At 36.6% G+C, this 72,089-nt stretch overlaps 1 protein-coding gene across 4 annotated transcripts; it reads right to left on the bottom strand.

Moving 5' to 3' along the window:
- Positions 1 to 30,787: 30,787 nt before the first annotated feature.
- Positions 30,788 to 60,976, bottom strand: LOC149533033 (bet1-like protein At4g14600). 4 transcript variants are annotated; one of them, XR_016357087.1, is made up of 5 exons: positions 60,818 to 60,976; positions 60,545 to 60,671; positions 60,272 to 60,328; positions 34,170 to 34,240; positions 33,732 to 33,780 (listed from the first exon to the last, which is right to left on the bottom strand). XR_016357087.1 is itself a non-coding variant. In XM_089804863.1 (4 exons), the coding sequence occupies exons 1-4, from the start codon at positions 60,850 to 60,852 to the stop codon at positions 31,394 to 31,396; spliced, it is 225 nt and encodes a 74-aa protein (XP_089660989.1). In that variant the 5' UTR covers positions 60,853 to 60,976; the 3' UTR covers positions 30,788 to 31,393. The 4 variants fall into 4 exon arrangements, 3 of the variants coding, with proteins under 3 accessions (XP_089660989.1, XP_089660987.1, XP_089660988.1); XM_089804863.1 differs by lacking the exons at positions 33,732 to 33,780; positions 34,170 to 34,240 and adding an exon at positions 30,788 to 31,399; XM_089804861.1 differs by lacking the exon at positions 34,170 to 34,240 and having other exon boundaries at positions 33,249 to 33,780.
- Between the last annotated feature and the right edge of the window lie 11,113 nt (positions 60,977 to 72,089).

The raw sequence follows: 72,089 nt of genomic DNA, 5'->3' as shown, positions 1-72,089 counted from the left end.
TATACAACAATATTAGTATCTTCTACCTAGAATGAGAATTTTAGGTTTTGATCATAAAGCATAGCTTTAGCTAACTCAACAATAGTTCTATTTTTTCTTTCTGCTACACCATTCAGTTGAGGATTATAAGGTACTGTATACTCCCTCTTAATCCCAACAGATGTACAAAAAACTTTGAAATTTTCATAAGTATATTCTCCCCCATTGTTGAATCTTAGAGTCTTAAATTTCTTTGATACTTGATTTTCTACCAATTCTTTGAATTCTTTGAATTTAGATAACACATCATTTGATTCCTTAACTTTTAGAAAGAAAATCCAAGTCTTCCTAGAGTAATCATCGATGAAGATTATTTAGTAGGAGTAACCTCCTACGGAGAGAGTTGGCATGGGCCCACATAGATCAAAGTGAATTAGTTCCAAAATTGATTTAGACTTGTGTTCACTGGTAGGGAAAGGTTTTTTAATATTCTTTCCTAGAGCACAACCTTTACATATACTTGTATGGGTAGAATTTAAGTTAGGGATTCCAGAGGTGATTTTTCCTATCTTAGGGAGTGAACTAAAACCAATATGTCCAAGTCTCCTATGCCATATTTCATTAGAATTTGTTACTTCATGATTAAGAGCTTGGTTTTGAATATTACATAGTTTATATAAGGTCCCATCTCTAGTCCCGATAGTAATAATATTTTTAAGACTTGTGATTTTAGGCCAATACAAGACTTTGTCTTCGTTGAAAGTAACTTGAAAACCTCATCCGTTAATCCAAAGATTGAAATTAGGTTTCTTTTTATTCTAGGTACAAATAGAACATCTTTCAACTTTAGTGTAACTCCATTCCTTAATTGAATAGAATAGGTCCCAATGCCTCTGACTAGATGAGTGGAGTTGTGTCCAATAGTAGCTCCTTCAGATCTGTAATTTTCAAGTGTTTCAAATTTGTCTCTAAATCCTATTATATGTCAAGAAGTGCCACTATCTATTATCCACACACTTTCATTAGAATGTATCTCACTTGACAAAGCAAAGTAGAAAACTAGACTTTCATCTTTCTTACTTTCGGCTAATGAGGCTAAAATTCTTTCCCTTTCAGGACATTTGCTGAAAACATATTCAAGTTTCTCACATTTAAAGCATTTAACTTTAGAGAGATTAGTATTGTTGACTTTATTATGCTTTTTCTTATAGTCATGTTTCTCTCCTTTAAATTTTCTTTTCTTTCCTTGATGATTGGGAGCTGAGAAAAGAGCTTGATTTTCACCCTCTTGATTTGATATAATACTTCTAGAGATTAATCTTGACTCTTCTAATGTATAGTCAGTTTTTAGTTAATCAAATGAAGGGATTGAAGGTCTACTAACAACTTGAATAAATATTTCCCATGATAGCGGTAATCCTCTAAGTGCTAATATAGAGAGTTCTTGATCTTCTACTTTGTTTCCAATAGAATTTAACTGATTCTTAATTTTAGAGATCCTTCTAAAATAAGATGAGATTGATTCTTCCTTATTCCTTTTAGTATTCATCAATTGATTCCTTAGAGTGATCATTCTGCTTGAGTTGTTTATTTCAAATGCATTTTTTATTGTAGTGAATACTTCAAAGGCTTTCTTCATATTTGAAATGGAAGGGAGAATGTGATCCTTTACGGAGTCTATTATGATTTTCTTGGCTTTATTGTTTCACCTTCTCCAAGTGATTTTTTAAGTTTCATCTTTAGGAATTGGATTATCAGATTCAATGAATGATTTTAATTCTAGTTCTTCAAGAATTGTGGTAATCTAGATTTTTCATGAAAATAAATTTACAACACCTTCGAGTCTGTCCTCTACTCTCACATTATTTGACATATTTACAATACCTTTGATAGTATCTCTACCAAGTAGGCTCTATTACCATGAAAATTTTATTCGATTGTGTTTGGTATAGACTTATCAAGGTATTTGTTATGTATTCTGATATATGAGATATTCTATATTCTGATATATATATATATATATATATATATATATTGAAAACTTTAATATGTTTGTTGTGACTACAATTACCTTCTTCTAGATCAGTATGCATGTTGTTATTGATATGATCTAAGAATGGAATTAAAATATATATAAATATATGTTGAAACATGATGTGATAGAGTCATGACTCTACACGTAAATATTTCAACAGATACCGATTCATTTAATCAAACACCAATCATTGTGTTAAGATCATTAAATATGGTAACTCATTACTCCTTGATATCAAAGATCGCATAGGGATTAAGGCATCATCTTAATTGTTATCGGGTGTTTTTTAGAATAACTAACAATAACATGATCGTTGGAGATAAACATAATTTATTAAAGCTAACACCCGTCTGTTACTATTTATGCATATAATCAAATTTTAACTAATGCATTATTATTATTATATATATCTAGCCTCAATACAAACATTTCATTACTCAATTGCTAACTTTCTTAACAGATCCCCCTTCACCACCTCCACCAGTTGTTCAGTGAGTGCCCAAGTGAGCTCGTGATATTGTTGATGTAGTCAGAACTCTAGTAGGTAATCCTACTAATGCTCATCACACTCGTGCTCAAACTGTAGGTATTGGCATCTTGATTCATGCCATTTTAGATGATCCACAAAGTTTTTCACAAGAAACATGAGACTTAGAGTGGGGTAGGGCTATGGATGAGGAGTACTCTTCTTTGATGAAGAACCACACATGGGATCTTTTTCCTCTTTCAAAAGGAAGAAAGTTGGTTCAATGATGGTGAGTGTATCATACCAAATATGTTGCAAATGGTTCTATTGACAAGTACAAGGCAATCTTGCTGCAAAGGGATTTTCATAGTTTGAGGGCATTGATTACTTCGAGACCTTTTCCCTTGTTGGCAAGATGAACTCTATTCACTTGTACTCTCTCTTGCAACTTCACAGGGATGGAAAATTTATTAGATGGATGTGAAGAGTACCTTTTTGCATGGAGACCTTAATGAGGAGATCTATATGGAGCAACCTCATGGTTTTGTGCAGGACTCTTCATTAGTATGCATGCTTTGGAGGTCTTTATATGGTCTCAAATAGGCCCCTCGGGCTTGGTATGAGAAGATGGATTCCTTCTTGCTTGCTTCACAATTCACTCAGACTCATTCTGATCCTACAGTCTACATTCAACATCATAGGGCTGACTTATTGATACTTGTTCTTTATGTAGATGATCTCATAATTACATGTAGCTTAGTCTCCATGATACAGAGTGTTCACCAAGCCTTGAGAGAGTAGTTTGAGATGATAGGCCTTGGATTTCTACACTATTTTCTAGGGCTATAGGTTTTTTAGTCTTTGGATGGGATAGCCATACTCTAGCAAAAGTATGCTCTTGTTATGCTTTAGAGATTCAACATGCTTGATTGCAAGCCTTCTCCTGCACCTTTCAGTCAAATTTTGTTTTATCTACCACTTGTACTACTCCTATAGTGGATTCCACTTTATATAGACAACTTTTGGGTAGTTTTTCATACCTAACACACACATGTCTTGATATTTCCTTTGTGGTTGGTCTTGTCTCTCAATTCTCCCCATGATCCACATGAGAGTCATTGGAAAGCTTCCAAATGTATCTTGAGGTACATTCAAGGTACAACATGTTATGGCATTCATTATACATCAGGGAATCCTCACATTGTTGGTTGCATAGACTCAGATTGGGTTAGTGATATTGATGACCACAAGTCTACTTCTGGATTTTTCTTCTATCTTGGTTCTAGTCCTATCACATGGTCTTGCAAGAAGTAGCATGCTCATGCATTATCATCTACAGAGGCAGAGTACATGGCAGCTATATTAGCTAGTCAGGAGGTTTTGTGGCTTCAATAGTTGATGATAGAGTTTGGATTTCCTCTTGATAGTCCCACTTTTTGTGGTGTGACAATCAAAGTGCTATACACATTTCCAACAACCCATTTGAGCATCAATGAACCAAGCACATAGAAATTCACATGCACTTCATCAGGCATTTGATTCAAGATGGCACTTTGAGCTTGGAGTACATTCCTATTGATGAGAAGGTTGCAGATATCTTCAATAAACCTTTTGCATCCCTGTGGTATCTTCAACTGTGTTCTATGCTTCGAGTGAAGGAATTTGTCCTTGGGGGGTCTCAATGATGAGTCCTTCCTTCTTTTTTTGCTATCTCTTTTTGGAGTAGAGTTTTTCCCACTGGGTTTTCTCTATTTCTCTATTTCATAGATATTTGGTTGTGATTATGTACCTCATCAGGTCTTATTGTCGGGACCCAAGTTTGCTTTCAGCATTGCATTGTAGTTTCCTTGCTCTTTTTGCATTGTTTGTAGTTGCATTGTTGCTCGTCTCAAGGGGGATGTTAGATTAAAGTGTTAACTTAATTTGATTTATTAAATTACCCTTACTCCCTTCTTAAGATTTCACTTTATGCACTTTGCATTTCCATTTAATAATTAATTAGTAATTATTAAATATCATTTACCTCTTAGTGTTTCCCTTTTAGCTTTTTGATCCCTTTCTATAAGGATTGATCTTTTGTAATTCTCTCTCATTCTATTCATTTCTAATAATATAGTTTACATATTTTCAGAGCAAAAGCCTTGCCGCTTCTTTGCTTTTTCATCTTTGTGACAAGTTCTTGCATGTAGGCATTCTTCAAGCTTTGTGGATTTGCATTGCTCGAGTCCTTCAATAATAACTAACTTGCATAATGTAAAACATTAAACAATACAACATCTCAAATAACATCCACACAAGAAAGATGTATATGCTACTTTAGTATGTTAGAAACATTAAATTAAAAAAATCAAAAGCATTTGCATACTAATTTAACATAATTTCATGAGAGACAAAGTGAAGTCCTCAAATGAAAATATGAGCCATAGATAGGCTCTCTCAATGAGGATGATCACTTGATATAGAGGTGTGTCTAATAGCTAAGATGGCTTGATTATGTATGTATGCTCAAATGCTCAAATGGGCTTCAATGGAAGATTTTTGATAAATTTTGGTGAATGGATTTGATGTAAAAATGGCTTCTCAAAATGGCATTATAGCTTTACTTTCTAGATTGTGTTAAAATGGCTTGGGAGAGGATTCTTTAAATAGGCAAAGGGCTTGAGGGATCAAGGGCTAGGATGCAAGGATGGAAAAAAGCTTGTGGAAGGTTTAGATTGAATGAGAGGAGAGCACATGGATTGTGCTTCTTTATAGCCAATCAGGGAGTGACACATGTTACAGGGTCATTGGTTAGAGCAAGAGGGGTTGAGGGGTCAACAAAGGAGGCTCAAAGCTCATAAAGACCCTCATAATGGCTTGTAAAAGCAATGAATGGGCTTGTAAGAGTCATTTATGGCTTTGTGGGCTTCATAAAGTTTTATGGTTGGGATATTTGTGAGAGAGTTGAGATATTTGACTTGGGTTGGATTAAGAAAGTCTTAAGCTTGACTTAGGAATGTGCAAATGATTAAGGCTTGGATTAGGCTTGGGTTAAGATTATATTAGGCTTGTTAGAGATGGGAAAGTGGATGGCATTTAATGAGGGTGGGTGAAGGAGGAGATATTTGTTAACTTTGGCTTGGGTTAGCAAGTCTTAACCCATGTTTAGGGAATGTGACAAAGTTAGGGGGGGGATTAGGATTAGGGTCAAAGATAAGGATTGGCATCTTCTAGAAGAGTCTAGAACTTCCTAGGATGAGGATAAATAAGGTTTTTAGGAAATAAATAAAGTTTTATTTATTTCAAGGGTTTGGGTTGAGGAGATATTTATTAAAATATTTTTAATAAACATGAGGATTAATATTTAATCTTAATTAAATATTTTGAGTTGGGATTAGGGGTAGGAAATGATGGGATTAGCCTTTAATCAAAATTAAAAAAGGATTAGAAGATTTTGGAAGAGGTTAGTGGTCTTAAGGAAATTGGCCAAGTTTTGGGCAAAAAATAAATTAATTATTTATTTTGAGATTTTTGGTCAATTTATTAATTAAATAATTAATAAATAAGGAAATAATGTTTAAATAAGATTTAAACATTTTTGGGAGGGATTCCTTAATTAAATATTTTTAATTAAGATAAAAGGATTTAATGGCATAAAAATAAATTAATTAATTAAATAAATTAATAAATGATGATGTCATCAGGAGCTTTTTCAGAAAATAAAAATACTTTATTTTCTAAAGGTTTTAAGTGTCTACACTAGACATTGGGATTTAACATGGAAAACCAATTTAGAAAAAAAAAAATCTATAACAAGTCACCAATTTTTCACTCTTCTGAAGTGAGCTTTGTTACAAGCCAACCCTGTTAAAGGTTATAATACACATTGTTAGGTGTGACCCTGTTAAAGGATTTAATCACCTTATTAGAAGTGGCATTTTTAGAAGACCTAAAAAAATTCTTTAGAATGTCGCCTTGATTAAAGGATTTACAAATAATGATTAGGTCAACCTTGATTAAAGGATTATAATTGATACAATGTTTAGAAAGTAACAAGTTGATCTAATAAATACAACCCACTTTGAAAATATACATCATAATGTAGCTCATATGCTAACTCATTGACTGAAATCCATTCATGTCTCCATCATTATCTGTGATTTGCTTGGAAATCCTTCAAGCAATCACTCTTCACCTTCTTCTTAGCCTTTCTAATCAAGTTGTCTAGTCAACCAAATTAGCAACTACTAACCTCTCTCACACACTTAGGTTAATCCTTATGCCTCCTTAAATAGGTAACTTTGATCTTTTTCCGCTTAAACACCACCACTCATCTTAGATTTAGGTTAGATTCATCAAATCCTTCCATCATTTCATTTCCTCCTCCTCCTTCTAGAAACTTCTCAAAACTTCTATTTGAATCCATGCCTAGAAATGCTCAAACATAGTTTTCCTTGCATTAAATGTTCTCGCTCATCAATCCTTATCTATAACATTTGTTACATACTTCAAGAATTCAACTGTGTCAGCTAGAAATCTCAGTTCCTTCACAAAATAAAAATTTTTGACACTTGACCAATAATATGTTCCTCGGCCTTGGTCATCACTCAATAACTCGGTCAATACTAACTATCTCTCTCTTCTTACTATCTTTGCTTGGTCCTTTTACTAGTGCTTGGTCCAACTTTTCTGATACTCTGTCTTTATTGATGCTTAGTTGACACTATATTTTCTTAGCTTCTACTATTCACTCGGTCGACATTAGCACAACTCAGCTTCAACTATAAGTTCCTTAATCTTCTACTTTGAAGCTTGGTTTAGCCTATGCATATGTTCTTCGTTGATCATCTCTTCTAGACTTCAACTCAACTATCTTCTCTACTTGATGTTATGATTAAACAACACATTATCTTGTCAAAGTCCAACTAATCAAGTGCCTATTGTAATCCCACATAACTCAACCTTTCCACTAGGTTCTCTTGTTATTTCTTCTTCTCAAATCCTCTTTATAAATTATCTTGATATGACACTCTACTCAAGTAACAATTGTCTCATCAATAAGGTTTGGCATCAATGAAAATATAACAATTGGTCCAATTGTAGTTTCCAACACCAACATGTGATATTTGGTCTTTAAAATTTTTTTTAAAAGTATTTATATGTAAGAGTTTTTTCATATGTACTTAGAATTTTAAAAAATACATCTATCTCGATCTTTATATTTGAAAGACATGATTTATTCTTCTTCATTTTTTAAGAAATGAAGATTGAAATCTTGTCACTTTTAATAGGAAAATCTTAAAGCACCACTGCCATTTTTTTCTAGAGTATCTTCAAAAATTTACTATGTAAAATAAATTATTGAAAAATTCTTCACATTAAAATGGTAAGTTAATGGCATTTCTATTAATATTTGGATAATGTACAAATCAAGCTCCAACATACTGATTTTTTTTGCAAAATAAATTTATAACTAATTATGTTGACTTTGGAACCTATATCCAATAATAAAAAAGCTTACAAGAAAATTTTCTCTAGCATTTTTTATTATAATATTTAGAATAACTAAGAGGTATGTGCCAATTCAACATTTAACAACTTTAAATGTCTTATTCAATCTCATAAATCCACTTGGCTAATATAGGAAATCATTAGTAACTTATTCATTCATCACTTAGCTCTTTGTTAAGTATATGTTGACTAATAGAAATAAAAAATAGTAAATAAAATGCATCAAAAAATAACATTCACACATGTATGACACCATGATTTAACATGGAAACCCAATTTGGAAAAAACCACCAAGTAATATGCTACCACTTTTTCACTCTTCTGAAGTGAGCTTGGTTAAGAGCCAACCCTGTTAAAGGTTACAAAACACTTTGTTAGGTGTGACCCTGTTAAAGGATTTAGTCACCTTGTTAGGAGTGTCTTTATTAGGGGACTTTGGATCATTCCATTAGAATGCGACCTTGATTAAAGGATTTACAAATGATTGTTAGGTCAACCTTGGTTAAAAGATTTTACTACCATAATGGTTAGAAAGTAACAACTAGGTTTGCTCTATTAAAATACAACTTGTTTAAAATTTCAAATCTCCATTTAGCTCATTCCTCGTTCAATGACTAGACTTTATCATATTCTCTATCTCTAATCTTCTTGGTAATCCTTCAAGCAATCACTATTCACCAATCTTCTCACTTTTCCTTTGCTACTCCATTTTCCACAATTTCTTCACAAATTGATAGAGAATCAATCAACAACCATAAAACATCTCTTGTTCCTCCTTAAATAGGTGTCTTTGATCTTTTTTCACTTAAACATCACTGTAGATCTTAGGGTTTGATTATATTCGTTGAATCTATCCATCATTTTTTCCTTCTTCTCCATTCTGGAAACTTCTTCTTGAATTCTCACCATAGATCAATTAACAAACTCAATTTGTGCATTAAATATGCTAGCTCATTAATCCTTTTTATTCATGTGTTTTGTCCAATCTAGAAATTCAACTATGTCAACCTCAAAACTTGATTCTTTTGCAAACTGTTATTTGCTGACCTCAATCATCACTATGTTCTTCAACTCGGTCAACATTATGTACCTTGGTCTCTATTATTTTGTCTCACTCAACCACTATCATTTTTCCTTTTCAACTTGCTCGGTCATAACTAACACTCAACTAATACTATTTTCTCAACTATCTCTTAAGTTCCTTAATCTTCTGCTTCAACTTCTTCATTGACCTAGTAAACTGGTACTTGGTCACATTGTAATTTCATCATACTTAACGATCTTCTTTACTCAGTAACTACACCAGTTCACCTTATTATCTTCTCTTTTCAAATCCTCTTCATCAATCAACTAATATGACACTCTACTATGTTAGTAAATGTCTTAGAAGTAAGGTTTGACATCAATGACAACATAACAATCATTCCAATTGTAGTTTCAAACAATCTTCCTCTTTGACATTGATGGAAACATTTTTTGTTACCATACAAATGCAAAAGAATTACTCATGATGCTTACTCTATCACCTCCCTCTATAATTTGTATAAGATCTTCATTAATATCCTTAGTTTCATTCTAATTATCATCTTCTTAGTTTCATCTGATTCTCATCCATGCAACCTCCAATATGTTTCCTCTTCACTTCAATTACACTTCTCCCTCTATGATACCAATTGTAGATTTTTCATTCTAACATCAATTATATTAGAACTTCTAATGACTCCCTCTTTTACATCACTTCTTGTAACTAGATGGTAAGACAACATCTTACTCTTTATCTATAACTTGTATGGTAACTGCCATACATCTCCCTCTTTGACAACAATGCCAAAGACATCATCCACTGCATACACATCATCATGTTGATCACTATTCTAATTGATCTTGTAATATCACGCTATTTGTCATCTTGACTTGCAACCTCATCTATTCATACTTCTTTCCATCTTTTCACTGCTTTAGGTAGCTCCTAAAGTATGACCTCCTGCATTAATCTGTAAGATATTCTCATCATAAAAATTGATGCAGTGGTGCATCTCTTCTCATTTTTCTTCAGGTAGGGGAATGACCCCTAACTTACCTCTTAGATACTCAAATACATCCTTAGGTAATTCCTTAATGAATATATCAATTATCTACTCCTTTGTGTTCACATATTCCACTCTCACTTCTTTGTCTTGCACTAATTCCCTTAAATAATGATACTTAATAGAAATGTGTTTGGTCTTTGTGTGTATAATAGGATTCTTAGATTTGTTTATAGCACTTGTGTTGTCACAATATATCACTACAAATTCACTAATTTCTTACTTCACACCTTTCAAAAATTTCTTGATGAACAAAATGTTTGAACAATTAATTATTGTTGCAACATGTTCAACTTTTGTTATAGATTGTCAGATACAATTTTGCTTCTTTCTTGTCCATAAAAGCAATCTCCTACCTAGAAATAAAACTCCTCTACTTGTACGTTTTCCACCATCAATATTTCCAGGCCAATCAATATTTGTGTAAACATTTAACTCAAACTTGTCATTCTTCTTGTACTGTAATCCATAGTCTTCTTTTTCTTTCAGATATCTCAATATCCTTTTCATAGCCATCATGTGGTTCTCCTTAGGATTAGCAAAAAATCTTGAAACAATACCAATAGCTAATGTAATGTCAAGTCTTCTATGAACAACATATTACAGTTTGCTAATCATTGACATGTACAATGTCTAATTTACTTTAGCAAAATCATCATTCTTTGAAAGTTTATGTCCATTAACCATAGTTGTTCCAAATAGTCTTGAATCTTCCATCCCAAAAGTCTTCAATATCTCCTTGATATACTTTGATTGTGTAATTTATATACCTTTCTTCGTTTCATTAACTTGAAAACCAACAAAGAATTTTATCTCTCCAAACATACATTTCTCAAATTATTTCATCTCATTAACAAATGATTTGCACAATAAATCGTGTCTTCCAAATATGATATCCACAATAAATATTTCAGCTAGCAATATCTTGCTCTCAAATTTACTTTTCAAGTATAGATTGTTATCATTAGTAGTTCTTGCAAAACCAATTTTCACCAAATATGTATGTAACTTTTCATACCATGCTCTAGGGGCTTGTTTCAAACCATATAATGTTTTTTGCAATTTACTTACCATGTTCTTCTTACTTGAGTCAACAATCCTTCTGGTTGTTCAATGTAGACTTCTTCTTCTTCTAAGACTCCATTCATAAATACATATTTGACATCCATTTGATATACCTTGAATCCTTTGTAACCAGTTAATGCAAGTAACGTTCTTACTCCTTCCAACTGTGCAAATGGGGAAAATGTTTCTCCATAGTCAATTCCTTCTTCTTGTGCATATCCCTTAAAACTAGCCTTGTCTTGTTCCTTGTGGCATCATCTTTCTCATTCAGCTTATTTTGAATACCCACTTTGTTCTAATCACATTTTTGTCCTTAGGCCTTGGTACCAATGGCCATTTCTTTTTCTTCTCTATTTGATCAATTTCATCCTTCATTTCTTTAATTCAATCTTCATTCTCTAGTGCACCTTTAACTAATTAAGGTTCAAACTCACATAGTAAACATGTATCATTCTTCAACTTGTTTCTTGTCATTAATCTTGAATCTTTGTCTCCAATTGTTTGATCAGGCTTATGGTTCCTTCTTACATATTTTTCTAAGACAAGTTCAAGTCTTCTCTCTTCTTGTTGTAATTCACTTAATCCAGCTTGCTCATCTTCTTTAGGTATCTATAGATGTAACTCAACATTTTCTGTTTGGTGTTCGGCCTCTTCTTTGTGTGACTTGGTTTCTACAACTTGATGCTCAGCAACATGCTAAGACTCAAAAAAATGTGTTTGATGATGCTTGACAAACTCTTTCTTTGGTTTTGGTAAGGTACTTGGTTCTCCTTCATATATATATATATACAAAACTTCTTTAATCTTCAAGTTCTTTCTTGCAATCTTCTCCATTCTTTTCTACAAATTCGTCAACTATCGTTTGCACTTTCCACAATTTTTTTTAGTGTTAGAATTCAAACACTTGTATGCCTTACTTTTAGTGGAATGTCCTAAGAATATACCTTCATCACTCTTTGCATCAATTTTTCCTTTCCTTTTGTCTTTCAATATGTAGCATTTGCTTCCAAAAACTTCAAAATAATTGACATTAGCTGCATAACCATACTAGAGTTCAAAAGGGGTTTTATTTGTACTTTTTAAAACTTGAAATGGGTTAAATGTATAAACAATATTACTTACAACTTCTATCCAATACTTTTTTGAAACATTCTTCTCCATCATCAATGTTGTTACACAATCCATGATTGATCTATTTATTCTTTTAGCCATCACAATTTGTGGTGTAGTCCTTGATGCACTCATTTGTCTCTTGATTCCTTTGTCATTGTAGAATATATTGAACTCATATGATATGAATTCACCTCCTCTATTTGACCTTAAACACTTCAGATTCTTTCTTGTTTCCTTTTCAACTCTAGCCAAATACCACTTCAACATTTGAAAACCATCGATTTTTTTTTTAAGAAACACTATAGTCATCATTCTAGAGAAATCATCAACAAATAGAATAAAGTACCTATCACCATGGTAACTTTTCACTATAGTAGGACCACATAAATCGGTATGAATTAACTCCAAAACTTCATCAAAAGAATAGGTCTTTCTACTGAAACAAGACTATTATTTTTCCCATTTGACATTGTTTGCACATCACTTTATTAGGTTTTCTCAGTTTTGGTAATCCTCTTACTCTTTTCATCTTACTAATGTTTACCAAATTATCAAAGTTTACATGACATAGCCTTTTATGCCATAACCAAAGTATCTTCAAATTGTGCAAATAAACATGTATCTTTAGATAGGTATAGATAGAAAAAGTTACCTCTTATTTGCTCTCCACTTCCAATTAGTTCACCAATAGCATCATAGATATTTTTCTTCTTGTTTTGGAATTCAACATGGTAGCTTGAACTATTTTGTTGTGCCACACTCAACTAATTATATTCTAGTCCATCAACCCAATATGCATTATCACATCTTATCTTACCATTCAATATAATTGATCCTTTACCTTTCACATAACATGGTGCATCATTTCCAAACTTAACACTACTCCCATTATAATGTTCTAGCTTTTCCAACTTACTTGTATGACAATTCATATGATGTGAACAACCACTATCAATTATCCATCTGTCATTCTTATTCATATGTGATATTAGTGCAATTTTCTCATTCTCATTAGATTCATCTTTCTTTGCAACATAAATAACTTCTTCATCATTTTCATCAGAGTCACTATCAACACCATCTTCTTCAACAATGTAATATAATTTCTTATCATTTCCCTTGTAGTCTTTGTTACCTTGATTATCATTGTTATCTCTCCTTAGTATTTATTGTCTTTCCTTTCCTCCTTCCCATCTCTGTCAAGACAATTTGCAACAATATGACCAACTTTGTTACATGTAAAACAAATAATAGGAAGTTTACCTTTGTCTTTGCCTTTTCCTCTTAGTGGCCTTCTAGCCAATAATGCTTCAAGGTCATCGAGATCATCATCTGATTCAATATCACTATCCACATGCTTAATTTCTTTCTTTCTTTTAGATCCATCAAGGGTTAGTTGAGACTTGAAAGCACATTCAACTATAGATTAAGGTGTACAATTATCAAAATTTGACAATTCAAATGTAGTGAGTCTATCAATTAGACTATCCAAAGTCAGATCATTACCAGGTGTACATCTTAGTTCTTGTATTGTAGATACTCTAATTACACAGATAGGAAGAAAAGTCCTTAATACCTTTATTATTAAAGTCTCGTCAGATATGTCTCCTCTAGCTCCTATGATTGCATCCACAACCTCATTGATTCAACCACAATATTGTGGAATAGTCTCTCCTTTTATTCTCATGTCATCAAACTTACCTCTCAAACTTTCCTCTTTAGCCCTTGACACATTTTTGTCTCCTCCATGAATTTGTGCCAACTTATCCCATATTTTCTTCACAATTGTGCCATCCTTCACATCATCAAACTCAACATAACTCAGGGAATATGTTAGATCTATCATCATTTGATTGTGCTCATGTTTTTCCTTGATTTTCTCAATAGTCATAGGTCTAGGCACTTATATGTATTCATTGTCCAAGTAGTATAATACAGAATCTCCAACTCGAGATAGATACACTCTCATCAATTGTTGCCATGTTGGGAAGTTCTCTCTGTTCATCTTGGGTGCCTCTCTCTTCTACATCTTGATCTTTAGCTTAAGTCCTTCAAACTTTCCTTACAATCACCAAAACTTTGATACCAATTGTTATAATATTTATAATAACTAAGAGGGGGGTGATTTAGTTATCCTCAGGTCTAGATGTACTAATTCAACATTTAACAACTTCAAACAACTTATTCAATCCCATAAATCCACTTGGCCAATATAGCGACTCATCACTAAATCAACTTATTCATTCATCACTTAGCTCTTTGTTCAGTAAATGATGACTAATAGAAATAAACAATAGTAAATGACATGCGTCACAAAACAACATTCACACATGTATGACACTAGGATTTAACATGGAAATCCAATTTGAGAAAACCAACCAAGTAACATGCGACCATTTTTTACTCTTCTAAAGTGAGCTCGGTTAAGAGCCAACCCTATTAAAGGTTAAAAACACACTATTAGGTGTGACCTTGTTAAAGGATTCAATTTCCCTATTAGGAGTGGTCTTGTTAGAGGAATTTGGATCATTCAATTAGAATGTCACCTTGATTAAAGGATTTTACTGCCATAATGGTTAGAAAGTAACATCTAGGTTTGATCTATTAAAATGCAACTCACTTTGCAAATTCAAATCTCCATTCGGCTCATTCCTAGTTCAATGACTGGACTTCATCATATTCTTCATCTCCTAATTTTCTTGGCAACCCTTCAAGCAATCACTCTTCACCAATATTCTCACTTTTCCTCTACTCTATTTTCTACAAGTTCTTCACAAATTTTCCAATCAACAATCATAAAACATCTCTCGTTCCTCCTTAAATAGGTAGCTTTGATCTTTTGCCACTTAAACATCACCATAGATCTTAGGGCTTGATCAGATTCATTGATTTTATCTGTCATTTTGTTCGTCTCCTTTCTTGAAACTTTTCCTCACCATAGATCACTTAATTAACTCAATTAGTGCATTAAATACACCAGCTCGTCAATCCTCATCATTCACGTGTTTTGACCAATCCAAAAATTCAACTATGTTAGGTTGAAAACTTGATTCTTTTATAAATTGTTATTTGCTAATGCTAGGTCATCATTATGTTCTTCAACTTAGTCAACACTATGTAGCTTAGACTCTATTGTTATGTCTCACTCAATTTACATTGGCTCACTCAGTCTTTACTATGCTCGGTCACTGATATCATTTTTCCTTTTCAACTTGCTCAAGCACAACTAACACTTGGCTAATACTGTTTGCTCGACTATCCCTTAAGTTCCTTAATCTTCTGCTTCAACTTCTTTATTGACCAAGTAAATTGGTACTCGATCAAGCTTAGTGTTTTACTCAACAACTCTTCTGCACTTCAACTCATCTGATTTCTTCACTTCATGTGACAATCATGTTAGTGTAAATAATTATTATTTACACATCACTTATGTTAGGATAAACCACGGACAGAAATAAAAACTACATGCAAATATAACCAATAACAAAAAATAATAGAACACACAGAAATGAACACAAGGCACCAAGATTTAACGTGGTTCACCCAATCCCTGGGCTACGTCCACCAAACAGCAAGTCCGATCTTATTACAATCCAGTGATTACAACCTGAATACAATCCGTAATCCCTTACAGCTCAATACCGCCGCAAGAACCAATTTCGTATCACCACACATGAAAAATACCCAACCCTAAGCCTTTTTTATACAAGTATTAAACTGCTTTAGGGTTATAACATGTCAGCCATATGTCGGCCATAATATGTCGGCTACCATGTCGATGTCGGCTACTTCCAAAAAAAAAAAATTTCAGGGCGATGCCCCGAACCCCACTATTTATGAAGTATGTACAGTACTTTCCTGATCAGTCACCACAATCTAACAACTTAAGTTTACTTAGGATAAATACATTATTTTATTATTTATTAGTTAGACACCTAGGAGTATGCGTACTCATATGAGTTGTCTTGTAGACAACACATGAGTTAGCAACTCTAATTTAGCACACGGTGTCTACAACACTAGAGTTTGCATAATCATCTAAGTTGTCATGTAGACAACACAGTTGTTCACACTCTAATTAAGCACATGGTGTCTACAACATAATTTTATGTGGCACACCTATGTAAGCTTATCCTCTCACCATCGCACTAACTCCTGTGCTCAATGGAGGATAATCCACTCTTGGGGGACATGTGTTTAGTTGTGAGGCTTATCATTTTGCTAACTCCTAGTCATTCTAAAAGCATTCTCGAGGCCTTTATATACAGGCACTTCTAGGTACATGTGCATTCATCAATTATCAATTATTGAATAATCTGATATCAAAAGATAATCGGTTATTCATTCTCATATTGTAATGATCATACATTATTTGGTCCATATTGTGCTAGTCTTGTGCTTCTTGATCTTGGCATTATTTTTCCCTAAGGAACATTCTTCATGAGATGATCTTAGGCCTAACTCTGAGGAAATGTGAGCTGTAAAGTGTGGTCACGGAGTTGCAAAGTCTCACGGAGGTAGAGGGCTAAACACCACTAGTCGAGGTAGCTGAAGAAGGTTGACAGAGGTATGCAATCTCTAAATAGGCAGTGAAACTTGCCTCTAATCTCATAGTAGATGGGACATCTATAGATGAAATAGATCTCAGTCTCCATCTTCGATAGAGTACAAAGGTGACAAATCCAGTCATCTCTAACCAAGTGGTGATCACTTTGGCAACATAGCCTATGTAAACCCACTCTAAAGGACCCCAGGGAGATATGAAGGGTGTGACTCTAGCGTCGGATCAATTAGAAAAGGCGCACAATAACTCCCTCAAGAATCTCAAGAAAATGCTCCAAGTAGAAGGCCATCTGTGGGTGCAGACCCACGTGTGGGTTAACCCAAGTCATGGTGGTGTATTTTCTATAAATGTTGAGTCTAACATGCCTATTCAACTCACTCTGTGAGGGGAGCAGATGAGCGAGAGCATCCAATGTGAAATGGTAAGGAGGGAGATGATCAATATCAATCCCTATTGAGCTAAGTAAGGCAGTGGCCTAGGCATAGCATCCATGAGCTCTGGGTCTCAAATTGGAGTTGGCAATATCAATAGAGGAGTAGTAGACAAGGTAAGAGTATTTGCGGCAGTCATTCGCAGTCAACAAAGCCCCTAATGTGGTGGAGAAACTAGATCAAGTCAAAGATAACACTTAGTTTGAAGGGATGGGACCCAAACTTAGCCAAGATGATACTATGTGGGGTGTATCAGTGACATTTGATGATTCGCGCAAAAGGGTTTCAACTTGCTCAACTAATGCCTAATTAGAGTCTAGGAGCGAAGGTACCCAAACCACTGAGTCGTAAAGAACTATTGGTCTAACTAGAGAGTCCAAAAGTGATAACTTGGACTCAGTGTCCTGAAAGTGATGATAGAAGCACCATCTCTCCAATAGGGCAAGGGAGCCCATCCCCTTGGCAACCCTAAGCAAGCAAGTTGGCCTCATGTTGAACTTGGGGCCAAAGAACTTAACCCCAAGGTAAGTGTACGACGAGACAATCTCAATCTCTTAATCTTGATAGATAAAGTGAAGATGAGAGGTCTTCAAGCCATTGAAGACCATGACCTGAGTCTTGCCCAGGTTCACAACAAGTTGGTGATGGACACGGAAAGAGGCTAATCCGCCAATAAGTCTTTAAAGTCCCTCAAGAGAGAAGGCAAGGAGAACCACATCATCAACAAAGAGGAGAATGGAGATAAGAACCTGGTGTAAGTAGCAACCATCTCCGGAGAGCGAGGTCTCCCTGAGGAAGGTCTCCAACTCATAAATGTATATATCGAATAAAGTGGGGGAGAGAGGGTAGCCTTGCTTCACCCCAATGGTACTATGAATCGGATCGGAGAAACCCTCGAGAGTCAAAAATCTGCCCACCATTGTCTCATATAATCTCATGATCGTTGTCAAAAGGATGTATGAAATACCAATGTCTTTGAGCCTTTGGAACCTCCACAGGGAATAAAGTTGAAGGTCTACGAAACAATAGTAGACTTTCGTAGCACAATGTTGAGCCTCTTCAATGACAACCCACAACCTCAAGATGTGATCCATAGTTTGATAATCGGTATGAAACTCAACCTGTCCTCTAGCATCGTGTCACCCCATGTCGAGGTAGCCAGATAAGATAGCATTCAAGACTATGGCATAGAGCTTGGAAAAGGTATGCCAAATCATGATGGTCATGTAGTTGCTAGGGTCCAAAACCATCCCAAACTTATAGATGGGATAAATCACATGTCTCAACCAAGAGTCCGGAAACCTAGTGCAAACTACTTTGCTAAAGAGTGTCAGAAGATAAGAACAAAGGATCAGAGTACCAAACTTGAAGAGCTCTGCCTGAAAACCTTCCTCATCAGCAGCCCTACTGCATCTCATGAGTCTAATGGCCTCACCAATGGTGGAGGTGAAAAGATGGTAGTGTGGGTGGATGGGAGGGTGAGTGGGTAGTTGGCCAAGGATATCATAGAGGGTGGAGGTATGGGAAACCAATGAGTGCCAGTTGAGGGCAAAAGGTGGTGAAACAAGGTACACTAGAAGGTTTTTGGGTCACGAGTGAGAGTTTCGCAAAGAGATCTACACAACGAGGCCACAAAAACACATTTCTCGAAGCAAAGGCAGTGATAGAAGGAATGCAACTAAGTGTAAGAGGGGGGATGTGCTGCGAAGTAAGCACACACGAAGCAATGGAAAGATTTGCAGTCCTCATTGAACCACTGATTCATGGGGCAAGATTTCTGGCTAGTAGGGTTGTAGTGGGAGGGAGTGTGATGGGGGATGGAGAGGAGGGCAGATTCCCATAAAGCAAAGGCAATGAGGTTGAAAAGAGAAGGAGCATGGGAAATAACTGACAAGTGGTCAAAGGGGGGGAGAAATTGTCTGAGGTGGACGATGAAGAGGTAGCAGTCACAATCTGAGAAGCGAAAAGTGGTACAAGGGTGTGAGGATAAAGATTGGGGATGAAGTGGGGGGATAGGGGCAGGGGGCAAATCGAACCAGGAGACTGAGGACGGAGTGGTCGACCAAAGGGAGGCAGGTGACAATGAAGCTGCTGATCAAGGGGACCAAGGAAGCCAGTGTGAGAGCGTAGTCAACCACACTCGCACCCCCACAATGAGGCCAGTAGGTGAAGAGCTCAGAGTCTGGAAAGTAAGAGAGGCCATTTAGGATCAAAAAATCAGTTGACTCACAAAGCTAGAGGAGATGGTGGCCATAGCATGAGAGAGGCCCAAGTGAGTTCTGAGAGTGTCTCTGAAGACCAATGGTGGCTAGATTAGTCTCCCAAGTACAAGTCAAGTCCAAGGAATAGTACAGATAATTCGCAATTATATGAAGGAAGATAAAATATGCCATATATTGATAGGTGTATTCCAAGTGTAATTCGGAGTCCTTTCATGTTAAAAAGTATTGGAAAAGTGAAGTCTACATCATCGCAATGTTCTAGTGTAGAATGGACAAGTATCTTATCTAAGTCTGTTACATTTGTGAATGAATCTTGCACTGTTGTAGTTGCATCAATATACACCATGAACACAGATGTTTCTTTAAATACATCTAGAGATGAATAAAAAGTAGAGGAATTCATATAGTTTTCTTCTAATGCAGCATTACCATTGTCTTGTATTTTGTCTACTATACTGATTCTCTTATCATCAACCTCGCAGTCATCAACACCACTGGCACAATGAGCTGAGGCTTCATCATTTGACATATGACGAACATGTGAAAAAAAGGGCCTCAATCGAAGATTGATGTGTTGTATTCATGCATAAATTTTGATCATTGCAAGAGTCTTTTGTCATAGAAAATGCTATTCTTAGATCTTGAGTTTGACAATCATCATTGATTGACTTCCTTTTATAGTTGGTATCCTTGATTCATTTTCCTCCAGCATACTCATGGCTAGCCATTCCATGATTTGACAAAATGCAAATTGTGCCTCATACATTCCTTTATTCCCATGCTCGGATTTTATTCTATAGTCACGGGGCTCTTCCATTTTATTATCAGCATTCAAATATCTCGACCATGTCCTCTCTGCTGCAACCTGTATGCTTGGTCTTCACACTCCAAACAAAGCTCAACAGATATTAATTCTTGTTCGTATGTGAAAAGCTTTGAAACTTTAGTATCTCAAAGGTGAAACCTGATGTCGGTGGTCATATCGTATGTTCATCATATGCGGTCGACTTGAAGCCCTATTTCATTCCATTAATATCTTCTGAACTCCTTTGGGCCGCGGGTGTATCTCTTAGACATTAGCATAACTAACATAAACTCCATATAGGAATGTTGTCTTCATCTCATCACCGAGATCCTTCTTTATATCGGGCTGCTATGAACTTTTAATGCTTTGAGTTGATCATTCGATGGAGCCCATCGGCATTTGATCAAACACTTTGATCATAATCTCCATGCCGTTCCCATCCTCACCTCCAAACAGAATTCGGTGGATGATATTTTGATTTGTATGTGACTGGTTTTAACACTTTCCTTCGTGCCTGTGATGTACTTGATAACTTCACACTGGCAACTCATGTTATAACATCCAATAGGGCGCAGCATAGAAGATGTAATTAGAGCATCGAATTTGATCTATATAAAAGCTATCATGTCAATGCTCAGACCCCAACCTCCATCACACACACATGTTCCATCAATTGTTGTCGCAACAAGGTTATCATCATATGGCTTGATAACATGGAGACTAATATGCATTCTTGATCGATGCTACTCCTTTCTCTTTTACGTATTCGAGAATTCTATCAAATTGCTTGCAGATTTTCCCTATGTAGTGAATTTGAGCCATGGAGAACCCGAAATACATTTTTCCTTGCAATCCACAGCAGGTGGGCCGAGAGCATTTGGGGAGGAGTCTGTGTTATTATATATATTCTACAGGCACTTGTATCACTTACTGATCTATATTAGAATGGATGACACTTGCGTGATAACAATGCACTCGAGTGATAGGTGTAATGATTTGCTCTCATCATCTTTGTTTCCATAGGTTTGATGATGTATTATCACAATTTTCATTTGTTTATGCAGATTCAATTCTGCTGCAATTGCAAACCTTTAATGTTCCTTACCATTTGTTTGGCACCAAATCACCTTTTGAAGATTGTGGAATCAGATTCTAACCTTCTCAAAAAAATCATTGATCATGTGACCATTCTTTAAATACATGATATAAGGATGCTTATAGTCTATACTGGACTTTCTTCATGGATAACAAAGCTAACTAATTGATTTCTCCACCAAGTATCATTCATTGGATGCATTTTAATGATATTCAAATGGCTAGAATGGAGTATATAATTCATTCCCTATTTGAACCTGGACATTGAAATTAATGGGCTTTGAAGCTAAACATGTAAATCTACACTCATGCACTGAACTTTGAAAAGAAATAAAATTTGCATTTCTCTCGAGTCACTAAAATTGTATCTGCACCCATAATCCAAGCTTGACAATAATGAACCTCTGAAATGGCATATTCTGAACCTCAAACCTAAACCTTTATACTGATGATCTCATTATCTGAATCGACAACCTGTGTTCATGAAGTTGTGTTTGGAGGTTGATCTTTGAAACTGTAAGTGAGAATTTGAACATTGAATTTGATTATGAACCAAGTGCGTGTACATCTGAACTGTATATTAAGCTTTGAACACTTGAACTTGAGGATTAGGATTCAGGTTCAGTGCTTTCTCCAAACACCATCTTCTTACAAATCAAATCTTGCAACATCCTAATCAAAAAAATAAACCAACAAAAGATTTACTTGATGGGGCTGATTTGGAAGTTTCAAATTGGGGGAATGGAAGTATGCCTACACAACTAACCCCCTAGAATGTCTCAGCTCTACCGTTTGCGCTCTAGTAAGAACCTCGTCCAAAAAGATCTTCAAAGGGAGAGGAAAAAGCTTCCTTTTTTATCAAAGAGCCCATAATCTATTTGAGAGTGAGAGGAATCACAGACAAAGAGATCCATTCGGTCCTACCCAACAATTGTCCAAGGTGATATCTACGATGCCTAGCTGCTCCATGAGAAAAGATTGTCCAGCTGTCAGTGGATCAATGGTAAAGCTAGGGAGATTATGAAGCCCAAGGTTAAGTTCATGGGCCCATCTCTAGCGCTCCTCGATGAATTGTCCCCTAACAATCTTTTCCACCCCCGCAAGAGGGGTAGAATCAGGAGTGGTGCACACTGACGTCCATGACTTGGCCTTCTGCTTGGTCTCAGATAGAAGAGAAGTGTGTTTGGCTACTAGTTCACTTTGTTGTTCCCTGAAGATGTCCAGGTCCCCAAGTTGTTCTATGACCGTCTCAAACTAAGTCTTGATGACAACAGTGTCTGAAATGAGAGTGGTCGAGTACAAGTCAACCTGGGTTTTTTATGCAGCAACGGTTTCAGTGAGTGTGAGCACTGTGTCGGTGGATTCAAGCTTAATCGATTAATTATTCAGAGAGGTTGGACAGAGAGTTGTATCTTTTAGTGCTATATTATCTTTGTCCACTTTTGCTCAACAGTCAACAATTTGATGAAATTCGATTGGATCAAGTAGGGGATTTATTTCGTCAACAGTTGACGAGCAAACTCCGGCAACCCATATGTTCACAAAATTCCTTCACCTAAAGCTTGGGACACTGTCGAGAACGTGATGCAATGCCCCTTCCAAGTCACAAAGAATTGTCTGGTCAGTGATGTGGCAACTGCTGTGGACTGTTACCCCAAGTCACCTCAACCCACCACACTCCCCATTCTGTCAAACAACTGTCGAGCGAACCTCAAACCAACAATTCTAAAGGAGCGATACCTTGTATTTGCTCAGGATGGGCAGAGCATAGATAATTCGACCTGTAAGCAAACATCTGGAATTGTCATGTGAGCAACACTCTGCAATATACAGATAGCGGCAAGGGTAACAATTGTTTGGCTAGGGAAAAAAAGGGGAAATTGTATGTTTGTGAGATGTCTGTTTGAATCCCCACAGCACATGGTTCTTTGCAACAACTCATGGCACATGGCTCTTACAACATATAGCAGCAAGGGCAGCAAAGACGGAGAGTACTCTGTTTGAATCACAGCACCGTCAGTCCTTCACTGCATCAAACCACGACTCACTACAACTGCAAACGGTTCACTGCGACTGATCACGGAGAATGAATGGAACACTTGGCACTCACTGTATCTAAGTGACACTCACAAAGGTAAAGCGTACGCATCCCAGTACTACACCATCTCAAGCACACTTAGCTACAGAGTTTCCTTCATGGTTAAACCCACTTTGCTTGCAACGCCATTTGGAAAATCTTCAACAAGTATTGTGTCTTATGAATCATTCAATAGAAAGCCCCTTAAACTTGTCAATTGATAAGTAAGAGAGATTTTCCACAGCAACTCAACTGTACTATTGCTATCTCAACTGTGGGATATTCTCCTTCTTTGCATCAGGCATTGATATTTCCAAATTTTCAATCAAATTAAGTATTCTCCAGTCATATCTATTTGTGTGCACATCATTGTATCATAGAAATGTAATTGGCAATTATGTCTAAACTTGACTATATATATTTTTATTGCAGGTCTTTTTAAAAAAATTGTTCCTCATTACCATTGGCTAATAACAAATAAGCATGTTTGAAGAATATAATACTAATTTATGATTTTTTTCAGTGTTCAATAATATTGGTAAGTTATTCCCAAAATCTTACCAACTCGTAAGTTTTTTATAAACTTTGGGTCGCCCAAGTTATTGTTGAATCTCATTTTTCTACCATGACATAAACTAAATATAGGCATTAATAGGTGTTATTTAATACCATTCCCCTATTCATGCAACTATAGGGTTTGAGATTGCTTATAATAGTGGGACAATCAAACACTTCTAACAATCCTTTCAAACTAAATGTATCCCTACCAAAAGATCAGGATATCGTAGAAGCCAAGAATGGCCATTGAGTATATTTAACATATTTTCTTTTCCTACAAGTTTGTTATCCAAAACTACTCCAAAGAGATCTTATTAGACCAAAAAGGATTAAACAAGAGTTACATTATTTTATAATTATTTTTACAAACATTTTAATTACTCAAAAAAAATTACTAGTCAATATTGAATTTCTAAATTTTTAAAATATATTAATCCAATCCAAGTCCTACTAATCAATTTATCAAAGAATTTTAAAATTGTTATCTTTAAAAAACTTCTTAACTATAATCTACTTGACCTAATTTAAGGACGTATTTCATATGGAAAAAAGAAATGATTTAACTTACACAATCAAGAGAAATCAAATTAAATATTTACTAAAAATCCACTAATTATTTTGTTCAATATATATAATAATAATAATTGTGATTATCTTCTATCAATTAGCTACACATAAATATATTTTTAAATAATCTATTTTAAAATTATTGTCAATGTATGACAACTTTTAAAAATGAAAAATATATAGAAAAATTCTTTATGAATTCTTGTTTCCTTATGCCTTACACCCCCCAATATGGGGTCTTACTCATTACAAGAGAATATATGAACTATCAACCCACTAAAATATTATTTGGTTGAAGTTAAACCTATATTCTTTTATCCTCTCAAATTTGAATATAATATGGTTTTGAATAATAAATGTCAAATAATGAAATAAGAATTGTAAGAATTGTGTTTTGAAGTAGGAAAAATTGATAACTATTAAAACATGTTTTTAATTATATTACTTATCCTTTAATAAAAAATTTAAGTGGTATAATTATATTAATTATACTTTACAATTATGAAATTGATAACTATTAAAACATGTTTTTAATTATATTACTTATCCTTTAATAAAATTTCAAAGTGGTATAATTATATTAATTATACTTTACAATTATGTTAATTATGCTTCGCTTTGTACAAATAAGATTTTTTTCTAATATTTTTGTTATTTTTTCAATTTTTGTATTTGTAACTTTGTGAAATATTATATTTTATAAACTATAGTTTATCCCCCTCCATTATTATACTATATTCTCTAAATAGAGGGAACACGAATTGTCTATTATATTTATCTTATTATTAAACTCAATTATTTTTTTTGAATGAATTAGAATTTTTTTTATAAAATAAAAAAATCTAAAACCATATTTCATAAATGTTTAAATTGACAAATATATTCTAATATCAAATTTATTAAATAATTATTTTTATTTTCTTTATCTAAAACTAAAATGAACAAAAAAAAATTATTACTACAGTACCATTATAAGAAAATATTATAAAGACTATTGATTTATAAACTAAAAGACAACTACTATGATAAAGATATTTGAGAAATATTATATAGGGAAACAATAAAATCATTATTTTTTGTATTATATTGTGTGAAACTTATGTGAGATTGTGTTGCCTATTAATATTTTTAATACATTTAATAAATATATAATAAAATTACAATTAAATTTTCTATCAAAATTAAAACTAATACTACTTAAAGACACGTACTAAGCTACTACTAAGTGACATTTGTTTATCTTATTTTATTTTTAAAAAGATAACCATGAACCTATATTTTTATTTTTATTTTTGATATTTGGATATTTAAATCTTAAAAATATTTTTTAGAGTTTTAAGTAAACACTAATAAATTATGGTTATTTAAATATAAATAAATCAAAAATCAAAAATATTATTAAAACTAAACTTATAATAATTGAAAAATTATACAATCTAGAAATTATTTTGTATCAGATGAATAATTAATTACAATAGAGTAGATTAAATAGTAAGTAAAAATAGCATGTGATATTGAAATAAAGTAGCAAAAAAAAGAGAAAATAAGAAATAAACAAGAACAATATGATAATTTATATTAAGTGGTTCCAATTTTAAATAAAAATAAAAAATTTACGCTTCTTCAAAATCATAATACAAATAGGCAAGAGCCTACAACACAATGGTAAATTGTGAGCCTCTTATTGAAGAGGTCTTGGGTTCAAATCTACCCATGCTTAATAAAATAATATACAATACCTAATCTTGCCTTTGGCCTCTTATCGATCAAAAATAAATAAATAAATAATAATTGCATTTAGATTGAAGATAGATTTTGCCAATAGTGGCATGTTATGATGTTTAAGTTGTTGCGTTGTTATCCTTGCCATCAAGGTTTAAATCTAAGGGATGAGGTCCCCCGTTTGTGGCCTCACTAGTTCATAGCTCCAAGTCAAAGCATTTACCCCTCCTTAAAAAAAATTTTAAAAAATCATAATACAAAGTACTTAAAAATTAACTCAAAGCTATAAAAAAAGGGATTTCCAATAGATCTAATCTAGATAAACTAATATATGTCACCAATGGAAAGAGGAATTTAGATATTTGAGTGAGAAATCTAAGTAAATATTTATACAAAGTGGTATGCTCCCAATGATCATAATGATAGGATTGAACTGTTGAAATGGCTTAATAGTAGGTGAATTTAATATGATTCAAAATGGTCAGGATAAATCAGGAGGCAATAAATTTGAATGGAAAGGTAACGAAAGATTTTTCTGGCACAAGATGACCTGTAAACATAACCTCATTGACCCATTGGCAGGGAACAAGAAAGAGTATAATGGCATTTGGTATACATGGTCCAACTTCCAGAAAGGCTCTAATAGAATCTATAGTAGGTTGGACATATTTTATTTCAACCAGGACTTCTTCACCTCCCAGACTATGGATGGTAGACAATCAATCATGGTTATCCCCTACTCGCTCTCTGGTCATCACCCTATCCGTATCTCCCTTCAAGAGAAAGTTGCTCTGAAATCAGTGGATAAACACGAGTAACTTTGCTCTTAATGTTTCCCTGTTGAACAATGATGATGTTCAATCAGCTGTTGAAATTATTAGATGGTTTAATTCTGATATTGCCAAAATTGAAGATCCAATCACGAAGTGGAATCAGAATGTTAAAACTTGGAAAGAAATATATCAGATGGTGGGCAAAAAGAAAGCTAAAGATTCTAGACAACAAGGAATTTCTTACCTCCTTGTAGATTGAGGAGTGGAGACTTCTGAATGACCCTAAGAATAATTCCTTGCTGGGAAGTCTGACTCGTACCAGGGATGAGTTAAGAAGGTTGCAGAACAGGAAGATTCGAGGCACCAAGGTAAGGCCTAGGGTCAATTGGTTTAATCTGGGGAATCGATGTCCTAAATTCTTTTTCCGAGTGCTTAAAAGTAAAGAAACCAAAACCTGTATTGATCGCATTTCAGATGAAGGTAATGTAATTAGTTCCCATGAGAAGATTTTGAAAGCCTTTGCCTCTTTCTAACCTTTTTACCTCTAAAGGTGAAGGGCAGAATTGTGGAGAGGCCAGAAAGAGCATTAAACTGATCATCCCCAAGAAAGTTGACCAGGCTGATGCACTGTTATTAGGACGAAGACTTACCACTGATAAGATTAGAAATGCCATCAATAAGATGAGTTGTGACAAAATGCCTGGGCCAAATGCACTACCCGTTGAATTCTTCAAGAAAAACATTGACTGGATTTGTGAAGACTTGTTGCAGGTGTATGAAGCAACCATTGGGGACTCCTCTTGGATCCATTATTAATGGAGGGGTTATCAAACTCATTCCGAAGGAGGGAGACAGGATGATGATTAAAACTTGGAGGCCTATTACCTTACTTAATGTCTCCTATGAAATTTTGGCCAAGGTTCTGGCTATCGGAATTGAACAAATTCTCCCTAAGAACATTAACTCCACTGAAACGGGCTTTATTAAAGGAAGATACAGACTTGAAAATCTTATCACTTGTTGGGAGTTCCTGGATTGGGCGAAGTCCTCTGGTCAAAACATAGGGATGTTTTTAATTGACTATGAAAGAAAAAACCTACAATAGGATTGAATGGAATTTTATCACTCTTATGCTAGATGCACTAGGATTTCCTCCTATGTTCTGTAACATAGACTGCACGTTAATGAATGGAGCAGTTGCTTCGGTGGAAATTAATGGGAAAAGATTTGAACAATTTCCTCTATCCAGGTCCATTAGGCAGGGCTGTCCCTTAGCACCTGCCTTGTTTGTGATTGCAGCAAATTCTCTTCATTATTTGCTCAGGGATTCCACCCTATCTCCCAAGGTTAGTGGGATCATTATTCCTGATAACAATGAGGTTATTAACATACAATTTGCTGATGACAGTGATATCCTCTTTGCCGTAGAAGAGAGGAATATGAAGTATCTTATGGATAAGTTTGATAGTTTTTGTTAGGCTTCAGGAAGCAAGATCTCCTTGTCTAAATCCATTTTGGTAGGTTGGGATGAGGAACCTCATGAGTGGTGTGCAAACTACTCAGTTACTTAAGGTGGTCCTAGTCATATTATGAGATATCTTGGTATCCAATTTGCTATTAATCCCAACCTTAAAGAGATGTCAGAATGGGTGAAAATCAAAATTGAAAAGTAACTTAATAAATGGAATAACATATATCTTTCGCTTGCTGTGAGATTTCAAATATGTCAGAAAGTTCTATCTTCTTACTCGGTCTATTACTCTGCTTCCTAGCTTTTCAATCAGAGCCATTTTTTTTTTTTGCAGACAATTATCAGAGACTTTCTTTGGTCTGATGGCAGAGGGAATAAGAAGATGCATGCGGTGAACTGGAATTGGTGTGTGATGAGCAGAGATATTGGGGGCCTTGGGCTTAAGGATCTAAGGATTCAAGTATTGCCTTGGCTACCAAATGGATTGCCAAAGCCACCATTAGGTCTGAACCTTGAAAGATTTTGATTAGGAATAACTTACAACAGGCTTCACCAAGGAAAGCTAAGGTTTGGAAGAGGCTCATTCTCTTGGATGTTTTGACTCTGGATATTGACTTTAAGGTTGCTGGCTCCAAGCCCATTTGGAAGAGTTGCCACATCAGACCCTTCATCAAGGGAGGAGAGTTTAGTGTTAACAACACTCAGGTTTGTGGAAATAGATTCATTTGGTGGAATATGGAACACAATGATAAACCCTTAGCCCTGCTTCAAGGTTGCTCTGCCAAGAAGTGGGCGAATCAGGGGCTGAAGTACTTCAAAGATATCTTTTGCAATAAGAAGCTAGTTGAGTGGGAAGATATTTGTAACCATTTTAGCCTTCCTGTCACCCAAAAGAGAACCCTTGTTCTTATCTAATACTCTACTTGCAATCTTGTGCCTAAGTCTGCCTGTTCTAAGAGCTGCTCTTGTTACTTGGATCTTAAGTGGCCTGATGGCTCAGTGATTTTCAATGTTCAAGCCAAGCAACTCTACTCCCTTCTTAGCTCCAACTTTGATATTCTTAACCATGTTAACTCTCTTTGGAGTATGGAGTTGGACTTCAATAATTGGAGGAAGCTTTTCTCCATTTTTTGGAGGAGACCCACTGAACCAAAGATCCTTTGTTTCCTGTGGCATTTCTTTCTGCATATGCTCCCCTTTAAGAAACCGGATGGTACCCCTAATAATTACTCTCTTTGTCTTAAAACAGAATCTGTGAACCATGTTTTTTTAACGTATCTTTGCCAAAGAAATCTGGAAGTTATTTGACCTTATCTTTGGCAGCAACTTCAGTTTTGTGCATATTATTTCAGGACAGATTGTTGAACATAGCAAATTCTTTTATACTTTTTGGTCTATCTTATCTGCTCACCTTCTTTGGCTCATTTGGAAATATAGGAATGATGGTTTATTCAATAACAAGGTTAGGTGCCTTACTGAGTCTCTGAGGAGGTGACAGCTATATTCAAAATGTCAGAGCACAAGTTTCTCAAGCTGCTGAGGGAAGCGAAAGTTGATTGCTTTGGGAAGGAACTTGCTTATGGATACACATCTGTGCTGTATAAGCACGAATTTGATATCACCCTAGCTGAACTCATTGAGAGACTGAAAAGGGATGGTTCGTGGAGACAGAAAGACAAGACTCATTCCCAGAAGACAGCTGTTACAACTGATGTACCACTAAACCAAAACCAGGATGAGATAGGTACATCAAGCAACTCCTCCATCTTGCTGGGCTGACCTTCAGCAGTGGCCCTAGTACCTCACACAGCTCTGCACACAGTAGCAACAGTAATCGTGAAGGACCTGAAGAAGACCAATGTATAGGTTTTGATCCAGATGATTACTTAGTTGAGTATGATTCCGATGAGGAATGTAAGGGAATCTAGTTGAAACCTGTAATAGCTGTTAAATCTTTTTGGTTAGGGTTGTTTATGTTTGATCTGGCTACTGTTCGATAAGTAATTTTTGCTTATCTTGTATTGGCAGAGTCTAAAAGGCTCCTAACTCCCTTTGTACATTATCTGATCTCTTTTTGTTCCCTTGATATTTAATAGAAAAAGAAAAGTAAATATTTATATAAAAAAACGTATTTACATTAATATCTAATGATAAGAACAATCATTTACAAATTCAAATTTACACTTAATAACTTATATGTTAATGATTATGCCCTGATGGACGTTCATATCTGTTCCAGAACTCAAATGTTGGCAGAATTTTAAATCTGTTTAAAAGGAGAGACCTGAGAGCTGATGAAATCCTATTTATTCTGACCAAAAAAAACAGGACTATAATCTAATAATACAAAGGATACAATGTATAAAATTAATTGTGTCTGATGGTACGTTTTAAGGAAAAAAATGAAGTTTAGCATTCTCTGGAATGGAAATCTTTTACCTAGGTAAATAATGTAAAATCCAAATCTATTTTTAGTAAAATATACAAGCACATTTATTTCAGGCATTTTTATTAAATATACCCTGTCAACTATCGTGCCATTGCTCTGACCTGCTTCTTTGTCTCTGCTTTCACAAATTCACTTATTGGAAGTCGCCCACTGTTTTCAGCATTTTGTAGATATTAGCATTCTATAAGACATAAGATTCTGGAGCTCATTTCTAGATATAGTATGCTCTGAGTAGCTGACATTTAAGTATTTATCATGTTCTGTTCTGGGCTCTTTTCCAGACATGCTAGGCACTGTGTTGATGAATTGTAAGTATTTATTCAGTTTTGTGCAAGCAGCATGCCCTTCATTAAACTCTTCATCCTCCTCTTCATTATCTACTGTGGACCATTACAGGATAAAGACGATTCCAAAGTTGTGTCAATCATTCCTGTGTCGTTAGGTATCAGTCGATAAATACCACTAACAATGGCATAGGACATAACCATACAGAAAGACTTAGTTTTTTTTTTTGAAGTTACAAAATTATGCAAAAAACCAGGCTGGATAGCCACTACCATTGCAGAAAGCAACTATCGATATTGGCAAGATGGAGGGTCAGGGTTGACATTTACGACTATGTCAAGAATGAAGTCACTAAACAACATTCGCATTCAACCAATGTTTTCTTTCAAGAAAAATTCGAAGATGCAGAATAAAAAGTACACAATGTTAAGGAAAAAGAAGAGGCTTGATTGCAAAAACTTTCTGCTTGACAAGTCAAAAATTGCAAATTCAGATCAACTATCTGCTCCACATACTTATCAATGAGCAGTATGGCTTACCATTCTGAAGATTTAGAGTTGACATCCCCTCCATGTACTCCATAATATGCAATTTATACTTCAATGATAAAAATAAACATCTTGACATCTACTTATAATGATTTTCAGATGGTTTAATAAAATACCTATCGTATAAAGGATGCTCATGAATATAATTAAGCCCTTATTGCTATTTGTAAGTATTATAATGATTGTGATTTCGATTTTATAAATGCTAATTACTATTCCTATTTGTACTTCCTATATATTACTATCGGCGTAACATGCTCACTCCAAAATGAACATTCCAGATATAAAAGTCAACTACAAAAAACTATGCATTAAATATTTTTTAAACATTTTCAGATGACCACAGATGCATGCAAAATTGAGGCCAGACAGCTCTAGTGGGAATTGGCTATGCAGCTAACATCATTGGGCTGTTAGACACTTGTTTTGTGATTGTTAATTTAATCAAAGAATGAGAAGAATTTGTCTAATCAAACCAGATTTTCTGACAGCTTAGGCATTGCTACTATAATGTACCTAGAACGAATTTTACATTATTTCTTGAAGTATAGTATTTGCCAAACGTTTTGCTTTATCTTGATTCTTCCAAGTCAAGAGGATAACAATAAATATTATATACATAAGCATGCAACTATGTTGCAAATAGGCATTAACGAAACAAAACCAAAGCAATTCTGTGCACGTATGTGTGCGTGTGCAAGTGTGTGGTTGTGCAGATGTCTGTCTGTATGTGCATGAGAGTGTCTATCCCTATATGCATGTGTGCATGCGGTCCTCCTCAGAAGTGTGAAAAGAATCAATCTCCTCCATTTAACTAATAATATCAACCCTACAAATCTTCTCAATTGTTGTCCTCTCTAACTGCACTGATCATGGAGGGTTGCTTAAATGTCTCAACTCCATCTAATCCTCTCAACCAATCATCTTCAAATTAAATCTTAATTGTCCATATTGGAAATCTACAAATCAAACCATCCTCACGATAAAATAAAGAAGTCCCTCAAATGCAAACCCATGCTGTTAGTTTAGATAGCAGCTACATCGTTTCATCATACATCTTGAGCCTGCAACAATGAGTTATGGGTGGAAAACATTTGTCTTTCTTTCATCTTGGTTGCAACTTCTTAGATTTAATTTGAGGTTTAGGTGTAGAATGAGCACTAGTTTGTTGTTTGAGTCCTTATTTGTCTTCTATATTTTTTTGTCCCACAAAGCAATAGCTAACGATCAAAAAATAGAGGAAACATGCATCTGATTGTGAAACATGCAACTCCTTTTGTTCACCTGCATTTACCATGCAATTTTATATTCTTAAAACTGTATAAAGTATATTCAAACATTGCAGAGGAAATTTTTATAAAGGATGCAATTCTTGTAGCACAAAACTGCAAGGCTACCCAGCTACCCTTTATTCCTACTCTTTTAATCTTTAAACAATGAACTATGTTTTAACTATGAACTAAGAATTGTGTATATATATATATATATATATATATATATGAAATCATGGTTAGTTACATTTAGTGTCCTCTGATCCGAATGTATCAGTTTTACCTATGAAATAAGAATCGTATACAAAAATATACATGACATCATGATTAGTTATATTTAAAATAAATTCTCATCCAAGGGTATCAATTGGCCAACTTATTTAACATCAGACCCATTTTTTGCCCATCCATCTTAACTCTACACTAAAAAACATATTTCCAATCCAAACACCTTCAGACAATCTTCCAACCTGCTTTAGCCTGTGCATTTCCACCTTCAGCCCACCTTAAATCAATGCTCTTTTTTTCTTTAAAATCCAGATTGCTTATCTTCTTGAAAATTTCGATAATAGATAAAGGATGAAGAAGATTAACAAACCAAAAGTAATCACATACACAACATGACTAGAACCATGTTGTATTATGCTTCTATTTAATCTTCTCATATTGTTCTTAACTCCAGCCTGAGCTTTGAGCATTGTCATTTCCTGAGCCAAACATATTACTACTTAATTAGACAATCAAGGGCAACTAAGATAAACTTTACATCATCACCATTAAATTCAAAGAATGATCTACAACACAAAAGTGAAGAATTACAAGCAGTGCTCACCAAAGATAAAAGTTTGAGCTAAAATTGCCTAGCATTTCCTTGCAAAAGGGATGTGCGCAAGAAATAGCTTCTTTCATAAAGGATAAGTGTATTAACAGATAACATTTGTAAAATATAGAGAAAATATTGCCTTATAAGGAAGGCATATTTAATCAATAGAGCAAAAAGATTATATGAACTTAAAACCAAAAATCAGTCTTCCAGAGACCTGCATGGAATGGAACAGCATATCTTCAGGCTTGTACTTGAGGGTGAATAAACTACCTTGGTGCGTTGTTTGCCAGTATTTGGAATGTCATATGCTTTGTGGATCCAACTTAAACCCAAACATCTCACTGCAGCGAATTCAACATTATGAATCCACTCAAAAAGTTAATTTGAATTTCAGCTTCTGACTGATTATTAACATGGTTTGCAGTTTAGGAACAACTAAACTTTTATATCAAATGTCTTAAAAACTCAAAATTTCATGATCAAATGGCTGTTCAAATATAGCTTGAAATGTATTAGAAACCAGACATTCTAGGAAATGACACAAGATGAGCACATCAGTATCAACTCCATATTCACATTTGACCTTTACTTTTTCTTCTGTAATCCAGTGACAAATAAAGTTGAGACCTCTCTCTGCCTGCAATTTCTAATAAGTAAACAAAGTTCTAGGGAACACTCAAATATCAAAATGTTCTGTCAAAATAATAACTAGGACATACAACTGCTATGGTTAGAAAGAGGCCTTTCCAATTTGCTTAAATTAAATTTCAATGCAGAAAAAACAATATGATAGGATCAACGCAATCTATGATGTAAGCAGTACCATCATTACAACCTCAGAACGAGTTAAGGCAGATCAAATAAAAAATAAATGATTATTCTATTATATTTAGTGACCAAAAACAAATTGAAATGGAGCACAGAGGGAATTGTGGATCACATTGCAATTGAAACAGAATAATAAAAACAAATAATAATATTATGTCCACGGGATTGATATACAAATGGTTAACAATGCCTTTCAACTTTTTCATAAATCAACCACCACACCTGGCGTTTCTTATCTACTAACTTGACATTATTACTAACAACATGAGATTATTCTAAATAGAAATAAACTATTGATGCAGTTGTCAGCATGAATGCTGATTGTATTCTTGTGGGGGAGTAGGTTAGCATTGCCGGAGACATGATTTAGTGCTTATGTGTTGCATTCATGACAGTGTTTGTTACTGATGTCAACATATACCTTATTTAGTGAATATTATCAGAGCTGTAGAGGAAGATTCGTTTGGTGTGGTCAACAGTCAACGAGTTGGGTTATGCACGGTTAGGAATATATTTGGTGATGTATATGAAAGATACAGTTATAAGCGCAGAAAGAAATATGAAGATATAAAAGAGTTAAGTGATAGTTTCTGGAGTAGGTTTCAAAGAGAGTTTCTGAAAATGGGTATTGGTAAATTGATTATATCTTTTAGCAGAGATGGAATTTGGTTAAGCGAGCTTAGAGGATGGTCATAGACATGTTCAGGATGCCATGTTTTAGATGGTGAAAACAGATGTTCATTCTATGAGGTTTGGTGAAGACTGTCCAGCGTATGATTCCCTAGAGGCCGACTATTGATTAAATCCTTAGGGGAAGAAGTTTTAATTGCAATAACTGTGTATTGTAATATTTTAATGATGTCCTATATTATCCTTGTAAATTGAGAAAGCCTCAAGGCTGACTCAACACTTGTTTTGGGACTTGGTATAAAGGAAATATTGTTTCCTTGGTTGTAATCATGAGTGAGATCATGTTGTTGGTTATGCAAACTTGGATGTGAATTTGTATTTGATCAAAGCAGATAATGATGTTGAGGATGTACTGTGAGCTTCAAAGGAACTGTGCTGACAAGGAGTTGTTTAGTCAGTTCAGATCTTAGATATGTTTATTTGGAAGATTGTCTGGTGAAGATTGTTTTGAGCCTATTTGGACAGTGAGTTCAGTTGTCCTCCTTTCAAATCGTAACAGGGTTGGCACAGCTCTTAACAAGGTTGGAATCTTCTAACAAAGATTCACAATCTCCTAACAAGGACTCTATGTATTAATTCTATTTCATTGACTCATAACAGGGTCTATCCTTTCACAAGGAACTTCTATATTAGTACATTATCTTGTGGGCATCATTTTCACTGGGATTTTCCCTCTGATCAAGGGCTTCCCTAGTTAACATATCTGGTGTTATTGTCTATGGTTATCTTTCTACGGATGTTGAATCTAATGTTTACATGTTTCAGAATTAATAAAGATATTGAGAGTTGTTTTAAGTGTATAAATGATTCGCCCCCACTCTGTTGTCATGGTGGACCTTACTTTCTAATAGTGGTAACACTAAGTCCAATATTACACTAGTTACATTATTCCTGACAAAGGTAGGAAGACAAGGGAACAAATACCTCCTTCAAGAGAACTAATCCTTCCTCAAGTGCGCATGGGAATAAATCCCTCCGCAAATGCCCCCAAACCCCCCTTGCTCCAATCTCTGAGCAAGAAGCTCACTTAAGAAGAGAATGATCCACTATCCTCCTATGGGTTCTTCATCCTTCTCTCTGACCCCCTTGGATATTATTTTTATTAACATAGTCCCACTCATTGTCCTTGTTGATCATGTGCTACATAACCACAATATTCTGTTTTCTTTTCTAGTGATTGTCAAAGCCTTGTTTGTTGGACTAACTTCCAATGTTCCTCTTTGGGATTCGTGGTGTAGCTTAACTGCCTCTCGTGTTCTATAAGTTGTGTGCTTGTATTGGGTGTTAACAGGTCAATCTTTTGGCGCAACAACAAACACAATGACTAACAAGCGGTATCAAAGCTTGGTCACAGGTTCGAATCTCCTCGGGTAACACAAAGGGGGGAATTGTTGGACTAATCACCAGCACTCCCCCTCAAGATTCGTTATGTGTCTTAACTACCTCCTGTGTTCTATAAGTTGTGTTGTTGTATCAGGTGTTAACAAATTGATATTTTGGCGCAACAGCAAACATGATGGCTAACAGTTTCTTCAATTTGACTTTAATGAGATCCTTGACACATTGAATATAATTCATCTGGATATGTCCTTTTGTTTAATGTAGTAGCACCTAACTATATCCTTATCTACTGAAATGCTTAACTTTTTGACAAGCAGAATAGTTTCTTCAGCAATTAAGTTATTTTTCAGACTATATTTTCTTTATCAATTATGGAAAAGATCATAGTTTCCAGATTTGGATTGAGTTTGGTTGATATATATACAGCTTTATCATAGCTTGCAGGTACTTTATTCAGTAAGATTACCTGAGCATCATCATCTATTTTAAGGTTAATTTCAATACATTGACTGATGAGAAGCCAATATATACTGATATGCCAAAAAAATATTTTATCTATTCGTCCTCAAGCCAAAGACTTTTTGCTTGAGGGAACTTTTGGCATTAAAAGCTCGAATGCTAAAAAATAAATTAATGCCATCCCAAAAAAATTAGGTCTTCACAGATCTATGTAATTTGAGTACACATCAAATAAACCAAAGCCAATGAGTTTTGTGACTTTGTGATCTTTGATAGTCCATTTAATAGCTTTATCAACTGCATGAAGTTTTGGCATATTGCTTGCCACAATATTTCAATATTCCCTTTTAATTAAGATCAGTTTCAACTTTATTTGCCATGTATGTGTATTGTGCGATGTGCCCCTCCAATTTGACAATAGGATGTAATTTCTCTATGATTGTAACAATTCTCCTTCTTAACCAAAACAAGATACAAGGGTGTTGGTTCCCAACAAACCAACAACCACTTACATTAATTAGAAATTCCTTTTAACTCAATTTACAAATAAGTGTTAGGGAAACAAAATAATAATTAAATGACATGTCAATAGGCTTGCCCCAATGTTTCAAAGCAATGAGCTCCATAGCAGCCTTATATGTAGTGATGAATACTGCTAAGGTTCTTCAGGTTTTTGTGAAGGATTGTTTCATTGACATCCATAAATGCACATAATGCATTGTCTTATTTGTGTATTATAGAACTAAGCAATGAAGAATAGAAAGGAGGTTTTTGAAGAACTGAGAAAGGATTAATGTGAGGCTTAAGAAACAGGTATTGACCAAGGCCAAGACAATGTTGCCAAGCTTAGACGGCTCCCATGAAAATTGTTGGCTAAGAACCAAGAAATGCTTCCCAAAGATGCAGTTATCCAAGAGTTCACCTCACTGATTCAAACAGAGGTGGAATCAAAAACTTCTCAATATCTTCCATTGACAAATTCATAGATCTTCAAGTAGCCTTGGATAACTTGAAATTTATTCTAGTTAAACACAAGAAGGCCTCCTTCGGTATAGACTGTAGAGGACTACACTGGACAAGTTCGAACCATATCCAACTACATAGCACGACCAGATGACTCCGAAGTACAAGTTACATTGCAAAAAAATAAAGACTTCTTGGCAAAGAATTAAGACATGCCTCCAGACAGTTTATTTTCCATGTTTTTTGTAGTTTGCTTATGACATTAAATCTAGTTTGTTAAAAAGTAATTGCATGTAAGAATGGCACAAGTTCAAAGTCAAATAGGATTCTGCTGTTGAATAAGTCAAGTTGCAACTTTTAAACTTTTTACTCAGAAGCTCTCCTCTGTATATAGGAAGGAGCTCCATTATAGACATCATCTTTTACCATATACCAAAAACTCTGCCATTTTAAAGAGCATTTTGGAACTTTGATTTTGAATTGCAAATCGAATTTCAATCAATAAAAGAAGCAAGTTGCATTCAATCTTCGTGTTGGATTGAATTGTTATGAGATGAGAATGTTCTTATGTTTTTCCTGTTACATTATCTTGAGTTGATTGAGAGTATTGTGGTGTTATTAATTTGTCTGAGGGAGATTCACATCTGATTTTCTAGTCTTTGAGCTGGAAATTTAGAAATTTTGTTATGTATACAATTTTACTATTAAATTTGGAACTTGTGTTATGTGTACAAACTTGGAGATTTTGAGCTGCTATTATCTACTATGTTTATAAGTTTGAGTTGTACTGTGTATTGAAATCTTTGAGTTGCACACATATACTCCATCTTTGTCCCTGAATGTGAATAAGAAGTAATGAAAGTCTTTATGCTGTCAGGGGCTTCTTGGTTACTAGAATCTGTTGGTGTACTCTTAGTTATTCTTTTGTTTAACTATATTGTATATCAGAATCATTGCTCCAATTGGTACTTCATAGTAATTTGCTTTATCATCAAGGGATTGTGATTGAACTTTGTTGTAAGGAAAGAACGTCTATTCTGAAATACGAGAATATGATGAATGTAACACCCTATTGATAGTTTAGTGCACATAGACGTAAGTGCTAAAGTTGTGTTTAGTAGCAATAAGAAGGACGCCTCCCATTTCTGAGAGGAGAGATGAAATCTCATGACATTGTAGCTGAAATAAGCATTTTGTAATCAGTTGATTTAGTTGATTACAAAATATTCACCCAACACCATGCTAGAATATGTTGAAGATATAGGATTGAAGAAGAAAGTTGTCCTCCTCCAGGAAGAGATAACTCTCTTCTAAAGCTGTCCTCCCTGCACCATTTTGTGAGAACTATAGATAACAGGTTACAACAATATATTAATGGTAAGAATATATGTTCTATGACCTCTCTTGTTAATATTCCATGTGCAATTGGCTGATGCTGATGACAGTATCAGTCACTGTACATTCTAGTGTGGTTGGTGTATGTAGTAGAAACTGCTGTATCCTTAAATACTTTGGTTACTCCCATAACAGGGGTAAGGATATTGCACTTTAAAAAGGCTCATGTTATCATGTTAGCATATGAATGTTGTGTCAGTTTCTACAAATCTCATATGCACAAGCTATGGCATTGTGGTTGCATGGTCCTTGCCCTGTGAATTGATTATGCACCTTCTTTTTGAATTTGATTTTTCCCAGTACCACTGATATGATGATAGATTTTACTTCACTTTGGACAGTTGACAGCACTTAAAAAAAGAGTTGGTTCTCACAGATTGTGCTTTCAGCCCAGTTCCCAGTAAACTGTTAATATTTTTTCTTTTGTCTTGATCATATTGGATTGGCTTTGTTTGCTCAAAAGATTTAGGAGATGCTCTGATAGTCACTAATCAAATGCCATTTTCCTGCTTGGATAAACTTGGACCTATCGTGATTCATAGATCTAGATGTAGATCCAGCTCATGATTACAAGTTTAACCATAATGAAATTTGATTTTTTTCCTGCTGGTTTGCAGGAATTGTCAATATAGTGCATCAAATAATGTGATACTATTTCTGGGAATCAACTGCATAGATGATAGTACCTTTCATCCTAATTGATAAAAGAGATACAGGCAAAAGTCTGCAAAACCAAAGTCTATGGAAACACTGTGATAATAAATAAATTAGCATGATTGCATTATTTTGTTGGTTGCATTGTTGAGATTTTCAGTGACCCTGGATTCAATGAACTCTCTCTTTATGGACAGATATTGCTCTGACGTCTGTTTCTCGTGGTTTAGATTACTGAATTGTGAACACACAAGCTAATGGGTTCAAACTTTAATTATCTCCATGCATAGTGAGGCAGTGGTTTTCATTTCCTTTGAAAATTTACCTATTCAGAAAAATATCCTGAGAACCCTGATTGTGTACAGTTTTTCTATTCACTTTACCAAAAGGGGGGCTGTGATTTGCTCCCAAGCTCTCCACAAATACCTGAAAAGAAAAGGCATGTTTAAGAAAATTTTAAACCCCTTAGAAAAGCCGAAAACCGAGAACACAAGCAAATTCCATGCACAATATTGTATATTTTTCTCCTGGAGTTGCTCAGTCAGAGTTCTCGCAGTGATAGCACAGCAGGGTCACTACTAGATCCAGACCTGATTGCAGCTAAGAGATCTGCATAGAGAGGACATAGTTATATAGGAGAAGAAGCCCTAGCTATGTAGGTGGTTTTCTTTTATATTAGGGCCCAGCTAACTTCTTGAGCGGCAAATGACTTGCACATGTAACCCAGTCCAAGACTCCAAAGCATGTTTGTTTAGAGTTTTTTTTGGTTGGTAATAGTGATTTAGATTTTATCAATAACCCCGGAAGAAAACCTCGCCCGGACTAGGGATGGCTACAGTAAGGAAACCACCTCCCCAATGAAACACTAACGCCAAGAAAACCCATTAACAGGCCTTAAAAATCTGTTGACGGTCAAGATTTGCTCTTTGCGATTGCTTAATCTCCCAACTCTAGAGACCTTCACTTAAAACCTTATTCTTGTCTAGAACATTTTTGAAAACTACAATACAAAGGAGGAGCGCTCTGCAACTGTACGACTCCCAAGGGCGACATGTTTGCCCCTGCTGTTTTCATACTAGCAAAGGACTCCTCGTGCTTTCCCTTTGTATCCTACGTGGCCTTGCGTATTGTGTTTGAGTGGTTTTTATGCTTTACTGTGTTATCATTTCATATCCACTCTTTCCTTTTAATGATTTAGGGTTCATTGCTTTTGATTGTGTGTGCTGAAAAAGTCGGGGATTTTATGTCGTCAGAGCCAGCCTATATCGGCGTCCAGCCTGGTTCACTCGTGCATGGGAAAACCTTGCCAAACAACGATGGCAACACCAAGCATGATATGGACATTGATAAAGCATCCAAGAATGATGGAAATGTGGTTAATGGTTCTAAGAACAACGGGGGTTCTGAAGCAAATACTGCTAAACCTACATAAAAGGTGGTAGTTGTTGAACAGTCCCAGCCGGAGTGCCCTCCCTTGGACATATTTAATGTAAGTTTTTGTAGGAAAGAACTTGACTCTTGAGGACACACCCTTGGGCGTATTTAATGGAAGTTTTTGTAGGAAAGAACTTGACTCTCAAGGACCCACAGGCGATGGAGATAGACTGGGTGGGAGAGCAATGAAGGAATTGCCACCAGAGATGTTGGAGAGGGTATGTCTACTCCCCATGACCTTATAACTCTCTCCCTTTCTCCCAACGAGGATATGGTTAAAGCCATTAGAAAAGAACAATTGCGTTTGAGAGACATTGCTATCTTTTTTGTTTGTGTTGATTGTTGAGTAACATGGATCATTTTCTACAAATGTACTAACATTGCCACTGTAATTGATATATTACAAATGCAGATTTGAAGACTCATAAATATGAGAGGAGACATGTCTCAATGGTTAATCATCATTAGCTAATATATTAATAATATAAATAACCATATAATATATATATATATATATATATATATATATATATATATATATATATATATATATATATATATAATATAATATATAAAATAATATATGTAATATATATTATATGTATAATATAATATTATATATAAATATAAGAATATTTATCTAATGATGATTTACCATCAACAATGTATCTCATGATCGAATCAATCCGATTGCAACTACAAACTTAACACTCCCTCTTAGTTAGGGAGGATTGCTTTAGAACACATTATGCTCTTGAGTATATAAAGAGATATCATCTCAATATGATATTCCTGGAATAGCATATTTAAGGATATCAACATATATCCATCAACTTAAATGGAATCTTTCAATATAATCCGAATTATGATTCAACAAGAAATATCAATCATATGATATTCATCATACTTATATTCATTTGGTATGTGCACTGGCATCAAAAAATCCTTGATGCCTACCAAAAAAAATGTTAATTTGAACCATCAAGTAGTCTAGTTCAACAGCTTTGAAAAGAGGACCATTTCCACTTCTAGATGAATATCCATAATTATATTCCTATTCAGTCCTCTGAAAATGATTTGCGTGTTCTTGCTTTGTTCTATTTCATAATCCATATCCTTGTCATCTGATAATTCTTCTTTGTTCTCTTAACACTCCATAATACCAATCTTTATTTCAAAGATACATAATTTGCCACCCCTATTTACAAGTAGGTCCAACCTTGGAGTTCCACCACCAACTTGCTATACGAAAAGATTCTCATCCGACTCTTCCTCCGACATTTCTCTCACTACACAAGGCTTCTCATCATGTATCTCCACACATTTATTCTCCCACTTCCACATTACTTTCCAACTCATTTTAAATATTACATTTATAAGTCTTCCTTCAAAGATCGACACTTCATAATAAATTTGTACCCTTTAGTTTTTGAACATTTCATTTATTTCTTACCTCAATCCACATATTATTCACTTTACAAATGAATCAACTTGTCTGGGGTATCGTAAATCTCTTTATTGATAATTTGTGTCTTCCTAAGTCTTAGCAGGTGCTCCTTGCTGTTGAGGGAGATCGTGTTACATTGTAGTACTCTTCATCAGAAGATATTGAGGTAAGATTTAACAATCTTGTATACTACTAGGAGGAAAATTCAAAAGAAAAAAGGTGCAAAACCCAATGACTTTTAGAAAGATGTATCACATGCCTTATTTGATTTGGAGAACACCAATCAGGAGCTGAGGAGTGAGCTCCAAGATTTGTATATTAACTCTTCCAAGCAAGTTGATATATCTGGAAATCGTAAGGCTATTGTCATCCATGTTCCATACCGTTTGAGGAAGGCTTTCTGAAAGATTGATGTGAGGCTTGTTCGAGAGCTGGAAAAGAAGTACAGTGAAAAGGATATTGTTATGATTGCCACAAGGAGAATATTGAGGCCACCATGGAAGATGTTGTCTATCTTTTTCTTATTTCGTCCTAACCAGCAGATATTGGGTGATGTGGCTAATTCAAAAACGTGACTTGCGTGAGTTGTTTGACCATGGGCATGTATGGGTTTATCCTTCTATTTGAGAAGCCACATCATGTACATTTCCTTTGTTGTCAATATCATCAATTATGTTGCAATTGAATTTTGAAAATGGTTCAATTATAGTAGTTGTTGTAATTGTAGTTTATATTTCCAATGTATCTCCCAAAGTAGACCCTCTGATTACCAGTCGCATTCATAGTACAGTCACCACAACACGCTTGCTCATTCATGGCCTCTTTGCAGATGATCATCCAGAAAAAGGTACTGCACACAACAAGAATGCATTTGTGAGCACGAACTTGCCTGCCCTCCATTATAAATGTTATATCTCTGAACGCCTGCCCATTTATGAGAAGATTCAAGCAAGTCAGACACCATGGAACCTGTGGTCACTAAATAGGTAATTTATTATTTGCAACGGTGGTGGAGATTGAAATTCCATGTTCCATTATTCATTTTTACATTTGCAAATGTGGTATCTTAGATATAACACAGTGTTCGATTGCTCAGCAGAACACTACAAAGTTATGCCATCTTATTGTACCAACCTTGCAGCAAATTTAGTGCATCTATTCATTGTGAAGGCTTCAAAAAGCCTCAAGCTAATTTCAGTGGAAGATATAAAGATCAAATCAGTAATCTTTCCATGACAGAAAACTCAAGAAATTCTCAATAACTCACATAATGGTTACAAAGTAGGCAGAAATGGATTCTGAGAAATGTATTACAAAATGTGGAAGCCTTCGACAAATGCATTAAAGAAATGTGACTTAGTTCAGGTTGCCTGACAAATGTTTGCAAAGTATGCATCGTCTCTTCTTGTGTTGTGAAGGTGGATGCTATATCACATGGTATAGTGATATCAGAGGTAATTTTAATAATGCATTTTGTGAAATCACCAGTGGAATAGCGCATGAACATCCTTCAAAACAATAAGGTAACATTTTCAGACAGATCTCTTAGCCGCAAGTTGCTCTAGGAGATGTAGCGTTGTGAAAGGGGCATTCAATTTCCTCCAGCATTGGATGTTTGCAATTGAATTGTATACCCAAAACAAAGTCTAACAAGTTAAAAAACGCCATTTAGCATCTTCTGGTTGTTTCTAAAGATGATTAAAACATAATGATAATCATCAAAGTCATATTATTTCATTTTGTTCGAGCATGAATTCAAACCTGGATTCTCATACTAGCAGAACATATTTGAACTAATTTGAGAACCAGCCAAGTTTCATAGAATGAATGCAACTCTTGCCAAAACATTAATAAGACTTCACCTAGGTTGCATATTGGAAACCAGATTTCAACCATATACTTTCATCAAAGGCATTAATCTATGTTGAGATTCTTCCCTGCCACTATGCTATGTTCATTTTTTTTTGTTATATTTGTAGTTGGCTCTGATACCATGTTGAGTAACATGGATCATTTTCTGCAAATGTACTAACATTGCCATTGTAATTGATATATTCCAAATGCAGATTTGAAGACTCATATAATGAGAGGAGACATGTCTCTATGGTTAATCATCATTAGTTAGTAACTTAATATATAAATAATATAAATAACCATGTGTATAATATATATAAGAATATTTATCTAATGATGATTTACCATCAACAATGTATCTCAAGATCGAATCAATCCGACTGCAACTACAAACTTAACATTGATAATGAGTCTCTTCCTTCCCGTAAGTTCTTTGATGATTGGATAGCTAATATTTGGGGAACAAAATCAGGGATTCAACTTAGTTTTTGTAGAATGATTCAGAAGGACTTATTTGTGGTTTTTTTAAGTCTTGTGGTATGCAAGATAGGGTGTTGAAGAAGGGTTACTAGAACGTGGGTCATTCCCTTTTTAGGGCTTTTCAATGGTCTGCTAAAGTGAATGTCAAGCAAGTTGTAGCCTGCTCTTCAACCCATTGGATTGAAATTAAAAAATTGCAGCCTAAATTTGGGCTTTTCATTCCTCAGATTGTTCACCCTCTTGGGTCAGTTTTACAAATTGAAGATTCAAAGCATACACTTCCCCACCTTAATGTTAGAATTTTGATTGCTTTAGCTCCTGAGATTGAATTTCCTGATGTTATTTCTATGGAATTAGAAGAAGAAAAGTTTATGTGGGAAATCTCCCTTTTAGGGAATTTAGGATCTTGTTTTCACTGTAAAAAGAATGGATTTACCAAAAAGGATTGTTCGGCCCTAAAAACTTTGCAGAACCCTAAGTTCGACATTAACACTAATTCGAAGGAAGTTGATAAGTCCAGCAATGTAGAGAATGTTGATAACCCTAATTCAAAAAACGTGTGTGGTGTACATAAGGATATTTGTACAAATCTTAATACTGATAATTCTTCCAAAGTTGGATCTTCCCAGGAAACAATTGATAATGGGAAATTTGTTAGTTTGAATAATCCTCTTTTTGAGGATGAATTTGAGGTGGTACAAGCCTCTGATAATGGCACCACCAAGTCACTAGTCGATTGTCAATTAGATTCTAGTAATGATAGAGTATTTTAAAGGGTGCTCACAAGTCTTCATTCCCACCTAGGTTAAATGCACAGCAAATTGCTCTCAAGAGAGCAGAGTATGCTAGGAGGGCCTCTAATGGTCCTTTAAACAGTGATAAAACCCTAAATGGGACTCTTAAATCTGTTATTGAGAAGAACGTAAATAATGTAGAAACTTTGAATGTATCTCTATTTATTGAAGTCACTAATAAATCCTCTAAAAGAAAGAGGAAGATAGTTGAGAGAAAATCTCTCTCTAATGACAGAGAAATCGGGTAAAAATATCTTGGATTGTTTTAACAGGCTTTACAATAACTCCAAGTCTCAACAATCTAAATGATGCAAATACACAGTTGGAATGTGAGAGGCCATGAGATGCCAGATAGGAAGTATTTAGTGAGGAAATGGTGTAATAACCTTAAATGGAAAGACATTATATGCCTTCAAGAGATTAAGATTGTTGATTTTCAGGCCTACACCAGTTTAAAATTCCTATGGGATCAATCTATCGGATTTTATTCCAATCATACCAGAGGTAAGGGTGGCACTGCTATCATGGTAGGTCCTCAATGGACAGATAAAATCATTGCAAATGGTGTATCTCCCTGTCAGAGAGGTTTATGGGTCACTATCAAACATAATGATACCAATACTGGAAACTGTAATATTTATGCCCCAAATGACTATATGGCCCAAGCATGTTTATGGAAATGGCTAATCTTTGCCCTTTCTAAGTCCCACTGGATTTTTGTGGGACACTTTAACATGGCAGAAAATAAGGAGGATAAAGGTGAGGGTAATTTACACAATTGCAAAGGGAATGAACATTTTTTCTGGTCTAATTTTAAGAGAAATTTCAGAATTTCTGATCCTTTGGCTTCTAAAAAGAATTCCTTTAATGATATATGGTTCACATCATGCAACAATCAAAAACGACACCAAAGAGTCCATTGCCATTTCGATAGGATTTATGTAGAAAGCCCTACCTTCTCTTGTGAAGCTAAATCTGGGCATGCTCCAATCTGTGTCTCCCCAGTTCCTATGTCAGATCATTATCCAATTTCAGCAAGTATGTACCTGGAGGGGCTCTAGTGATAGTATCGGTAAAGGGAGGAAGAATGGTTCTTTCAAACTTAATGTGTCATTACTTAATGATGCTATCAGAATAGTAACTAGCTTAAGTAAATTCTGCAATCGAAGTATGAGGCCTAAGGAGAGGTGGTCTTCAGTGGTAGATGGTTGGAGAAAATTATATCAGATTATTGGCAATAAAAAAGCTACCGCTAGGGTTAGAGATGAGCAAGAATTGCAGATCAAATTGAATAGAATTGAAAAAGATCTGCAAATTAAAGGACTTGATCCTTAGTTGGAAGACCAGTTAATTTGTGTCAAGTGACAATTACGGAAGTTGCAGCAGAATAAGATTAAGGGCCAGAAAATCAGGGCCAGGATGAACTGGATGAAGGATTGTGATAAAGGTACTAAGTATTTTTTCAATATTATTAGAGCCAAACACAAAAGGGAATTGATTGATGGGATCCAAATTGGAGGAGATACCTCAGATGATCCAAGCAGCATTAAGGAAGCATTCTATAACTTTTATAAAGATCTTTTCACATCTGAATATAATGAGAACAATAGATTTGCTCTAGAGGAGTGTCTAAAGCTCATTCCTAAGAAAATATCAGCAAAGGAAGCTAGGAGACTGGATAGTCCTATCAATCTGGAAGAGATTGAAAATGCAGTAATCTCCTTAGCTAATGATAAGTCACCAGGCCCTGATGGCATCCCAGCTGAATTTTACAAACACAATCTGGATTGGATTGGTCCTAAACTATTGGAGCTTTTTGAAGATGTGTTTGATCAAGGCACTCTAGGGGCAGATATCAATCAGGGAATTATTAAACTTCTTCCCAAAAGTGGTGATAAGACTCAAGTTAAGAACTGGAGGCCTATTACTTTGCTAAATTTGTCATATAAGATTATTGCCAAGGCATTAGCTAGGAATATAGGAAATTTGCTTGGTGATTTTATATCTCCAACCCAAACAGGCTTCGTTAAGGGGAGATTCATCCTTGAGAACTTAATCACTAGTTGGGAGGCAATGCATTGGGCAAAGAGTGAGGGTCAAACTGTTGTAATGGTATTGTTAGATTTTGAGAAGGCATATGATAGGATTGAGTGGCGCTTTGTCTTGGGCATGCTTCAAGCATTTGACTTTCCTACTTTTTTTTTAAATGGATCAGCGTTCTCCTTAAAGATTCCTCCATAGTCATTGATGTTAATGGTGAATTAACAGAAAGCATTAAACTCCAAAGGTCTGTAAGACAAGGGTGCCCTATTGCCTCTGCTTTATTTGTAATTGCAGCAAATGCTCTTTATTATATTGTCAGGACACCTCAGTTAGGCCCTCCGGTCAAAGGCATTACTCTTCCTAACAAGGAAACACTTCTTAATGTCCAATTTGCAGATGACACTGCATTATTTATTGAGTTGGAGGAAGAGAACTTTGACAATATGAATTATAGGCTTCAATACTTCTATTTGGTTTCTAGGGCTAAAGTGGCTACTCATAAATCTTCAATCATAGGTTGGCATCATGATCCTCTGAAGTGGATTGTTTCCAAAGGTTGCCAGTGGCTTGGGCCCAATTTTATTGTCAGGTATTTGGGGATTCCATTCTCTATTGATCCATCCCTTAAGGATATGTGGTATTGGCTCTTCTCCAAAATTGAGAAGAAGTACCTGTAGTGGCAGACTAATCTTCTTTCTATGGCAGAAAGGGTTCAAGTAGTTCAAAAGGTTCTTTCACCTCATCACATTTACTTTTCTTTTGTCTGGCTATTTGCTAATTATCAATCCAAAAGTCGTGAAAGGATTATGAGAGATTTCTTGTGGTCTGATGTTTTGGGGGATAAAAGAAGGCACTGTGTCAAATAGGAATGGTGCTGTCTTCCTAAAAGCCAGGGTGGCCTTGGCATCAAAGATTTGAGGGCCCATGGAATTGCTTTGGCCTCTAAATGGATCCTTCAAGCCCCTTCTGGGGAGGAACCCTAGAAGGTCCTAGTTAGAAATAACATTATCAAATCTGCTATTCAAAAAGGTAAAGGCTGGCCCAATGTTTCTCTCTGTGACAAGGTCTTTGGTAATTTTCAGTTGTCTATTTTTGGTTCTAAAGCTTTTCAATCTCTTTGGAAGGCATGGTCCCAATAAAAGACTTTATTCTGATTAGGGGGGCTAGTGGGGGTTTCTCCTACATACTCTGTCACAGACATATCCTTATGGTGGAGAGTGGAGACTAATGGAAAGCCCTTATCATTAACTCAAAATTGCTCTACTAAAAATTGCAACAAGTATGGCATTTCTATGGTGCAAGATATTCTAATTGACAATCTGTTAGGGACTTGGGAGGAAATCTCAGCCAAGTACAATATCCCTAATACTCAAAAAAAGACCTTTTCTATTATTTGAAAAGCTATGGGTCGCCTTTGTCCTGGGCATATTATGAATACTAATCAATTTTTGTAGTGAGTAAAATGGAAAGATGGCACTGAATTTAACAAGATCTCTACTAAACAGATTTATTACATGTTGAAAAGTGGATACTCTACTTTTGATAAAATGAACCAAGGTTGGGAGCTGTGAGTTGCTCTGTTTCTAAATGGCATTTTATCTTTAATTTTTTTTGGTAATCCCCTTGTGAACCTAAAAAGGCTTGCTTTAGATGGTTGTTATTGCTTAAGAAACTTCTTGTTGGTTTTACCATCCCCCATGACAAAAATATCATCATTATGAGTGAGCTTTGCTCTGTTCCTGAAACTTATGAGCACTTGTTTTTTGAGTGTAGTTATGCTTGTGGTAGTTGGTCTATTTTCTTTGGCTCACCTATTACATGGAATAGTGATCTTGGTCTTTCATGGAGTGAAATCCTTGCTGGTTTTGTGGAATCATTTGATCTAAAGACTAACACTTTTTGGTATGTCTTAACTTGTGAGATTTTGTGGCTCCTGTGGAAGGAAAGGAATGGAGAGATTTTTCAAAGGAGGAGACAGCTTACTGAGTTTGGATGTAAACTCACACATTTTCAAATTATGACACAGGTTGTTGCTGCTTTGGAAATTTCCAAGGATAGATTCATGATGCTGATGAGGGAAGGTCAAATGTTGATTCACAAAAAGGATGTGATCTCCTGCCAGTATTTCTGTCCAGGAGGACATGGTCAATCAAAGGGAACTTGAGAATTTGAACTAGTTCATCCAGAATCTCAGGCTTGATGACAGGCTTTTTGACTATAAGGGTCTTACACAAGAACTCCATGCAGTTGAAAATGTTACTAGTAGGGAAGAGCAGACTCCTAGCAACTGAAGGCAGCATTTCTTGTGCTTTTTGATGATGCCAATTTTGATCAATGTTGTATTTAGTGCTTCAGTCCTGGTTCCTTGTCAGATACTTTTGTTAATATTTCTAAGCAGGATATAAATGCCGATATATCATTATAAGCTGTTGCTGATAGGAGTTTCTTAGCTGGATGTTTGTGTCAATCTTTATTATCAGCACTGGTTCCTAAAGATCTTATGATGTAATCTCAGACTTGAACTATTTTAATATCAAAATGACAATGAAGAAACCCATGGAGCCCGGGTAAATTTGAACACATACATTTAAAATCAGTTCCCAGTTTTCTAAAATCCATTTATGAAGCTCACATAGGCTTGACTACAAACCCTGGAAATGTCCAATCAAACCAAGCTAAGAAAAGATAGCAATGTTATGATCAACTTCCATTTCTACCTCATCCACAGTTATGGCCCCAGCCAGTCGTGGCTTTATCACCCTGCCAAACCATTTGTCACCTATTGATAATCTGCCATTTCAGAACCAGAAGACTCTTTTGAACCAAACCCATTTCTCCCACATAATCAGTTTTCACCACATTCTTTTGTAACCGCTACCTTGGCTTTCTTTTCCCCCACCCACTCACAGCCCTATTGGTTGGGCTCACCAATGACAGCCTCACTTTGAATCATAGAGCTAGAAACCCTAGCTACTGAGGAAGATGGCATCAAGCCCGTGGGCCTAGCAAAGGCAACATCTTTTACCTCATTACCAGTTGCCCAGGATTGCTCAAACACCTTTGCTTTCTAGCTCTCACCACCATCGCCAACCAGTCTCTCCTCCCTACCTTGCGCTAAGATTGTTCCTTCCCTCCGAGAAAATGATTGCTTTCCACTAGGACTCCCCTTTATCATCTTTTCGGCCATCTTTGGTTGTTCTGCTATTTGCCCCTGAGAAGGCCCACCCATCTCTCTTGTCACTCACAGACCTTTCCCAAAACACCGTTCACAATTTCTCTAGTTGGGATCTTCATTCTCAGTCGCATTCCATCTCAAATGGCCAGAAGGTCGTCCGCCAAAAACTGCCCTTTCTCCCTCAATGAGTGTTGTTTTTGCTGCCTGTGCACTCATCTTTCCAAAGTAAATGCTGCAATTTCCTTGCAAGCTATTCTAAACAGCCCTTGCACTCAACTTCAGCTATACAAAAACCCTAAAGTCCATCCTTACCTACAACGTCTCCATATTACCCCTCTTTTAAAAGTTAAGCTAGGGATGTTGATGCAAAGGGCCTAGGGTTTATCCAATAACTACTCTTAATTAAGGTTCTAACCTTGAATCATCCAATGATTCTTGTTTCCTGTGCTTCCACCAATCTAAGCCTCCAAGACTTCTCCTCCAACTTGCCTCTTAAGGTATACTTGGTCTGGTGTAGACTTAATCTCCCTTCTAAGGCACTAACCCTACTAGTCCTTCTTTCCCTTAGAACCCCGACCCTCACTTAGGATCTTGTACTTCCACTTCCTTGGAGTCTACTGATATTGTAGATACCCTCCATTACCTTCTTGACCTCATTCAACACTTCTGGTCACAACAACTACTCAAGAGAACTCAATTTCTTCACATAGGTTAATTAGGCCTAATGGCTTCTAGGTCTAGTGACCCTGTTTTGTGCCCACACTTCGAATTCTTCCAAACAACCCCTAGAATAACCTTAGGAATTTGGAAGCTATCTCCTAGCACTCCAAGATTCCAAATTCTCGGAGCTTCAAAACACCCATAACCCTATTTACTCCTAAGCCCTAGTTTCTAGCCTTTGTTTTAGGCCTTCAGTCCAGTCAGCAATCAAAAAATCTCTCAATCTCTTCAAACTTCAAACCAGCCCTCCATTCCACTTGCGCATGCAAGGTGACATCCTAGGGCTTCTAGGAACTCCATGGGATTGACCCAACATGATCATGGGTGTGCCCTGCAACACCTTTTTTCGAAACTGTCTAGGCTCACATACTCCTAGTAGTCAGCCTAGGGCTTCACTCTATGGCTTGGAAACCCATCATAAAAAAGCAGAACAAAACCAAAATGCTATGTACACAATCTAACCTATCACCCCACCTGGTTTCATGCATTTTCCACAGTGGGTGATTAGGTTAGAACCATTTTTGTACAAACAGCCCTATGAAGGTAATACTCAGGCCAGTCAGCAAGAAAATGTTGTAACTTGGAAACCTAATAACTTCAGCACAAGTGTGAATATGAAAAAGAACCGCGAAAGACTAATCTACAAAAAACATAAGCTTGATCTCCTATGCCAATTTGTACACAGCCATACTACACCATTAAGCAATAGAAAACAACGAAATCTATCCATATAGAAGTCCCACATGTGCATAAACTGATGGTAAACATTCCACCCTTTAAAATATGTTCTTCCATGCTCATATACCAAAGCTTAGGTAGCTACAACCTCCAAAAGTGCCATTTGCAATTTCTTGCAAAAAATGCAAGTTGCTTGAGCAATTTTGCTAATTAGGACTTTTTGGCCAAATGGGTCCACCTAGGACCATTCTAGGACCCTAGATAGGATACCTAGGACCTATTTACATAATCCAGGACCTTAATTACCCATGCCTAATCATATTTGACCTATTGAGCAACTTTTGGCTCAATGAGCAACTTTTTAGCAACCTACGACCTACTGAGCAACTTGGCTCTTGCATTTGGATTAGTTGCATTCCAAGGACTAAAACTTATTAACCACACACACACACCTAACTAACCTCTAATCACTCCAAAAACTAAAATTAGGGAGGTGCCCTACACCATACTCCCCTGGGACAAAGAACTCGAGTCCCTTGAGTTAGGAGGTCTTCACCATACTTCAGAATGCCAGCTTTAGTCATCCAGGTAGCTTCAGCATCAGGTAGTCCCTTCCATTTCACCAGATAGATCTTGTAGGTGTCCTTTCTAGTCTTCTTGAGCACCTTAGAATTCACAATGTTGTCTAGTTGCAAAGGTTGAAGAGTTGGCAAGTCTTGAACCCAATCTGCCCCTTCCAAGTCTACAAGAGTGTGTTTATTAGCATCATCATGAGTACCTTTGTAGGGAAATAAGTCACATACATTGAAAATAGGTGATATCCCTAAGTCAAGAGGTAGTTCAACTTCATAGGCATTGTTGCCAAACTTGTGTAGTATTATTAGAGGTCCTATCTTCTTCATCGTAACTTCGTTGGGTGTCTCTTTGGTAGCCTCTCTTTCCTGAGATAAGCAAGTACCAAATCCCCCATTTTGAACTACAAGTCTCACCTTGTTTTGTCTGCCCTTGTCTTATACTTTTCCACTTGGTTTTACAATGTCTTCCTAACTTGCTCATGCAGCTCTTTTAACTGTTCTGCAAATGACTCTCCTTGTCATGTAGGTTGAGATCCCTCAGCTCCAAAATCCCCCTAGGGCGAGTCCCATACACAATTTCAAATGGGCTCTTTCTAGTGCTCCTGTCAACAGAGTCATTATAAGCATACTCTACCTGCCCTATGATGTGATCCCATGACTGACCATCTTGCTTGGTCAAACATCTTAATAAATTGCCTAAGGATATGTTTACTACCTCAGTTTTCCCATCAGATTGAGGGTGATAAGCTGAAGAAAAGGACAAATTAGTGCCTAGCATCTTCCAGAGGGTCCTCCAAAAGTGTCCTATGAATTTAGCGTCCCTATCACTCACTATGTTGAGTGGCAAACCATGGATTCTCACTATGTCCCTAAAGAATAGACCTGCTATATGTGAAGCATCATTTGTTTGCTTGCATGGGATGAAGTTTTCCATCTTGCTGAAACGATCCACAACCACAAATACATTGTCATGCCCTCTAGGTGTCTTAGGGAGTCCTAAAACAAAGTCCATACTCAAGCACTCCCATGGTCTTTGTGGTATGGTGAGCAGTTGATACAATCCTGCATTACTACTATGTCCTTTAGTCCTCTGACATACATGGCATTGCTCCACAAACTTTCTCACATCAATCTGCAATCTAGGCCAATAATAGTACCTAGAAACTTGTTCTAGGGTCTTGTCTCCCCAAAATGTCCTCCCAAACTGCCTTGATGCTTTTCTTTGATGATGTTCTCCCTCATGGAACATTGGGGAATGCACAATAGATGCCCTTTGAATAGCAAACCTTCCTGCAACATATAATTAGCAAAATCTACTTTGAAACCTTGTTTGAATTTATCACATACTTCATAGGCTTCTTTGAAATCCTTATCCTCCTTGTAGAGGTCTCTTAGATCCTTCATTCCCACACTCTACAATTGGATCTCTTGGATGGCTAGGACTCTCCTGCTGAGAGCATCAACAACCTTATTGCTCACAACTTTCTTGTGCTTGATCACAAAGGTGAATGCCTGCAAATACTCCACCCACTTGAGGTGTCTTTGATTTAGTTTCTCCTGTCCATTCAAGAAGCTAAGGGCATGGCTGTCTGTGTAAACCACAAATTCTTTTGGAAGGAGGTAGTGCCTCCACTTCTTCAAAACTTGGACCATTGAATATAACTCAAGGTCATAGGTAGAGTACCTTTGGTTTGCCTCATTCAATTTCTCAGAGAAGAATGCCATACGATGTCCTTCTTGACTTAGCACTGCTCAATAGCTAGCTTACTAGCATCACACTCTACCATAAAGAGTTGATTGAAATCTAGAAACCTTAGGGTAGGTAGGGCTGCAATCCTTCTTTTCAAAAGCTCAAATCCCTTATCTACTGCCTTTGTCCATTTAAATTGACATTTGATACCTCCTTTAATGGTGTTGAGGATGGGGGCACACACATGATTGAATCCTCTCACAAATTTCCTATAGTAAGATGCCAAACCATGAAAACTACTAACATCTCCTATGCATTTAGGTGTTGGCCACTCTAGTATAAACCTGACCTTATCAGGATCCATTTTAATACATCCATTAGAAACAACAAAGCCAAGATATACCAATTCAGATTTTAGGAACTCACACTTTTCTTGATTGATCATCAGCTTCTCTTGATGTAGCCTCCTCAAGACCATCTCCAAGTGCTTCATATGCTCCTCTTTGGACCTGCTAAAGATTAGAATGTCATCGAAATACACAATAACAAATTTACCTATGAAATCTGCTAGCACCTCATTCATTAGTCTCATGAAGGTACTTGGGGCATTTGTCAAGCCAAAAGGCATTACTAGCCACTCATACAACCCTTCATTTGTCTTGAAGGTTGTCTTCCATTCATCACCAGGTCTTACTCTAATTTGATGATACCCTAACTTCAAATCCACCTTGGAGAAGTAGCAAGAGCCTCCTAAATTGTCTAACAAATCCTCAATTCTTGGCATATGGAACCTATATCTGATGGTGATCTAGTTGATTGCCCTGGAGTCAGTACACATCCTCCATTTGTCATCCTTCTTAGGTGCAAGGACAGTTGGTAATGGCAAAAGGGCTCAAGCTTTTCCTTATTAGGCCTTTTTCCAACAAAACTTGTATTTGCTTGGCAATCTCAGCATTCTAACTTGGTGTCGTCTTGTAGGCTGCCTTGTTAGGTAGATTTGCCCCTGGTATTAGATCTATTTGATGACTTACCTCCCTCATAGGTGGCAATGCATTAGGTAGCCCATTGTCCACTACTTCATGGTACCTTTCCAACAACTACTGCACTTCTTGAGGCATTTGAACTTTCTCTTCAGTCTCTTCTCTAGGCCTTACCACTACTGCACAACATACTCCTTTCTCTTTCTTCATAGCCTTTAGGAACTCCTTCCCACTTAACAACATCACACTTGACCCCAAATGTTTCTCCTCTTTAGGCTCTATCAAAGGGTCCATCTGAAACTTCTTACCTTGCCTGGTTATCACATAGCTATTTTGCTCCCCATCATGTATAGCCTTCAAATCATATTTGCCATGGACGCCCTAACAAAAGATGACAAGCATCCATAGGCATTATGTCACATAACACCTTGTCCTTGTATTCCCCTATCTCAAAGACCACAAATGTTTGCTCGTCCACTAGTATTTGTTGGCCCTTGTTCAACCAAGACACCTTGTAGGGAGTAGTGTGAGGTATTCTCTTGAGGTTCAACTTATCTACCATCTCAGTAGATACTATGTTCTTAGTGGAACCAAAGTCCACTATCACCCTACAAATCTTCCCATGTGACCTACAAGTGGTCTTAAATAGGCTCTTTCTCTGTGGTGGTTCAACCACATTAGGTACCTTCAACAAGGTCCTCCTTAGCATCAAATTTTCACCACCCACTACTGGTCCTGCCTTAGAAATTGGTGATGTAACACCTTGAGTGTCATCTTCTTGCACTAATTGTGTTCTCCTTTCTCCCATAGATGAAGAGGAAGCCTTTTTAGGACATCCACCCATAGTATATGGTCCACTTGGTTACAAGTGTAACATCTGCCAGTAAAAACAATATTGCCTCTGCCTTGTGACTGGAACCTACCCCTAGGTGGTCCTCTTCCTCTATATCCCCCTCTTTGAAAAGTGTTCCTATTCTAGTTACCCCCATAGTTGTCATTGGATCGGGTTTCTTCAGGCCTACTTGGTCCTGGTCCTCTACCAAAGCTGCCTGTGCCTCTGAAACCTCGGTTCCTCTGCCCCTTTGTTGGGAATCATGCCTCCTTCTTGCCTTCTCTTCTCCCCTTAAAGACAACTAAAAACATTTATGCATAGTGTCAGGAGCCATCATGTTGATCTCATCATGTATCCCTTGCCTTAATCCATTCAAGTACCTTGCCACTCTTTCCACTTCTTCTTTTCTTCTTACTCTTAGGCTTAACTTATTGAACTCTTCAGTATAGGCACTCATTGTGAGGTCTCTCTGCCTTAGGTTCTGCAACCTCTGATAGATTTGAATCTCATAGTCTGTGGGTAGGAATTGGGCTCTCAACCTAATCTTCATCCTATCCCAAGACACAATCTTCTTCTTCCCTATTGTTACCATGTCATCTTGCATCATGTTCCACCATACTAGTGTTGATCCTTTGAGTCTAGCCTTGGCATAGCTGACCTTCTTCTCTTCTTGTACTTCCTTGTAATCAAACTGGTTGTCTATGGCTTCCAACCAATCTAGCAATTCCTCCCCATTCAAACTACCACTGTAGTAAGGGATGTGTTCCATATTGTCTTTATTAAGAGACTTAAAGGCATCCAAAAACACCTTTTTATCCTGATCCACCTCAGGATCCTTACTGTCAGATGTCTCCCCTGTGAGGCTTTCATCTTCTTCCTCACTCTCATCCCCCCATTCTATGATTTTCTTCTTACTCTTTGTGTATGCCTAATTGGCTTTGGCCAATATATCCTTGACCAAATCCACTATGGCACACTTGCTCATTGCCTCGGGTGGCATACTGTCTACCTCTTGGCTATCTTCCACGTCTGACATAAACCAAACTAAAAGTTGGCTTTGGTACCACTCTGATGCAGAGGGCATAGGGTTCTATCCAATAACTACTCTTAATTAATGTTCTAATCTTGAATCATCCAATGATTCTTGTTTCCTGTCCTTCCACCAATCCAAGCCTCCAAGATTTCTCCTCCAACTTGCCTCTTAATGTATAATTGGTCTGGTGTAGACTTAATCTCCCTTCTAATGCACTAGTCCTACTAGTCCTTCTTTCCCTTAGAACCCTGACCCTCACTTAGGATCTTGTACTTCCACTTCCTTGGAGTCTACTGATATTGTAGATACCCTCCATTACCTTCCTAACCTCATTCAACACTTCTAGTCACAACAACTCAAGAGAGCTCAATTTCTTCACATAGGCTAATTAGGCCTAATGGCTTCTAGGTCTAGTGACCCTGTTTTGTGCCCACACTTCGAATTCTTCCAAACAACCCCTAGAATAACCTTAGGAATTTGGATGCTATCTCCTAGCACTCCAAGATTCCAAATTCTCAGAGCTTCAAAACACCCAAAACCCTATTTACTCCTAAGCCCTAGTTTCTAGCCTTTGTTTTAGGCCTTCAGTCCAGTCAGCAATCAAAAAATCTCTCAATCTCTTCAAACTTCAAACCAGCCCTCCATTCCACTTGCACATGCAAGTTGACATCCTAGGGCTTCTAGGAACTCCATGGGATCGACCCAACCTGATCATGGGTGTCCTCTGCAACACCTTTTCCAAAACTGTCCAGGCTCACATACTCCTAGCAGTCAGCCTAGGGCTTCACTCTATGGCTTGGAAACCCATCATAAAAAAGCAAAACAAAACCAAAATGCTATGTACACAATCTAACCTATCACCCCACCTGGTTTCATACATTTTCCACTGTGGGTGATTAGGTTAGAACCATTTTTGTACAAACAGCCCTGTGAAGGTAATACTCAGGCCAGTCAGCAAGAAAATGTTGTAACTTGGAAACCTAATAACTTCAGCACAAGTGTGAATATGAAAAAGAACCACGAAAGACTAATCTACAAAAAACATAAGCTTGATCTCCTATGCCAATCCGTACACAGCCATACTACACCATTAAGCAATAGAAAACACAAAAATTTGTCCGTACAGAAGTCCCACACGTAACTAATGGTAAACATTCCAACCTTCAAAATATGATCTTCCATGCTCATATACCCAAGCATGGGTAGATACAACCTCCAAAACTGTCATTTGCAATTTTTTGCAAAAATTGCACAAGCAACTTTTGAGCAATTTTGCTCCTTAAGACTAATTGGCCAAATGGGTCCACGTAGGACCATTCTAGAACCCTGGATAGGATACCTAGGACCTATTTAGGTAATCCAAGACCTTAATTACCCATCCCTGATCATATTTGACCTATTGAGCAACTTTTTAGCAACCTAGGACCTAGTGAGCAACTTGGCTCTTGCATTTGGATTAGTTGCATTCCAAGGACTCTTGGAACTTATTAACCGCACACACACCCCTAACTAACCTCTAATCACTCCAAAAACCAAAATTAGGGAGGTGCCCTGCACCAGATGTACTCCCTCGTAAGAATGCAAATGCAACACTTCACATCCCACTGGATAAATCAAGATACAAGATCTTGGGGGCATCTCCGTCGTTATGTTTAGTAGAAGTTATCTGTTATTAGTTTAGGCTATTTGTTATTAGATTATGCTGCTTGATTAGTCAGACTATTAGATTGTTCAATCAAACTGAGTATCTCTCCAGTACGTTGTAAGTTTAACTTGGAGCTTACTTGGCAACTCATTTACTTCTTTGAATTAAATTGTAAGTGCACTTGTCTATTAAACAAAAAAAATGATTTTAATTATGATGCATTGAGAGTCTCTTTTATAAAGTTTCATTTCACTGCCGGGTAATGCTTGCCAGATTTAATGAGAAGACAGTTGCAGGTTTAAGAGTTCAATTCTGTATATTCCCTGTTCAAATTTTCAACAGTATGTGGTTGTAGATGAGCATAGTCGGAAATTATTGTTTCTTTGAAGCTTTCATGTACCAGGGTGCCCATTTTTTTATTTCTGAGCGTACAATCTGCTTACAGAGGCCTGCAAATTAAATGACAATAACTTAAATCCCATGCTGTGAAATGAAAACCTAGTTTAGAGGGAAAACTAATCCCGGAGTAAGGTTTTGATCACAAAACTTAATTATGCTCTAATTACATACCAAAGCAGATCAGTAACTTTTATTCTACATTTAATTAGCCCAAATTTTGAATCAGAATGGAAATAAAAAAAGAAAGAGCAACGCAGGATTACCAGCTGGCTTAGAAAATCATTCTGGAATTTGGTCTCAGACTCTATCGCGTGAGCTACCTGCAAATTGGTATATGGGCATCATAATTTTCTTCAGAGAATACAAAAAACTTATATTACTGAAATTCAAATATATGATCTTCTAAAATGCTGTCAGCCAAATTTCCTATAAATTAGAATAAGAAACACATCAAAATATTCAATTCTCTGTGTTTATAAAGATAATCTTAATCAAAACATTCGCAATTAATTACAATATCTTAAAATGTAGCTTACATTTTTTAGCCCTAAAACCTTGTGATGAAGATCGGAAATCGTATCATCAAAGTCTCCGTGAATTGGGTCAACTCTTAATTGAAGCTCCCCGCTCTGGGCATTATTTAATCTGCTGCTCGGCCCTTGTCTGAAATACCCATAACATAAATTTCTATTTTGCACAAATTGCTGGTCTATTTTTCATAGTCCCTTTGACCATGGACCATGAACGTGCTTAAATACCAAAATAAAGTACGGAAAACCCACTGTATGAACGGAAGACATTAGAATTACCTTGAATGTAAGGGCCTTCTACCAGAGGACGCCATTGTTTGGAGGATTTTCTAGAGAACGCTGATGGTGAAAAGTTCCCAAGAATAATGGTGATGCGCAAATTTTGTATTTTCCAAATAAGCAATATACGATTTGGTTCTTTTCTTTTCTATTGAAAGGGCCATTCGTTTGAATTAGGCAGGAATTAGAATTTTTAAATATTTTTCAAATTCTTTGCTTGTTTCTTTTATAAAAAAAAAAAAACAATTAGAATTTTTAAATTCAGTTTATTTTCTTAAAATAATCATATCTTCCATATGAAAAAATGGAATTCAAAAACCAATTCTATTTTAAATTCTATTTTTTCATAAATCAAATTTTATAAATATTTCATATGTGTGCCTATGTTTATCCTAATGAAATTTAAATATACTTTGGATTATGTAGATTCTTTCTATCTCTATTCGACTATGGCAACAAGAATTTTAAGAACAGATCGCAATGAATCATAGGCTCAAGTGATCATCAGGTTGAATCACAAGGATCGACAAAATGAGTGAGGTATTCGAAAGATATGAGCGGCAATATAGTGAACTCTTTGCAAATCTCTCACGTAAAGCACTGATGTGTCTCTTCTTAACAGAGGTAACTACATCGCTATTCACCCACCCATGTAAGCAAATACAATTTTTGACCCAAAGTTTCATGTTCATCAATGCCTTGTGGGTTTATGCTTGTTTGATTTCTTAAATAATTGATTGACCAAAATTTAGGATATTGCGTGAGATCTTAGGAAATGATGTTTAGAAATTTGATACTAAATCTTTGTACTCTCATTGTTGATTACATGGGTTAATTTTAAATGCCAATTAAAAAGTTGTAAAGAAGATGATAGTGAGTGTAAACCCCTCTGATTTGGAGAATTGTCGATCACATGGGTTAATTTAAAAAAAAAAACCAAAAGTATTAAACATTTTTTTATTAAAAAAAATGTATTCCAATTCTAGGAGCCAAATGCAAAAAATGCATCTTCTTACTCATCTTCTAGGTGAACCAAATAGTTCCAACCATATTCCAAAATCTATTTTTCGAAATTATAAATTCCAGTATTGCAGAATTCCAACAACCAAATGGGAATCATGAACAAGTGCGTACTTCATTTACATTTTTCTTTTATCTTTTCTTTTTTTTACATCAATGTAGTATTATGATAATAGTATTTGTTTATTGTGTATGAATTGGGGGAGTATAATCATTTAAAAGTGGAAATGTAGAGGATATGAGTTCTTTTTAAAAGTTGTTATTTATTGATTTTTGTCTAATATTACAAGTCAATATGTAATTGAAAGGAAATAGATAAATAAACTACCTTCTGAGGTTTTCTTCAGTCCTCTATTCTTATTTGAGTTTTAAATGAATAAATCCCTCCTTATCAACATTAGGATTAACCTTTGACAGAAATAATAGTTACATGCAAATATAACCAATATCAGAAAATAATAGATCGCATAGAAGAGAACACAAGACAACAAGATTTAACGTGGTTCACCCAATCCCTGGGCTATGTCCACCAACAGCAAGTCCAATATTATTATTATCATCTAGTGATTACAATCTGCAATCCCTTACAGCTCAATACTGTCACAAGAAGCTACAATATCACCATTGCATTATGAAATCCCTAACCCTAACCCTTTTTATACAAGCTTTTGTCACTTACAAAATTAGGGCTAGAATAAGTCGTCCAATAGGAAAAATAGTAGCTGATGCCTTTTACAATATAAGGGCATTTTTGGCTTCGGGGACCCCTACGAGGGCATTGCCCCTCAACCCCACCCTATACTGTGACAAGGAGCACACCTGGGGCGCTGCCCTCAAATCCCTGTAGAAATAATATGGGGAGAAAATCATGCCAAATAAACCTTCGAGTATGATTAGGCTCCACATCACAATAATCTCCCACTTACTGATCAAACTCCACAACAATAACCTTCCACTTGGAGACTGATCATAGCACTACTAAACCTGTAGCTCCCACTGGACTCTGTTGTTTTGTTTAGTCAAGAAGACTGACCGAAGCTAAAGAGGACTTCAGCTTCTCCCTTGTTACTACCTTGGTAAACATATTTGTTGGATTATCATCTGTATGTATCTTGTCTAGCTTTAATTGTCCATCATCCAGAACTGACCAAATGAAATGGTACCACATATGTATGTGTTTTGTCTTTGAATGCAGAGATGAATTTTTCACAAGATGAATTGCACTTTCACTATCTGTAAACAAATAATCATCTGTTTGAGGGTGTCCAATTCTTCCAAAAAGAACTGAAGTCATATCTGTAGACACCTAAATCTGGTTACACCGCTTTGGTAATCCTATTTAGCTATCTCTAAAGGCATCATTAATTAAATTCCTATTTAATTAATCCTTTGCCATCCCCTAGCTGATTAATTTAATTAATCATCTATAGTCCTAATTGATAAATCAAATAACCTATCATTTATCAATTAAATCATATTCTCCTATCTAATTCCAAAATCTCAAATTTATTAAAATCACTTTAATAAATAAAACCCTCAAATCTAATAGCCCCTAACTTATCCCTAATCCTCCATTTAGCCTAATCCACCCCATCCACCCATACTAACCTAGCTTAGCCACTAACTCACCCACCCTCATGAATGCCATCCACTTGCACATCTCTAACATCCTTAATCTAATCCTAAACCAAGCTTAATCCCCCCCTAACCTTGTCACATTCCCTAAGTGAGCTTAAGACTTTCCTAAGCCAAACCAAAGTCTCCTCCCTCAAAATATCCCAACCATAAAACTTTATCCCAACCACAAAGCCTTCAATGCTCTTACATGCTCTTAAAAGCTCTTACAAGCCATTATGAGGGCCATTTAAGGCCTTGAGCCTCCTTTGTTGACTCATCCTTCCCCTTTCCTCCATCCACTCACCCTGTGACATGTGTCACTCCCTAATTGGTTGTAAGGAAGCACAATCCATGTGCTCTCCTTTCATACAATCTGAGCCCTCCATAAGCTTTCATCCATCCTTTCATCTTGACCCTCCATCCCTCAAGCCCTTGGCCTATAAATTGGATCCCCTCCCAAGCCATATCATCACAATCCTTTAGCTAAAGTTATAATGCTAGTTTGAGAAGCCAAATCCATATCAAAGCCATCATCCACACCAAAAATCCCAAATCCATTGAAGCTATTTTGAAACTTGAGCATATATCCCAAATCTACATAATAGACTCATCTCCAAATCAAGAGAATAATCTCATTGAAAGAGCCCCTTAATGGCTCACATTCTCATTTGAGTTTGTTTCCTCTTTGTCTCTCTTAAAGGTTATATTAGTGCTGTTAGTTAATGCTTTGTTCTCTTAATAGATTAGTGTTTCTTGCTAACATATTAGTATATACATTTTGGCATGCCCGGTGGGACCCCGCAAGGGTCATTTTAATCTCCATTTTGTTAGTTTCACATACTTTTTCATGTTTTTACTAACCATGGGAAACTAACATTTTGTGCTTTAAATTTTGTGTCTTTGTCTTGTGGTTTTTGCTTGCAGGATACTATTGACCACCATAAGAATGCGCACACAACCCTATAAGCGGTTTTGACCTAGTCAACCTTAAGAAATAAAACTTTTTTTGCATCCCCGCGACCCCAGGAACGCAATCCTGCGAGGCGGGAACGCTGCTACTCTCTGACGGGAACGCGAACCCATGACCGCGAGTTCACACTTCATCACAAATCAACCTCCGCCATGTATCCTGCACTTGGCTCTGCATCCCCACCGACTAATCCTCCAGCGGGATCGTCATTCCTGCTTGCGGGAACGTGCCTGAGAACAATGAGATTGTCATTCCCGCTTGCAGGAGCGCGAATTGTATTCTTTTCATCTGTAATCATTAATTTTCCTACGAAGCTGTCATTCCCGTGTTGCGGGAACATTGTAAAAAACACAAACCAGTGGGATCGCTCTATTCAAAACGAGCTCCTTGATTTTTTATTTTAAGTTTTCAGCAGTCTTTCCTGTCATTTTTGCGATCTAGATTCTTGGCGGGATTGTCATTCCCGTGAACAGGAACTCTAGCGGGATCACCTTGTCTGTCTGACCAAAATTTTACTTCACATTTGTCGCGTTCCCACTGATAGTTCTCGCATTCCCGCGACTGCGGGAACGCGTTCTTAACCCACAGGTTCGCTTTGATAGCTGCTTGGTTCAATTTTTTAACATTTTCTAGTGCATGTTTTTATTCTAACTAGTTTTCTACAGGTTTTCTCATCATATCTTTATGCTCATTATCACATCATAATCATAATCATATTTATTTATTAAAAAAAGAAAGAAAAAAAAAGAGTTTAAATCAAAATTTGACTTTTAGTGGTTCCGTAGGATATAGACCATTCTAAGCATTTTTACACATATCAAAAAGAACAAAAAAAGTTTTAAAATTGTTTTCCATAGTTAAGCTTTCATTTTGAATCATTTTGGGTGACTAATCAAATTGCTTTTTATCGCATTGCAGGTTGGAGCAACAAAACTAATCATGTTTTTTTGCAGGTTTTTCTTAAAACGAACTTGAATGTTTAAATATTTTTCCTTTGAATGCATGTTGTTCAAACATAATCTTGAATGCCATGGATTAAAATCAACCTTTCTTGGAATGCATGCTTAAAACAAACAAACTCAATCTTGAATACAAAGGATCAATTAACCATTGTAATATCTCACACTTCAATTTTGGGCATAAAAAGAATCCACATTTTAGAAATTTTCTAAGTTACAAAAACTAATTAAAGACGCTTTGAGTGAGTTTGTAGTTGGACTCACCCTCTTTAATCACCCATCAATTTAATCATTGGTTGCAATCTCAGCGCCATCTATGGGGATGGGTCTACCTAAGAGGGTGTTAAGTGCTCCACGCAAATCAAACTCCACTCACTTGAGTTTTTAGTGGTTTTTCTAAGTTAAAAAATCTCTTAAATGAGCATTAGTCTCGCTAACACTTCATTTGGGCATTAAAAAAAAAATTGAACAAATCTTAATGTGGAGGGCCTCCAGGCGCGCCCTTGACAATCGAGTTTCACACATCTTTGTTTTGGGCTTAAAACAAAATCACACCAACTCTTGAATGCCTTAAAGGAAATTAATCGATACTTGACATAGAGGGCCTCCGAGTGCGCGGGTTTACTTTCTTGTTGACCCTAACTCTTCTTCTTGTTCGCATTCTTCGATCGATTTTGCTTTGTTGGCGCATTTCAAAGTTGAAATTGAACATTTGCATCTTAAACATGAGTGCTTGCAAAGTCTAGATCAGCACACATAAGAGTCAGTTGGTAAAAGAACAAACGTATTTTTTAGCCCAAGATCATCCAAGTCTTCTCTCCCCTTGTCATCTTTCAAGGCCATCTTAGGTGCATAAGATTAGGATCCAAAATCTTGTTTAAGTTTTAGGAGGCCTGCTTGGGGATTTCATCACCCCTTGGGACGACCTCAACTCCAGCGTTCCGGCGGAGTATAAAGATCAGGAGGTGAATCCAAAGCCACCTCTCTTGGAATCAAGATTTTGTCACTCGGGCTAAGCCTCAAGGAACTTTATACCCTTGAGAAGTGAAAGAGGAGAAGTGGATTACCGCTCCTCTCGGTTATGTGACATTGTTTTGGTTTCATCTACAGATTTGGGCCTCACGTACCTTGGGTATATTGAGGACTCCCTAGCTAAACCAATTGTCAGCCTTGCAGACAACCATCTAGGGTGTTAATATGTTTGAAGTGACTAATCAAAACATTTGTAAAACATACACACTCCTTGGTGCAAGTATCACATTCTGAGAATCAAAAACTTCTATTTGGTTGTTCCTATCTATTGCTTGATTTTTTATTTGTTGAATGAATGTTTGCCAAACTTGGTCGATCCTAGCTTAGGGCACACTTAGCGTAGTCACTGCCTATTCCAAAAGTTGAACAAGTTGAAGTAAAACAATCGAGATCTCTCAAAGCCAAGAAGATTCAAGAATTTATGCCAGAACCACCCAAACCCAAACAGAAGTTTGACAAAGCCAAACTCAAGCCATCTTAGGTATACCAAGAAATTGTAGCTAAGAAGAAGGAAGTAACACCAAGCCCTCGAATTGCTAAACTACACAAAGCAGAAGACAAAGCTGCCGATGAAGCCCTTCAAGAAGCCTGGTTAGATCACACCATCAAATTTAGCAAATATCCAAGAGTTAACCCTGCTTATGCCTTACCAACTAGGCATGATTTCTATGATTAGACCCCCTTGTTTCTCCACATCTTCTTGCATAAGCTCCCCTTTAGAGTCATCCTTGTAAGTAAGCCAGCCATCTTTAGTCCTCCCCTTAAGCATTTTAGCTCATCCATCTCATTTAGAACCAAACCATCTAGCCAGCAATCCAAAAACTTCACATCCAAGCCTTCAAAATTGTTGTCACCTTGCCAAAAGTTTGCCATTCCTACCATCTTGCAAATCCACCAACCTCACCGAGGTTATCCCTTTGACAGAGCTTTGTCTAGGGTAATCTAGCTTTGTCACTTATTATCCCTCATCACCTTGAGCTAAAGGTTGGGATCCACAAGTGGTCAATCTCGTGTTCTTCCTAAGGGATCATCAATCTATCCTTAAGTTGACACAATCACCACCAAGCTTACACATAAGAAAGCAGACCTTTCATGCTTTGGCAACATATCTTTGAAGTTAGAATCCCCAACCCAATCCTCCTTAGGTTTTGTCATATAGCTTTGCCTCAACCTAGGAAATCTTTTGCATAGAAAAGCCTTCCCCTTTTGCATCCATCAACATTGTTGCATCAAATCCCTAAGAAACATTCTGCATTTTCATGCCACCTGTCACTCGCTTAGCCAAGAAGAAGGAAACAATGGAGCCCTATCATTTGGATCAAATAGCATTGCTCCCCTTGAGCAGTCAACCATCCTTCAGCCCAGAGAACACCATACCATCACCTATTGACATTGAAGTTTTCATGAACCAACCAGGAAATGCAGTATTGGTGAACGCCATTATAGACAAAAACAAGGAAACAATCATGGCTAACTTTCGAAGGGACAACATTGGAGCCTTTGACTTTGGAAGACCTCCTCCCCTATCAGAGCCATCTCACCCATTGTTTGGACAACTCCCACCACCCATAGGCTCTTATGATTCGAATTATCCTCAATATGTGCCAAAAGAAGAGCCTCAACCCACCCCATATGATCCAATAGACCCAAACATACCAGCCTCCACTCAAGTTGAAATCTCCCTTCCGCAAGCCAATCTAGCCACCACCACTCCACCATTAGTCCATACCACTCCATCCCAAACCCCCTTCACCCAAAACACCTCATCATTCACTCCCTTCACTATTGTTGTTGCTGTTCTCCAACCCAGCCTTCCAAATCCACCCATCTCCCAAATCAGTACTAGTATCTTTGGCCAACCTCAGCAATATACAACCGGGATGCCACCCATGAGGCCAAGTAATCAACCTTTCATCACCCCCAGCTTGTTTACCTCAACTTAGAACACAATTTCATCATTTCCACTAGGTCCTTGGAGCTCAGTGCCATCAGCCACAAATCCACAAGCTACTACCCTCACTCCACAAAGCTATCAAACCCCACAAGCTACTACCAATGTTCTGCCAAGCTCTCAAGTGATCCAAGCTCCTGCCACCACTCTACCAAGCTTTCAAATCCAGCCACCAAGCTATCAAACCCCATTAATTCCATTTCCAAGCTTTCAATTCCCACCACCTCCACCACCAACTAATCTATTACCAACTATTTTTCTATGCCACTTCTAGGAGGAAATCCACCACCACCAACCATCAATTACTTGGCCTCTTTTGCCATGCAGATACCTTCCCAAATGGGGGCACAACCCACATATATTGGTCAAACTCCTCAAATCCAAAGTCAAGTTCCACAAGCTCCCCGATCCTTTCCCCAAGCTTCACAATCATCTTATACCTTACCTCCACAAAGCAATCCATTTATCCCACAGCCAGCCCACATCCCTCAATCCCTATCCCAAATCCAATATCAGCAACAAGCCTCGCAACACATGCAACAATATGTGCCACCTCCACCTCAGCAACCCATCATCCACCATTCAGTTGCCCAAGCCATGTACAATCCCTACCAGCCCATACCTCAAAGCCATCCATATTCCATTGCCCCATCTAGCACATACCTACCTCAGGGGACTCCTACATTGGGGGCACCCCAGCCATCACCCATTAATTTAGAATGGGAAGCCATGAAGACAGCTTTGAAAAACATCCAGGAGGGAAATGATCCAAAAACCTTCAAGTTTGAGAATGTGTGTCCTTAACCATTTGACAGAGCCATTACCATGACACCATTTCCCAAGCATTTTGAGACACCCAAATTTGACAAATTTAGAGGAAAAGGAGACCCTGTCACACATATCAAAGAATTTTACATGTACTACCAAGAAGTGGCATACGATGACGTCTTTCTCTTGCATCTCTTTCCCAAAAGCTTGGTCGGACCAGCTCTTGAATGGTTTTATAGAATCCTCTATGGCACAATTAAAAACTTTGTTGAATTGTCTAAGGCATTTGTAGCCCAATATGCCCATCTTGTTGAAACAGAGCTATCAGTAGTTGATCTTGTCCACACTAAGCAAAAAGGTGGAGAAAGCCTTCTCGAATATCTGCAAAGATGGAAAACCCTTAACACTCGCATATCTTGCACCTTGCCAGAGCGCCATTTGGTGAAAATGTTTATTGATAATGCCCATCCTAGCTTGGCTCACCACATGACCATGAACTGTTTGCAGACCTACAAAGATATCAAAGAGAAAGGAATGATCCTTGAGCAAGGACTCATTAAAGATGATGTGGTCAAGATTTACAAGGAGGCCAACCAAAATCAATCACATTCCAATGACAAATCTAGGTATTGGAACAAAAACAAGCACGTTGCAATAGATGGGGTTACCGATACGAGACATGTGAATATTGTTGGTCCTTCCCAAAATTAGTCCAACCCACCCTATCAACCAAACAATCAACAAGCTATCAACTACCAACAGAAAAATAACCAAAGCTATCAAAACCACAATCCAAGACCCAACTTTCAAGGGTCTAGCAATCAAGCTAATGCCATCAATGTAGCTGCAAGGCAAAAGCCCAGATTCCAACCTGCACCTAGAAATTATACACCCCTTGGTGAGCCATTGGATGTCATTTTTGAGAAATTAACTAAGGAAAACCTCATCAAATTTCCTCCTACCCAGCAAATTGACCCAAGCCAATCCAAAGCTGCATGGTACAAAGACAATGAGTACTGCAAATTTCATAGGGTAAAAGGTCACACCACCCTCAGATGCATGAAACTGAAAGATTATGTGCAGGATCTCATTGATAAAAAAGAAATCACTATTGGTTCCCAAACCTCTCCCAATGCAGGCTTACAGATCTATCAAAATGCTTTTCCTCACAACAACCAAAATCCTGGAAAAGCACCTATCCAAACCAACAACAACAACACCAACAATCGCCAGCCAAACCAACAGCATGGGAAGAACAATGACCACACTTCATCCTATATAGACTATGGTAGCCTCATAGGTTGTATATCCGAGAAAGAGCCTTCTGTCAATGTTATCAATATCCAAGGACCAAACAATGAGTGTGCAGTCACGACTCGCAGAGCACAATTTAACATCGCAGGCCCACCCATTTCACCAGCACCATCAGCTCCATCAAAAAACCAGTACAATATCTTGGAACACCTTGGGAACATGCCAGCCCAAATCTCCATTTTAGACCTTCTCCGCACCAGGCCTGTGTACAAGAACATCTTTGACAATGCTCTCATAGAATCTCGTGTCCCTTCAAATATCAATGCTATTGATTTTCATAATCTCGTTGGACACCTATCCTCCTCATGTGCCCTATCATTCAAACCCACCGACATACCTGTGGTCGAGCCAGATCACACCCTTTCGCTTCACATAGCCATCATGGTATCCAATTTTGCCGTGAAAAGAGTAATGATAGATAATGGATCAGCCTTGAATATTTGCACCCTAAAATTCATTAAACAAGCTTGGTATACTGAGGTAGATATCATCAGTAAAGTTATGACCATCAAAGCTTATGACAACTTGGAAAGAACCACAGAAGGAACTATTTTGCTGCCAATCAAGGTTGGGCCTGTCATCCAGGAAACACTTTGCCATGTTATTGATCTAAACCTACCATTTAACATCCTCCTTGGTCACCCATGGATTCATGCCATGAAAGCCGTTCCATCTACTTACCATCAGTGTGTCAAATTTTCGCATCAAGGCACTGAGGTAACCATCCATGCCGATCCAGAACCCTTTGCTTACTGCAATGCGGTTGAAGCTTCATATGCAAACCATTGCCCTGGAATTGATATCGACACAACCATTGCTAGCTCATTCCACACTTGTAATGACCCAAAAACCATCCTCGCCTCCACCCTATCTACCGTGAAGATCAATAACAAAGGTTATGGAGAGTATAGTCTGTCAGATGCATTTGTTGTTGGGGCACTCCCACTTGATCCACACGCCCATGGATGATCGACATATCATAAAGCTAAGGAGATTCCACCTCCTCGATACAAACAGTTTGGCCCAACAACCTTTGTATCCTCGAAAATCCCTCTTCATGAGGAGCTCACTCCAGATATCAACAATTGGTTACATAAGGATGTACCTCCAAGAAATCAAGAACGCCTTGATCACTTCAGCCAGAAGTATCCCCAAGAACATAAGCTCATCACTGACAAATGGAACTATCAAGGTGGTGGTATAGGACCAAAAGAAAGAGGCATGTAGTGCCCTATCGATGCACACAAGTGGGAATCAAAGTCAGGTCTTGGCTTTGGCATACCCACAACTGGGGGCACCAATACAGATGGTCACGCTTTTTTGAACATTCACTGCGACCTTGTCGAAATCGAAGACATTCCTGAGGAAGTTGAAAAGAAAGCCTACAATGATATCCTAGACCAAATCTTCCTCGAAGACTCTGTTCTCCAAGAACTATCCATCCATTTCATTGACCTACCACTCGCCCATCCACAACTCATAGATTGGGACCAACCAAGCATCATACACATTGATGAGTTCACATCAGAGGAAGCGCTTCTGAAATTCATGGGAGCTGAAACACCTCACAAGAAAACAAAGCCAGATTTTGCCTATATCTATAAGCTAGATCCCAAAGGGTATTTTGGAGAAAATCCCCAA

Source organism: Cupressus sempervirens, chromosome 10 (genome assembly GCF_028749045.1).
Source record: "Cupressus sempervirens isolate cs-2001-9-10 chromosome 10, ASM2874904v1, whole genome shotgun sequence".
Taxonomy (NCBI): domain Eukaryota; kingdom Viridiplantae; phylum Streptophyta; class Pinopsida; order Cupressales; family Cupressaceae; genus Cupressus; species Cupressus sempervirens.
This window is presented reverse-complemented; position numbering and strand designations above follow the sequence as displayed.

Excerpts from the sequence above, each read along its gene's own strand:
- LOC149533033 (XM_089804861.1), bottom strand. The coding sequence starts at position 60,852 with ATGGCGTCCTCTGGTAGAAGGCCCTTACATTCAAG. Across the intron at positions 60,672-60,817 it reads AGAAGGCCCTTACATTCAAG|ACAAGGGCCGAGCAGCAGAT; the intron begins GTAATTCTAATG and ends TGGGTATTTCAG. Across the intron at positions 60,329-60,544 it reads AGGTTTTAGGGCTAAAAAAT|GTAGCTCACGCGATAGAGTC; the intron begins GTAAGCTACATT and ends ACCAATTTGCAG.